The sequence below is a fragment of the Talpa occidentalis genome, unplaced genomic scaffold (assembly GCF_014898055.3).
Source record: "Talpa occidentalis isolate TD23 unplaced genomic scaffold, MPIMG_talOcc4v2.1 talOcc4.14, whole genome shotgun sequence".
NCBI classification, from domain to species: Eukaryota; Metazoa; Chordata; class Mammalia; order Eulipotyphla; family Talpidae; genus Talpa; species Talpa occidentalis.
In genome coordinates, this window is record NW_023601433.1 from 57,238,860 (window position 1) to 57,310,948 (window position 72,089).

General features: G+C 40.0%; 2 protein-coding genes and 1 pseudogene across 2 annotated transcripts; 1 reads left to right on the forward strand and 2 right to left on the reverse strand.

Moving 5' to 3' along the window:
• The first annotated feature begins 2,560 nt into the window (after positions 1-2,560).
• On the forward strand, positions 2,561-39,624 carry ITIH2 (inter-alpha-trypsin inhibitor heavy chain 2). The gene is made up of 21 exons (XM_037510583.2): positions 2,561-2,837; positions 4,854-4,928; positions 6,356-6,388; positions 7,796-7,965; positions 9,131-9,235; positions 11,383-11,545; positions 13,357-13,464; positions 14,095-14,223; positions 15,577-15,693; positions 16,096-16,264; positions 17,016-17,141; positions 25,073-25,254; positions 26,117-26,302; positions 26,677-26,816; positions 29,081-29,250; positions 32,453-32,587; positions 33,847-33,960; positions 34,694-34,892; positions 35,393-35,565; positions 36,942-37,053; positions 39,041-39,624. The coding sequence occupies exons 1-21, from the start codon at positions 2,754-2,756 to the stop codon at positions 39,186-39,188; spliced, it is 2,838 nt and encodes a 945-aa protein (XP_037366480.1). The 5' UTR covers positions 2,561-2,753; the 3' UTR covers positions 39,189-39,624.
• A 7,585-nt stretch (positions 39,625-47,209) lies between these two features.
• Positions 47,210-70,074, reverse strand: KIN (Kin17 DNA and RNA binding protein). The gene is given in 14 exon segments (XM_037510585.2): positions 47,210-47,537; positions 49,417-49,517; positions 51,251-51,350; positions 52,446-52,514; positions 54,034-54,084; positions 55,897-55,991; positions 55,994-56,025; positions 56,189-56,246; positions 57,013-57,061; positions 60,200-60,381; positions 63,131-63,253; positions 63,332-63,375; positions 67,023-67,117; positions 69,897-70,074. Coding segments are annotated over 14 exon segments (1,176 nt in total). The 5' UTR covers positions 70,011-70,074; the 3' UTR covers positions 47,210-47,474.
• Positions 61,012-63,124, reverse strand: LOC119244667 (tubulin alpha-1B chain-like; annotated as a pseudogene).
• Positions 70,075-72,089: the final 2,015 nt, after the last annotated feature.

A 72,089-nucleotide genomic window follows, 5' to 3' on the forward strand; every position in this document is an offset into this window, starting at 1 on the left:
GCTCCCCTCAGCAGTGTGCTTTGGTCCTTCTGCCTGCTCTGCTCCCCACTCTGGCTCTGGTGAATTCTCTCACCCTCCCACACTTCTGACTATACCCAGTGCTTGTATAAATAAATAAATAAATCTTTAAAAAAAAAAAAATTGCCTCCTAACTCTACTTTAAGCACTTTATATGAAACAGATTTTGAAATTTATTGAACTATTTCTCAAGCTTTTGAGTGAAATAATTTTTGTTTTTTCTTGATGTTTAATTTGATAAGATTTCTTGTGTAGTAACAGCTTCAATTTTCTAGGCTAATCCTTTCTCGATTACAATAATTTTTTTTTCATGGTATCATATTTATTTTTACATCTTTGTTTATAATTAATTGCTACAAAACTTTTAAAGTGTACTTTTCAAATTTGGGGATCAAAACAATATCTGCCTCATTAAGTGAATTAAAAACCATATTGTCACATATTTCATAGATAGTACATATCCTATGATAGATGAAAAAAATGGTCAGGCCTTTTTTTTAATGTAAATGAATCTATTTTCCCCTTTTTTTGCCTTCATAACCTCTATATTATGGTTAATTAAAGTATTTTTATAAGATGCTATTTTGTAAGTTTGACATAACGATCAATGTCTGTTTATTAGTATTACCAGTACTACAAAAATCTTTGATGTTAATCATTATAAAGCTCATTTTAATGTTAATTTATTATTGTATATTCCACTCTTGTTACCACTACCTAATAAGGTAAACATCTATTTTGTTATTATCTTCTTTTTCCAAATAGTTGGTTTCTAATCTCAGATTTAATTTTCTCTTCAACCAGCTTTTTATTATTATTTGCTATGACAAAAAATATCTCTTTTAACTTCATACCATTTTGTAAACCCTGTTTTCTATTTGGAATAAATTGGGTAGATTTTAAAGCAAACCGTTTTCTTCTCCTGGAGATAAAGCATAATTTTTAGAGACAGCATATGGTAGAACCAAAAAAAAAAAGAAGAAGAAGAAGAAGAAGCAATAGCCCTTCAAAGTCTTACAGATAAATGTAATCTATTTGCATTTTATATTATATCTGAGCCACACTTCAATTTCTTTTTGGCATGCGCTTAGATATAATAAATAAAACACTGTTTTGAAAATACCATCCCACATATGTCAATTGCACATTTATCTTTTGGGGCATTATTTTTCACTTTCTCTTTTCACTGGCTTTGTCTCTGAAATAAACTTTAAACCATTTCCTTTTAAACAAAATGAGAAGACCATCTCAGACAACAGATTTCTTTGTCCTGTGTTCAGTTTAATGCAGACAGTGATTCTCTGAGGACAAGGAAACCTGCTGGGTCTAGGTAGAATGGAATGTGCTGGAAACAGCCCTACATCACCATGCTTCAGAGGCCAAGGCAGACTTGCTGTTTTCATCTGGTGCAAGTTCCCCTGTGTGAGCAAACTATCAGAGTAGTTGTTCCCAAAAGTAGACCCATGACATTCCTCTGCTAGATAGGGACCATCAGGCAGAGAAATGCCAAGACAGCAAAATAGCAGGAATCATGGATTCCATTCTGAGGAAAGAAACTTCCACAAATGACATGGGAGCTCAGGTCCCTAATTGACCAAACTCCATAGCATGGTCTTGTTTAAGGCAATGTCTGGAATAAAGGCTCAGGAAAAATCATTATCCAGTAATTTGCCACCCAACTTGGGGGTTACAGGTAAATTCTGGTCTAAATTCACACCTGGGACAAGAAACCTGGTGATCGGCTGGCAACGTGCCCTTCCTAGGTGGATACCTAGGGGATCTTGCACTGAGTCTCCATTTCACTAATTGTGAGATGTACAATAAAGTACTTAACCTTATTGTCCTCAATGTAAATAAGGGAAAATACAGTACATATACCCCGTGGCTGTTGTATAATTTTTGTAAAGGATTAAAGACAATGTGAGTAAAAATGCTTACACCACAAAGGGTTTAATAAATCTTAGCTGATGTTATTATTATATTGGGACCATGAAAGTGAAGGAATAAAACACGCTATTTCTAGAGGGGTCTTTCCCTGATTCTGGGACTGGGGGAAATTTATTTTCCACTAACCTGAGTGAGGATGAGCAGGGGCGGCAGGACTGTCAGACACTGTTCTTTTAAGGAAATTTGCGAAGCTTCCGCACTGAAGACCGGTCCTTCGGATCAGCACCTGTCCCTGCCCACTTGTTTCTAATAGGTACTGAGTTATCGAAGTGAATAAGAAAAATACTGACAATAAATGCTATGCTCAGAAAAACATCATGACTCTTCCTGTTTTTCTTCCTGCTTTCATTTAGAGCAAAGGTTTTGTTTTCCAGAAATTTTTCACTTTTTTCCTCTCTGCTTTTTCTCAGTATAGTTCCTCACTTGGTTCTTCAAAGAGGGCGACACTTATCTTTAGGTGTCTTTCTAATTAAAAGTTGAGCGGAAATTAGCAAGGGGGGAGGGGAGAAGCATATTCTTCTGACCCCAATTAGTGCTCCCACCCCGGGGACTGCCGCTGGCTTTGCTGTTTGAATAACCTCTAGGAGTCTCCACCCCCACAGATCAGGTTTGAACTCCAGAACAAATATTTGTCCCATTTTTTTGGTACGAAGTTTGAGAGCTTTCTTCTTCTGTCTTCTTTTTTAAACCGAACTGTATTCTTCTGGTGTTCCTTTGAACTTGGCTCAGTGAAGACTGGATTCTCCCCCGACCCTGCTCCGGGGAGCTTGGCAGAGCTGCCCAGCAAAATGGAACGACTCACGTGCTGGCTCATCTGGTTCTTTCTTTCAGAAGCACAAGGCTTTGAAATCCCCACCAATGGACTTCCAGAAGTAAGTACTTCCAGAAAACGACTTGTTGTTTGTTGTCCTGTAGGTGTGCTCCATAAATAGTCTATTGCTTTGCTAATCCGGGACTGTGCTCTGTATGGAGAGAGATAACATAAAATTAACCTGAGTAGAAGAGTTCACTGTTATAATTCTTGGAGTGTGAGTTTACCTTTTAAAGCATTAAAGGGTTTCACATGAGAATTAAGTCAAACAGCCGACCAGCCCCATATTGTGACATTAATGTGCACAGTTGCGTACTTCTTATAGGGATAATAATTGATCTAGCCCAAACGGTTGTTATGAGAATTGAATGATATGTATATGCCAATACAATGCAAGCACTAGGTAGTACTTAATAATGATTAGCTATGATGATGATGGTGATATATAAACACTCTTGTTGAAAGTGCAAGGAAAGTCGGGCCTCCCGGTTGGTGCAGCGGTTGAGCGCTGGGTTGCGAAGCTGCCCGCAGCCTCTGCGGCGCTGGTTCGATCCCCGGCTGCTCCCCAGCCACTGGAGGAGGGTCCCACATGGCGCGCAGACCTCTCCCGCCGCCCGCTGCTCCCCTCAGCAGTGTACTTCGGTCCTTCTGCCTGCTCTGCTCCCCGCTCTGGCTCTGGTGAATTCTCTCACCCTCCTGCGCTTCTGACTGTACCCAGTAATTGTATAAATAAATGAATACAAATAAATAAATAAATAAATCTTTAAAAAAAAAAAAAGTGCAAGGAAAGTCATTATTGAAGCACTATTGTTTTTATTTTTTTTTTAATTTTTTTTTTTTATAGAGGCATGTTTTATTTATTTATTTTATTTGTTTGTTTGTTTTGTTTTTACATGCGCTGGGTACAGTCAGAAGCATGGGAGGGTGAGAGAATTCACCAGAGCCAGAGTGGGGAGCAGAGCAGGCAGAAGGACCAAAGTACACTGCTGAGGGGAGCAGCGGGCGGCAGGAGAGGTCTGCACGCCATGTGGGACCCTCCTCCGGTGGCCGGGGAGCAGCCGGGGATCGAACCGGCGCCACAGAGGCCGCGGGCAGCTTCGCAAGCCAGCGCTCAACCGCTGCGCCACCGGGGAGGCCCACACTATTGTTTTTAATACCTAAGTGAACAATGATTTCTCGTCTAAGGTCACTTTAAATATTCCTGTTAAGAAAGGATGACAAGTGCAGGAATCATTCCCAGAGAGGTCAAAGTCTCTGCTTTGGACCATTGACCATCCCCCCACACAAGGAAAGTTTTGAACAGAGTCATTTGAAAGTCATGCAAGAGTTGTTTGGATGCCAGAAAAGCAACATGCATTGTGGGAACATTCTGGGGGTTACAGTAGATTGTAGTAACTGTAAAGTGGGTTACCTACAAGAATGCCAAAGACAGGGATGGCATGCTTGCAAAGAAAAAAAAAATTGCTCTGTCTGCTTAGAAACTATCATATTTTCCAACTCCTTAAAAAACCACCAGAATGTGTTGGAAATCTCATTGGCAGAGCCAGGAATCAAAGCCAAGACATTCAGATGTATTTGTGCTTTTTCAGTTCACTTTGTACTGGTACTCCTTTCATGGCTTCATTTTGAACTATAAGGGATCTTGTATCTATCCAATCAGAAACTGCTGATGCCCCTAAGAGCTAACCAGTATTTCCCCACAAGCAGCTACCTGATCACAAGTGACTTCGACCTTCCTCCCTCAAAATGATTTCCTGCATCAAACAACTTTGAAGATGCTAATTTCCATTTACGCATTTGACACATAGCTAGCAAACAAAGACATTAAAGAAATCATTGTATAAAAATAGGAGATATTCATGCATCTGAGAAGGTGTGGCCATATGCCTTTGAATCACATACCATATTTTAAACTAATGTTACCTCAATATAGAAAAATGAATGTTTCCAAGAAGTATAGGAAACAAGGCAAAAATTACATATATTCAATATAATGAATACGCTTATGCTTGTCCTAGATGCTCTTCTGCTCTAGATCTTTATTAATAGAAATAAAAATCCTTAATTCTCTTTTAAGTTTGCAGAATATGAAGATCTTGTGGAAGTGGCCCCAGGCAAATTTCAATTTGTACCAGAGAGCCGGAGATATCAGGTGCAATAAACCTTAATTCCAAATGGGAAATTAAGTGAAAGTCATCATAATTGAAGGTTTAAGCTGACTTTTGCTAGACTTTCTCAAGAGCTCTTTTTTTTAGCAGAATCCACTGGTTTTACACATCAGTGGAGACATTATCAAGGTGAAATAAAGTGAGACCTGCATACAGCTGTCCTCAGTCTCCAAACCATAATGTTCACCTTATTCCCTTAAAGGATACATGGTTTATCCCAGGGGTGTTAAATGCTTCCCATGGCAGCCACAAATTCTCCTTCCTCCAGTAGCAGCTGCACAGACAACATGCTTTATAAATGAGAGTGAATCTTTCAGGACACCAGCAAGAGTGTGGCTTCCCCCACAGAGAGCCGATATGTTGGAAGAAGAGGCATTTTGCAGAACACTGCTAAATTGACCGATGCCTTATTTTATACGTGAATTTTTGACTTTCGCAAAGTCCAGGTTTTTGAACAATAAGCAAGTCCCTGTGTCAGGATCTTTATGTAGCCACAAAAGAGAAAATTGTTGTCTAAAAGTATAAAAGAAAACAATTGTTGATCGCACTGTGTCACATAGCATTCCCTCAACACTATCTACCCCAAATCTGAGAAGCTAACTTTATGTGTAATATCAGACTGCTTATTGTAAAATCTACCAGATATGAAATGTTCATCAATCCCTCTAAAGTCACTCAGTTTTCCATGCCCTCCAGAGAGTACTTGCTCTGGATAACTCACTAGCACAGGGATTAAAGGACAGTTACCATGCTTGGCTCTTGGGCCCCCGCCAAGGAGGAAGCACATGGAAGTCCTTGTTTGCAGGTAGCTTAGTCTAATGGAGAAGACAGACATGCACTCCCACGGTTTTTCTTTGAAGGAATGACTATGGTGATGGAAAAATACTTAGTAAAGAGACATACGGAGATTGAGGGGGTCACAAAGAGTGTCTCAAAGAAAATTCTGCCCATGCTGAGATTTGAAGGATGAGTAGGGATTAGAGTGGGACAGAGGGGACTTGAAAGGAGAAGCATTGCAGACAGAGGGATAGCAGGTTCCAAGACCTATTGTAGAATAGAGTAGTGAAATAAACATTCAACTGAATAAAAAATAAATCAGATAAATTGACAAGATAAAGGTAGTATATGCTACTTAGCATGAGGTTGGTTGACTATTTTCAAGTAAAAACATTTATTTTAGCATTATATTTAAGACTGATGTGCATGCATCCAAAAAGTGGCTTGGAATATTGTTCACAGAAATATGCCAATGGGAAAATAATATTCGAAAATAATTGGTATTCATGTCTTAGCTCCATGAATGAATTGGTATATTGAAAAGAAATTTTTTTGACTAAGAATAAACAGTTTTAACCCTCTAAGTAATAAGTAACATACTTTTGAAAAATGATTATCTAACTTCCTTTCACAGAGGAGCATTTCTGGAGAATCCGGGGAAGTGATGGTGAGTTTACTTTGACTTTGTTAAAATTTGATGACCAAGTGATTTTTCTGTTACCTATTATCTAAGAATCAATAGAGTTGCCTCTTTTGTCTCTACCACGGAGAGCATTTACCTGCCTTTCGAAATACTGCCTTTCCCAATTCTGTTGGGAAGTGGGTCTAAACTTCAGCATTCAAGAAGACAGTGTGTCTGCAGCCAGGAGACACATCACCAACAGCAGAAAATGTCCTTTCTACTTTTTTCAAGGCTTGCCAACAGCCTAAGTTTCATCCAAACATTTGTCTATTCCAGCTTATCTGTTTTGATTTAAAATCTGATACCTAACAGCTTTGGAGAGTAAAAGAGTAACTGTGGGAAAGAAACTGGCCCAGCAACCTGAGATTTTCAATGTTCAATGTCGTTCATCCTCCATGACAAGAAAAATATCAAAAGGAAGTGATTTGGTTTGACTTCCTGGTCTGAACTGACAACTTGTGAGAAGCATGTTTAAAAGGGTAGGAAGGGCAAATAGCTTACCCTCCTTTTTTCTTAGCTTGAGGTGAGTTGGATGTTAATGAGTTGAAAGGTTTCATAGTAGATGACAAGTTTGGGAGGTGACATCTAGTATTGAAATAAGCAAAGCAAATCCTTTCAGGGAAAAAAAAAAAAGTAAACAAATGGGTCACATAATTGCCCCAGTCCTGAAGCAGCTTACTGTTTTCAGGTGGCCTCTTTAGCAATTTGCCTTTGGGCATAGTGATATGCTGCCAACACTGTTTACCCTGGAGCTGCCTTGAATCAAGAGAGAGAGATATTAGCAAAGGAGGTCATATGCTGGCCCAGCAAAGCATCAGAATGCCCATTTCTCGGTATTCAGTTTGCTCCTCACACCAGTCAGTGTTCTTGTGTTTTCTCTTAAAGTGGGGAAGGAGAAGAGGACTGGAAGATAAAATTGTCATTAGATAAAAGTAATAAAGGCAGATAGCGTGATAGGGCTTTGAGGACCACAGGTACTCACATCTTAAGATACTCCTGACTGTTCCCCCAAAGATGCGGCTGGGGTCCCCTTTCAGCCCTGCAGGCCTGTATCCTTCCCCACGCCATAATCCTACATTCAATGTTATTTCCTAAACTGTCATAATCCAATATTTCTTCCCACATTCATTGCCATTTGTATTCTGATTTTTAAATCATTATTCATAGACTGATAGAGATAAAAAACATTGCAAACTATCTCAAAGCAAAGACAAATATCTGCCTGGAAGGCTATTCCAAGAAGTTAGGAGAATGCTTGATAGTTCCTGAGGAATGTATTTAATAATGCTTTGGGATTATTTATAAAATGTGGATGGTTATGAACCTCAAATATGTAGTGAAATTTTGTGTAATTTTTCCATTAGTACAATTATGCTTTCTCGCCATTTACAGGAGGATGCTGATCAAGTAACCCTTTATAGCCATAAAGTCCAGTCCACTATTACTTCTCGTATGGCCAACACCATCATCCAGACGAAAGTGGTGAACAACTCCCCAGAGCCTCAGAATATTGTGTTTGATGTTCAGATTCCCAAAGGAGCTTTCATCTCCAACTTCTCCATGTGAGTAACTCCTCAAAATGTGGATATGTTCCGCTCACAGAATCAGCCTCCCTCATGATTAGAATGGACCTGAATAGTCAACTGTTCCAATGCTCTCACTTCCAGAACTGTGGACCTACCAGACAACAAGAATCATCGTGTGTGTGTGTGTGTGTGTGTGTGTGTGTGTGTGTGTGTGTGTGTGTGTGTGTGTGTGTAGGCGCAGGCGCGTGTATGTGGGTCCCAATAATTTGTTCAAAGTATCAGAATTTGTGAAGGATTTGCTTTTCATTTCTAACACTTTAAAAGCAAACTAAGCTTCCTCTATGCTAACAGCTTCCCATTTGCTTGCATTTTAATATGCTTGAGGAGGGAGTGTGTGAAGAATTAGATTGAGTTGCCCTGGCTTACAGGGAACCATGTGAGTGTGTGTAAAACAATTCAGCATTATTTGTCACATGCTCTCTTTGGAAAAAAGTTGAGAACCACTTATTAAATTCAATTACCTATCTGATGCTTGAATCCCCTTATTATAACCACGGACAAGTGTATTATCCAGGCTTGACTTGAATATATCCTTAAAGATAAACTCACTATTTCCCGAGGCAATCCACTGTGTGGTTGATAGATCTGTTAGAATTATTTCTTATACTTAATTGAAATCTGTTATATTTCCTACCTGATAATTATAATTCTACACACAATTTTTAAAAAATCCTCTCCAAAATATATACTGAAGTGTTCAAGGATGAGATCATATGCGATCTGAGATTGGCTTAATGTGTGAGAGCTTAACTCACAAAATGACCTTTAAGCCAAACTTAAGCCAGACAACCTGTGATTTATCAATCTCCTCTCCTATGCATATTTGTAATTCAAAAAGCATACCTAAAGAAAACAGGCTTAATCCAGAGTAAAATTTGAAATTGATGAAAAACTTAAACCACAAGCAACAGTATGTTAGGAAAAGCTTTTAGGATGGGAGCTTACCTCATCCCTCTTAAGGCACAATACCAGAAGGGACTCCCGTCTATGAAATATGCAAAAACGTCTTTCTTGTTTCTTACAGAAGCTAAATGATAATGGTCCCTATTCATCAAATCCCCATTGTTGAGTTGTTTGCTTGTTGTTTATTTTGCTAAGACTGCTGTTAGGACCAACAGTGTGGCCTTCTGTTATTTTCTAGGACTGTAGATGGCATGACATTCACCAGTTCTGTCAAGGAGAAAACTGTGGGCCGAGCACTATACTCACAGGCCAGAGCAAAAGGCAAAACGGCTGGGTTGGTGAGGTAAGGGCAGGGCTACTGGTTGCTGCTCCTGCTCAATCCCATTCCCTCAGTGGCAACCAGCCTCCAGAGAAGCACAGAGTCTTGTTGCTGGATGGCAGAATTAGAGCTTGAAATTTCTACCAGGTTGTTGAAAAAGTCATGATGTATTTTTTCTATGTTTCTCAATCAAAAATGCATCATGACTTTTCCAACAGCCCAATATGTCCCTAAGACCTCTCTACAAAAAATGGGTCTTGCATGATCTCAGGTAGGTTAATCTTACATACCTTGCCTTGTATGTAAATGGATGTTCTGAAAATAAGCACTGATAGTCTAAAAGAGTACATAGAGGAGCTACAGAAATGTTGGTATTTCCACGTATGCGGAAAGAATGGTCTCAAATTCATTGCACTAATTTTATGGTGTAGAACTTTTTTCAGCATCAGTCACCTAGCTTAGGTTCTGTTGAATTCTCCCAGAGAATTCAATAAGACACAGGGAATAAGACACAGGGAATGCTAAAGCCCCCTTGAAAAAGCAGCCTCTCAAACAAGCAACTTCAACAGAATTTTCAACTGAAAACTGCCAGGGAGCAACCTACATGGCACAGCAGCATATTAATCTTCTTCCAGATTCTGGCTTCATTATTTTCTTCATTTCCTCCTCCTCTTCTATGCCCCAAACTTACCTTTAGTTGAAGTGCTTTTCACTTCATTTATGTATTTCTTTCATTCAAAGAAAATGTCTATTCAGGAGGTACCCAGTTGTGTCAGAGGCTGCAGCAACATCTAAAAACATTGTTAGTTCCATGGGGAGATGGACAACGAACTGGGGACTAGAATATATACAACAGGGTCAGCACTAATGAAGAAAGGGTAGAAAACCCTAATACTTCCCCAGTCCTAAGTGGGCTGACTATGCACAGTCCCACCTCACTTAGTCAGTTATTTAATTTTTTTTAAAGATTTATTTATTTATGCATACAAGAGCTGGGGTACAGGCCAGAGGTGTGTGTGGGGGGTGAGAGGATTCACCAGAGACAGAGTGGGGAACAGAACAGGCAGATTGACCGAAGTACACTGCTGAGGGGAGCAGTGACAGGAGAGGTCTGCTGTGTCATGTAGGTTGCTCCCTGGCCGGCTGGGGATCAAACTCACACTGCAGGGGTTGCAGATTGCTTCATAGTGAGGTGCTTAACCCCTTGTGCCATGGGGGATGCCCCAGTTATTTAATTTTTTAAAAATCACTTGTAATGTTCAAGTTATCATCGTTTGATTAATCCTGCTGTTTACGCCTTAAAACCATAAACACCCCAAGACAAATGGTTACATTGGACTTGATATGTACAGGACTAAATAAGGTTTTACAGGGGAAATACTTATGATTCTGATGGAATGATAGATTTTTTTTCTGAAATTTTCAACATACATAGAATCCTTAGAATGGCGTCAAATGCAGTAAAGATGTGGTGTCTTTGAAATCATCTAAATTTGGATTCATGTTTCAGTCTTACAATTAACTAGCTGTGTGGTCCTGAGCAGGTTACTTATCTTTTAAGTGGCTCATTTATTATCAGATAAGAAGTGAGCGTAGCAATATCTATCTGGCCAAGCTGCTACATTACAGATGATGTGGGTCAAGTTCCTGGCACATAATCAGTAACTGGAAGGTCTTTACAAATGACAAATCAAGGGGCCTCCCTGGTGGTGCAAGAGGTTAAGCACCACACTAAGAAGTAGTCTGTAGCCTCTGCAGAATGAGTTCAATCCCTGGCCAGCCAGGGAGCAACCCACATGGCGCAACAGACCTCTCCTCTCTCACCTGCTGCTCCCCTCGGCAGTGTGTTTCAGTCAGTCTGCCTGTTCTGTTCCTCACTCTGCCTCTGGTGAATCCTCTCACCCCGCCCCCCGCATTTCTGGCCTGTACCCCAACTCTTACATGCATACATGAATAAATCTTTTTAAAAAATGACAAAATCTGAAAAGCTTGGGAAGAGAAAGATCTGGTTGGAGAGGAAATTGCAGTTTTCTCTCTTGTACCTACTGTTCATTTTCATGAACAATTAACAGGTGTGATTGCCCAGAAAAGTCTAGATGCCTCTGCCTAGATTCTGGGTCTTGTGCTTGACTGCACTTATAATAACTTACCTTGGGGGCTCACATCTTTAGGAGCAGGGCTCTTGACATGGAGAACTTCAAAACAGAAGTAAATGTCCTCCCTGGAGCAAAGGTGCAGTTTGAACTTCATTACCAGGAAGTAAAGTGGAGGAAGCTGGGATCATATGAACACAGGCTTCATCTGCAGCCAGGAAGGCTGGCCAAGCACTTGGAGGTAAGCACAGATGTGCAGGGGGTGCATGGAGGCTGTCCTCTAGGGCTCCCACCCCTGATTTAAGCTCTCCCTTTGTATCTGTTCTTGTGCTGTTTGATGTGACTCAATCTGCAAGAAGTATGGTGTACTGAAAAAATGATGGGTTTGGAGTCAACTAGGTTTCTTCCCTATAGATATTAATGTCAGCTCTGCTCCTTATTAGCTGTGTTAGCTTCCAGGGATTCTGTAACAAATTACCACAAAGCAGGGAGCTTAAAACATCATTATATTTATCTTTAAAAAAAAAGATAAATATCAGATGGTGTAACTTATATGTGGAATATGGAGAAACCAGGCAAAAAGTCAGATCAAGTCAAACTCAAAACTAACTCTTGAAAACTGACTGTGGAAGTGAGGTATCCAGAGGGGGAGAAGGTGACAGGGGAATGAAAAGAACAAAGAGGGGGAAGGAGCACATGGTTTATTCTGGTGGACTGGGTGCTTTGGTGGTGGGTGCACTATGGTAACAACACCTGAGAGGAGGGGACTCTATATTTCCAAAATACAAACAATTATGTAAACCAACATTACCTCAATAAAAAAATTAAATTAAAATATTATATCATTTTCAAGAAAAAAAAGAATAGCATGCCAGTGTCCACTAAAAAGAGTACCGAGACTTTTGAAAGTCTCAAAGCAGTGTCTATCAAGTATTAAGAGCTTGGGTCCTGGGTTTGAAGCCTGGCTTGGCCACTTACTATCTAGTTTATTCTGAATCTGTTTCTTTTTCTGTAAAATGAGAAATAACAAATAAGAACAATAACAGAAAATAGCAATCATATTAGTGAGGTTAAGTGAATTCATACATGTAAAGTACTTAGCACAGCATTTAAATAGATATAGAGAGAAATGGCATCTGTGACTATGGCTTTGCCAAGGATCACTAAAAGGAATTCCCTCCTATTTGGCTCTGTTCAAAGCAGGGAGACACAAAAGGAATCAAAAGACCCAGATGGGGATGAATGGGATGTTTATTATTAATAGATCCACAGAGTAAATGCAGAATCATTTAACAATGGCTTTCCTTCTATTCCCCACCCCCACCCCCACCCCTAATATGAATGCTCTTATAAGTAAAAAGAATAGACTAATAGAACAGGACAGGACAGGACAAAACAAACTAGAGCAAGATAGGATAGGATAGGATAGGATAGGATAGGATAGGATAGGATAGGATAGGATAGGATAGGATAGGATAGGATAGGATAGGATAGGACAGGATAAGACAGGATAGGACAAGATAGGACAGGATAGACTCTATATTAAATGCCAGAGGAATGAAGCAATAAGAGGGAGCACTGAGTTACCATGATGAGATGAATCCTATCCCATGGAGTTTAAGTGACGTGGAACCATGCTGGGTCATCTTTGGGAAAACTCAAAAATGAGAAAAACAGCAGAGCACTTACTTATTGTACTTCTTGCTGGAAAAAATTTGAAAGAGGGCCTTCCTGGTGACGCAGGGGTTAAAGACAGAGCAATCAAGCTATTGCCAGCCACTGCAGCACAAGTTCAATCCTGGCCAGCCTGGGAGAAACCCAATGGTGTAGCAGACCTCTCCTACCTCAACCACTGCTCCCCTCAGCAGTGTATTTCAGTAGATCTCCCTGTTCTACTCCTTACTCTCTCTAGGGAATCCTCTCACCTCCCACACCTCTGGCTTGTACCCCAGTTCTTGCAAGCATGCATGCATAAATAAATAAATCTTAAAAAAAAAATCCTAGAAAGATATTTTAATGATTTGAATATTTTTCTTTCCTTCCCCTCTCTAGGTTGATGTGTGGATTATTGAACCTCAGGGAATAAAATATCTTCACGTTCCTGACACATTTGAAGGCCATTTTGATGGGGTTCCAGTGATATCGAAAGGAAAACAGAAGGTAATGTAAGCATCTCATGGTGCGAAAGTCTGAGAGGCTGCCAGTCACAGGTGCTGCTCTCCCCCTGGGCACTGGGGAATGGATGGGGGGCAGGCATTGAGCCAAATGAGAAGTGCTCAGCTATTGAGTCCCACAAGGGACCAGTGTCCCCTCAGCAAAGTCTATGGTCCTCTGCAGGACATGAGAAACAAAACTCCCAACTCTTCCTCCCTTTTGACCAATGACTGTCCTCTTTGGACCTTCTTCTCCCCCCAGTCATTCACTCTACCCAGACAAATGTCATATAATCTATAGTGGATTGTCCTTAACCCAGCAGGAGATACTCATCTTAATTCTCTGCAGTAATAGTCAATAATAACCAACTTTGGAGGTATCAAACTCCTCTAAGAATAAATCACAGATTCTTTCTGGAGCTGGTGGCCATTTCCTCCGTGAAAAAGGGGAGGAATTCTTTGGATCTCACAAAGACATGACCACTCACACCCCAAGGCCCCCTCATATGCTGTGGCAATATCCCTTGCATCAGTGGCTGTACTGCTGGTGCTTCCTGTGCATGAAATGGCACAGCCTCGAACCCCTTGCCTGGAGAGGGAGGGGCAGTGTAGGCAATGACGTCACTGTTCTTTCCAGGCGCATATCTCCTTCAAGCCCACAGTAGCACAGCAAAGGAAATGCTTTAACTGCTCTGAGACAGCTGTGGATGGAGAGCTAGTGGTGGTATACGATGTGGCCAGAGAAGAGAAAGCTGGTGAGCTCGAGGTGGGTGAAAACACTCTAGAACTGCCATGCTGAGAACTGCTTCTTGGTGATTGGACTCACTGGCCTCTGGGTAGTTCTTAGTTGCCAAGGCAAGCATAAAGGCTGTCAGAAGCCTTATTTTCCAAAGTGTCTTGAGTATTTTATGTCAAGAGAACTAAATAAAGGGTCATTGGGTGTCAGGCTTTCTTCCCGAATGGTACTTCTAGGCCTTATATTAAAAACAGTAAAAATCACAAAATGGGAATTTGAGATACACTTCCAAGCCCTTTGCAATCTGCCTGTTAAAGAAAGCAGAGGTTATGGATTGACTGGATGGAACAACCAAAACCAAGAGAAAGATCTCTGGGCTGGTGGTGAATTCCAGAGTCAATGTTCACTGTGAGGTTTCTTGAAGTCTCCTTTTCCTTTATCATATCTTAGATGTATGTTCATATTTCCTGTAGAGAGTATCCAAAAGACTGTGCTCCCCTCCAGGGCCAGGGAGGTAAGGAGGTGCCCACAGCTATTATACCCCTTACCAGTGAACACTAGCATATCCTGGTAGAAACAACCAAAGTGGAAAGAGGATGAAGAGATAATCATAGAACCTGCTGTAAATAGAAGAGGGGAATCAGGAAGCTTGTTGGAGTGGCCCCCCCACTGACTTCAAGAGCTATCCAAATTCCCAGAGGACACATGATCGCCTATTAAATTCACTCATTTCTCAAATCCTTGAATGCTATGATCCCATTTCCCTGAACCACTTGCAGAGCTCCAAGGGTACCACATTTTCTCAATGGCAGGGCTGTGGTGGCTGAAACTCTCCTCACCCCTGCCCCTACCCTTAACTGAATGCACAGCCCTGCTAAACCTGACCCATCACCCGCAAGGGCAGCCTCACTCCACATTCATGCTCAAATCCAGGATAGATGCCATTTCTATGGGAAAGTCTTCCCTGTTTGAGCTTGATGCACCTCCTCTGGGTGCTATTGGAGTTATTTGTTTTCCTGATTTGACACTTAACACCCTGTGCTGCAAATACCCTCTTGTCCAGATACCCCACTAGACCCATGAGGGCAGAGCCTCTGCCTGATTCACCATTGACCAGTAGAGTATCTGGAACAGAGGCTCTCAATGCAGATCAGGTGGAGTAGAGGGTGAGTTAAACTGTTGAGAAGGCTTGAACTTTCCAGGAAATTAATGAAGGAGCAGAGGAGGAAGAATGGACGGAGAGATGGAACAGATATTTCTGTTCTCTTCTTTTTGCCTCCTGTTCACTGCAGCTTGCCACTCCTCTCTTAGTCCCAACCCCCCATAATCTTATATCCTAAACCTTGGGAATGATTTGGTTCACAAATATGTTCTGTTTTTCAGGTATTTAATGGGTATTTTGTCCATTTTTTTGCTCCTGAAAACATGGATCCAATTCCAAAAAACATCCTCTTTGTCATTGATGTTAGTGGCTCAATGTGGGGAATAAAAATGAAACAAGTAAGTAGTCCCTTGTTGGAAGGTGCTTGTGGGCCTCCTCCCTTCATTGATCCCCTCCCAGCAATGTACCGTCCCCCTGGGGTTTGTCTTAGTTCCTTTGAACTGACTTATAAACACCATTAGGGGAGCACCTGAAGTATGTGATCCTTACTTTAAAATAAGAATTGTCAAAATGATTGTGCATAACAAGATAGTAAAAGTTTAAGTTATAATGCAGACAATATATTCTGAATAAATGGGAGATAAATCTTTTTACTGAGATGGATTCCAGAGATTTTTCTGGAAGCATTATAGCTGGAGTCAGTACTTGAAAGATGATTTGGATGAACAATTGATCTTCCTCATTTTTTCTTAGTTTTAGACTTGTGTAATGAGACCCTTCTCTATTCTTTTTCAAAACAGACAGTGGAAGCCATGAAAACAATATTGGATGATCTAAGACCTGAAGACCAATTCTCTGTGGTTGACTTTAACCACAATGTTCGAACCTGGAGAAATGATTTAGTCTCAGCTACTAAAGCACAAGTTGCAGATGCCAAGAAGTATATTGAGAAAATCCAGCCCAGTGGAGGTGAGAGAGTTTAGCCTAGAACCTTGAAAGAGAATTCTATAGGGTTCAAATCTTGATTCACTTAAGAAGCTGTGTTCTCTACCACAGTGTTCTTTGCCCAATCTGCAGTGATCTGTCTTCAATAATACATTTCATGTTTAATGATAAATACCAAATTTGTGGTAGAAGATTAACACATAGTCTATCCCACATAAGTTTTTAACCATTCAAATCTTCCAGAGATGCTAGTTGTGCTACGGTGAGGAGGAAGGGAGGAGAGAAGATTTTATACTTACAAAATGTTATCAACTCTGTAAAACAATGGTACTTCCAAAAATGTAAGTTAAAAAATAATAAGTTTAAAAAAATAAATTTCTTTAAATATTCCAAAGGGATATAAATAAATGACATTAGCCTCTTACTACTCACAGAGGATAAAATGAAACTGTCTATACTTATAGATAGTATCAAGGCTGTCAGCAAGGCTGACAATGTTGCCTTAAACCTGATATTTAACATAATAACAGACTGGAGCTTTGAAAGGGTTTGTTCTTCTCTAAGGGAATAGCTTACCACAGAGTGAATATTTTACCCCCCCGGGGGATGTTGATCAGCTTGGGCAAAATTTGTGTCATTTGGGAAGCAAATGACTTGGGTACTGGATAAATAGTACATGAGTAATCACCAGACAGATGAACCTCAACCCAAGATATGATTGTCCCTATGCCAAGAACAAGTATAAATAGAACCATGTATTATTTTACTTTAACAGGCACAAATATCAATGAAGCACTTCTGCGGGCCATCTTCATTTTGAATGAAGCCAATAACTTGGGATTATTGGATCCCAATTCAGTCTCTCTGATCATTTTGGTTTCTGATGGCGATCCCACAGTAGGCAAGTATTGCATCAACATTCTAGTGACAAATATTTTTATTATTGTTTCTTGGGAGTGTGATTTGCTTTCAAAAGGCGACCAATAGCATTTGCCTGAGTTTCTAAATGATTTTAAACTTATCTTTCCTAGAACAAGGCTTCCTTTGGCTCTGAAGCCCTCTCTCTGCTTAAACAGATCCCCAGATCTCTTTTCAGTGATGCTACAAATGCTTCAGTTTCACCCCTATGATATGGGGAAACTTAAGTTTTAATATCACAGGCTACTTTGAGGGTGCTGGTACACAGTAGTGACTTGCATTTATGTCTTCAACTTAAGGTTATGAGTTAGTGAATGGCAGAAAGTATGATGAGTGCTTGTGCCAGGTCTGCAGTGGCACCCCCAGAGTCAAGATTCACCATTCTCCACATTTGCCTGGGTGCCACTGGGGAGAAATTACTTCTTTCTGATACATCCTTTGTGCCAAGCACTTTTCTTACCCACAAAATGACTTCAACATCTCCCTGCTTCTACTACGTCATGACATTTTATTTTCTTTTATTTGTGTCTTTTTTTTTATAAATTTTATTGTTATATTCCCCATACAATTGCAGCCTCCCCATTCTGACCCCAATCCCTCCCCTCCCGCCCCCCCCCCCTAAAAGTGTCTCTGGTTCATAGTTTTTTGTTGATTTTGATTTTAACTTTCTTATAGTTATTCATTTTCCTGGTCCCTTATTTAAGTTTTCTAGATTCCTGCTATGAGTGAGACCATCCGGTATTTTTCTTTTTCTTTTTGGCTTATTTCGCTGAGCATGATCCCTTCCAGCGCCATCCATGTTGCTGCAAATTGCATGTGTTTATCTTTTTTGAATGCTGAGTAATATTCCATGGTATATATGTACCACATCTTCTTGATCCAGTCATCTATTTTTGGGCATTTGGGTTGTTTCCAAAGCTTAGCTATTGTAAACAGTGCTGCTATAAACATAGGGGTGCAGGTGTTGTTTGGAATTGATGTTTCTGTGTCCTTTGGGTAAATACCTAGGAGTGGAATTGCTGGATCATATGGAAGCTCTATGTTTAGTAGGTCCAGAAATCTCCACACAGCTCTCCACAGTGGTTGGACCAGTTTGCACTCCCACCAACAGTGCAGGAGAGTTCCTTTTTCTCCACACCCTCGCCAACATTTGTTGTTGCTAGTTTTTTTAATATGTGCCATTCTCACTGGTGTAAGATGGTATCTCATGGTAGTTTTGATTTGCATTTCCCTGATGACAAGTGATGTTGAACATTTTTTCATATGTCTGTTGGCCATTTGCATTTCCTCTTCAGAGAAGTTTCTTTTTAGCTCTTCTGCCCATTTTTTGACTGGATTATTTTCTTTGTTGTTGCTGAGTCTCATCAGCTCTTTGCAGATTTTTGTGATCAGTCCTTTATCATTAGTGTTGGGTGCAAAAATGTTCTCCCAGTTGGTGGGGTTTCTCTTTGTTTTTGTTATTGTCTCTTTTGCTGTGCAAAAGCTCTTTAATTTGATGTAGTCCCAGCTGTTTATCTTTGCCTTCACTATCACTGCTTTGGGTGATGTGTCTGTAAAGATGTCTTTGATGTGCAGATCACGTAGTGTTTCGCCTATATTTCCTTCTATATATTTTATGGTTTCAGGTCTTATGTCTAGTTCTTTAATCCATTTTGAGTTGATTTTTGTGTATGGTGTGAGGTAGTGGTCAAGCTTCATTCTTTTGCATGTAGCAACCCAGTTTTCCCAGCACCATTTATTGAACAAACTTTCTTTGCTCCAATGCATATTCTTTGCTCCTTTGTCAAAGATTAGTTGACCATAAATCTGTGGGTTTATTTCTGGATTTTCTATTCGATTCCATTGGTCTGTATGTCTGTTCTTGTTCCAATACCATGCAGTTTTGATGATTATGGCTTTGTAGTATAGTTTGAAGTCTGGGAGTGTGATGCCTCCATTCCCTTCTTTTTTTTTCAGGAGAGCTTTGGCTATTCGGGGTTTTTTGTGATTCCATATGAATTTCATCAATAATTGTTCTATTTCTTTGAAGAATGACATTGAAATTTTGATTGGAATAGCATTGAATCTGTATATTGCTTTCGGAAGGATGGCCATTTTAATTATGTTTATTCTTCCAATCCATGAGCAGGGGATGTCTCTCCATTTCTTTGTGTCTTCTTCTATTTCTTTTAACAGTGTTTTATAGTTTTCTTTGTATAGGTCCTTTACCTCTTTTGTTAGATTTATTCCCAAATATTTGATTTTTTTTTGTTTCAATAAAAAAAGGGATGGTTTTTTGATTTCTTCTTCTTCAGATTTATTGTTTGTGTATAGAAAGGCTATTGACTTTTGCGTGTTGATTTTGTATCCTGCCACTTTACTGAACTGATTGATGAGTTGAATTAGTTTTTCTGTGGACTTTTTGGGGTTCTCTATGTATATTATCATATCATCTGCAAATAGTGATAGTTTGACTTCTTCTTTTCCTATTTGGATTCCTTGGATGTCTTTCTCTTGTCTTATTGCTCTGGCTAGGACTTCCAGTATTATATTGAAAAGCAGTGGTGAGAGTGGACATCCTTGTCTTGTTCCAGATCTTAATGGAATTGCTTTCAGCTTTTCACCATTGAGAAAGATACTGGCTGTTGGCTTGTCATAGATGGCCTTTATGATGTTGAGGTATGTTCCTTGTATCCCAAGAATTTCAAGGGCTTTTATCATGAATGGGTGTTGCACTTTGTCGAAAGCTTTCTCAGCATCTATTGATATTATCATATGGTTTTTATATTTCTTTTTGTTGATGTGTTGGATAACGTTGATTGATTTTCGGATGTTAAACCATCCTTGTGTCACTGGAATGAATCCTACTTGGTCGTGGTGAATTATCTTATGGATACATTGTTGGATTCTGATAGCTAAAATTTTATTGAGGATTTTTGCATCAGTGTTCATTAGGGAGATTGGCCTGTAGTTTTCCTTTTTTGTGTTGTCCTTGTTCAGTTTTGGTATTAGTGTAATGTTGGCTTCATAGAACGTGTTTGGTATTGTCCCTTCCTTCTCAATTTTTTGGAAGAGTTTGTGAAGGATAGGCACTAATTCGTCTCTGAATGTTTGGTAGAATTCATTTGTAAATCCATCAGGTCCTGGGCTTTTGTTTTTGGGGAGGTTTTTGATTACCATTTCAATTTCGCTGCTTGTAATTGGTCTGTTTAGGTGTTCTATTTCTTCTTTATCTAGCTTTGGGTGATTGTAGAGTTGTAGGAATTTGTCCATCTCCTCTAGATTGTTAACTTGTTTCCATATAACTGTTCATAGTAGTTACTGATTATTCTTTTGATTTCTGCTGTGTCCGTTGTGATTTCTCCTCTTTCATTGATGATCCTGTTTATTTGTGCTTTCTCCCTTTTTTCCTTTGTGAGCCTGGCTAGGGGTTTGTCTATTTTATTGATTTTTTCAAAGAACCAGCTCTTGGTTTCATTGATCTTTTGGATTGTTTTTTTAGTTTCAATTTCATTTATTTCTGCTTTGGTTTTTATTATTTCTTTTCTTCTACTGGTTTTGGGGTTTTTTTGTTGTTCTTTTTCTAGATCTTTGAGCTTCGAGATTAGGTTGTTTCTTTGCGTTCTTTCTTGTTTCTTGATGTGACCTTCTATTGCTATATATTTTCCTCTTATTACTGCTTTTGCTGTATCCCATACATTTAGGATATTGGTGTCCTCCTTGTCGTTCAATTCAAAAAATTTTTTAATTTCTTCTTTGATCTCCTCATTAGTCCAATGGTCTTCCAGTAGTGTGGTTTTTAATCTCCATGAGGTAGGAAAGTTCCTTGCCTTCTTTTTATGGTTTATTTCTAGTTTGATGCCTTCATGGTCAGAAAAGATGGTTGATATGATTTCAATCTTGGTGTATCTGTTGATGTTTGTCTTGTGCCCCAGTATGTGATCGATCCTGGAGAATGATCCGTGTGCGCTTGAGAAAAATGTGTACTCTGTTTTTTGGGGTTTAGTGTTCTATAGATGTCTGTTAAGCCCAATTGCTCTAGGTCCTTATTTAGAGCTTTGGTTTCTTTACTTATTTTTTGTCTTGTTGATCTATCCATTGTTGATAGTGGTGTGTTGAAGTCTCCCACTACGTATGTGTTTTCTCTGATGTCTGTTTTCAGAGAGGACAACAGTTGTCTGATATATTTTGGTGCTCCTTCGTTTGGTGAGTATATGTTAAGGAGTGTTATTTCTTCTTGAAGTATTGTCCCCTTGATCATAATGTAGTGACCATTGGGGTCTCTTTTTATCTTTTTGAGTTTGAAATCTGTTTTATCTGATATAAGTATAGCTGTTCCTGCTTTCTTTTTTGGTCCATTTGCTTGTAGGATTGTTTTCCATCCTTTAACTTTGAGCCTATTTTTATCTTTTGTAGCTAAATGTGTTTCCTGGAGACAGCAAAAGGTTGGGTTTTGTTTCTTAATCCAGGCTGCAACTCTGTGTCTTTTTATTGAAGAGTTTAGTCCATTTACATTTAGAGTTAATATTGATATGTTAACATCTGTATTTGCCATTGTGTTTGTCTTTCCTTTGGTTTTATTTATTTATTCTTTTAATAACTTTTTTTTTTTTTGGCCTTCTTTCATTGTTATTCGTCCCTCTGAGGTTCTGGCTTTAGGACTCCTTGTAGTATTTTTTAGAGTGGGGGTTTAGTTGCAATGAAATTCCGGAGTTTCTGTTTGTCTGGGAAGGTCCATATTCTTTCTTCAAAGAGGAAGGAGAGCTTTGCGGGATAGAGTATTCTTGGTTGGCATCTGTTTTCTTGGAGTCTGTTGACTATGTCCCTCCACTCTCTCCTTGCCCGTAGTGTTTCTTCGGAGAAGTCTGATGTCAGCCTGATTGGTTTTCCTTTGAATGTTATCTGTTTCTTCCCTCTTGCCAGCTTCATTATTTTTTCCTTGTCCTGGATTCTTGGGAGCTTTACTATTATGTGTCTTGCTGTATTTTTCCTTTTGTCGTGGAAGTTTGGTGTTCTTCTTGCTTCTTGTATATCAATTTTCAGCTCCTTCTTCACATTTGGGAAGTTCTCTTCAATTATCTCTTTGAATATTTTCTCTGTTCCTACATCTCTCTCCTCTCCTTCTGGTATTCCTATAACTCTTATATTTCCTTTCCTCATGGAGTCAGATAGTTCCCAAAGTCTTTCTTCGTTCTTTTTCCTTCGTACTTCTCTTTCCTTTTCTGTTTTGGTTCTTTTTATTTCTGTGTCTTCAAGATTACTTATTCGTTCTTCCATTTCATCTATTCTGCTTTCATTGCTTTTCCCAGAATTCTTTAGTTCTTCCATTAATTCTTTGATCTCCTGCATTTCTTTTACTTCCCTCTTTAGGGACTCAATTTCTTTCTTCTGACCGTTGTTTTCCCTCTCTAGGGACTCAATTGCATTCTTCTGATCATTGATTATTTTTCCCTTATCATTGTTTTCCTTTATGACTTCTGTCAGTTTTTTAATCACGGCAATTTTAAATTCTCTTTCTGGAAGGCTCAGAAATTCTTCCAAGTTATTGTCGTTGCAATCTGGGGGCTGGTTTTCTTTTTGTGGTGTGCTTTTTCTCTGGAGAGTTGCTAGGTTGCGTGTGGTTCTTCTCCTCCCTACTGTCTGTTTTCTAATTTGCCGTATGCGTTGGGACACTGTGTTGTTGGGACTGGCCGGCATCTTGGGTGGGCTTCTCTGTTCCCCTCTGGTTCCTCCAGGAGTCATCTGTCAGTTTCAAGCAGTCTTTACTGGAGAAAGGTCCCTGTTCTAAAATGCCGATGTGGGGACACACTCCCCTGTGCGCCTGGTCTGCCCCGGCGGTGGGTTCCTGCTCCCCTCTGGGCTTGAACTGCAGGCCAGAGGGGGTCTGGCGTGGGCGAACTTCCCCCGCTCACCTCTGGCTCCTGAGGAAGCCTTCTGCAGGTAGTCTTTACTGAAGAAATGTCCCTGTTCTAAAATGGTGATGTGGGACACACTCCCTGCGCGTCTGGTCTCAGGCACACTCTTCTGCGCGCCTGGTCTGCCCCGGCTGTGGGTGCTCGCTCTCCCTGTGGGCTCAGACTACTTGTTCGGAAGGGGCCCGGCGTGGGCTAACTCCCCAGCTGGCCACTAGCTCCTTCAGGAGCCTGTGCTGGCTTCAAGTCGCTAGGTGGCACCAGAGATCTCTCCTAGAGCCCTTGGGGAGCTGATTTTCCACCCCGTGGGACAGGGAGCAGAGCGGGGATGGTAGGGTACACCTCAACGGCTTTGGGGTGCTGTGTCTGCCTTGTGCCCCACCATCGTGGGGAACCCACGCCCCTAATTTCGTGCCCCGGGTCTCAGTTCCAAAGCCCTCAGTTCCAGGACTCAGGCTGTAGCCCAGATCAGTGGCGCGGGAATGGCGCCTTTTGAATCCCGCTCCCCTGCCTGGGCGCCTTGTTCCTGCTCACTCAGGGAGGGCCTCCGCGGTCTCCCCGCAAGCCTAGGTCGGTCTCCCCGCAAGCCTAGGTCGCAGGCGCGGGGACCTGGGTAGCTGTGATCGATCCGGATCCGCGTCTGCTTTTTCCACGCGCCGCTTTCCGCGCAAGCTTACCGGGCGGCCGGGGCTGTGTGCTGGTGCTGGTCTCCTCCTGGGGGGCGGGGCTCTCTTTAATGGCGCCTGGAGCTCACCTCCGCGGCGGATCCTGCAGGGTTCTCCACAGCTCCCGTTCACGGGGTGTGGTGGCTGCAATAGTTCCTTTCCACTCACAGTCCCACTTGCTGCGTCCGTTTTTCTTGTTGGCCGTTTTGGTTTGTTGTTTTCCTCCTCTCTGCCGGGCGGAGAGTGCCGCCTCTGTGGGCGGGGGAGGGGAGCAGGGTTCTGCGCTTCCCTCCCTTCTGGTCCTCTTTTATGGCCACTTTCTTCTTCGGGCAGTTTGCTGGAGTCGTCCGTTTATCTTCCGTGTCCCAGTTCTCACTGGGACCTGCCGCTTTTCCTCCCTATTCACTTTTTTTAATGGGAGATCTTACTCGCAGCGTCTCCTCGCCGCCATGTTGCTCCGCCCCCTCCCACTATTTGTGTCTTATGAATATAAGAAAGAGTGAATGCTGGGTTATGTTACAGTCTGTCAGAGGTCAAGGGCGCTGTCTACCCTGCACGTGGCACAGCTCAGTGGTAGGGGAAGCCAGTGAGGTAACTATGAGTGAGACAGAACAGCTGTTATTAAACTTTGCTGAAGATTCACTGTTTGTTTGGGTTTTTTGTTTTTTGGTTTTTGGTTTTTTGCCCTCAGAACCAATTACTTCTAAAATTTAGTTTTAGAATAAAATCTTAAGGAAGAAAAAGAAATAAATATGTAAGAAATAAAGTCTGTTTCTCATCCTGTTTTCTTCAACCATTCAGTTCCTGTCCTTGGAGGCAGTATCTGGTTGTCAATTTCTTGTGTATCTCTCCAGAGAGGTCCTATGCATATCTGTATACTATATAGACATACAAACGCACATATGTGTGAATATATATACCCACGTACATATATATGCATATATATATAAATGTACCCTACATACCTCCTTACTTCCCCTTTAAAATGTTTTTGAGATTATTAATATAAAATCAGAAAGAATTTCCTTGTTCTTTCTAATTTCACAATATTTCGCCACTGGAATGTGCCATAATTTAACCACTCTCCCTTACTGATCTACATTTAAGTTGTAGATCTATATTTAAGTGAGGAATATGTTGCTATTCCCAATAATGGTGCTGTGTACCATTGCCTATACTTCATTTCAATGTGTATGAGTGCATGTGTAAGAAAAATCCATATACTTTGGGTTACTGGGTTGAAGGGTAAGTTCATTTTTAATTTTGACAATTTTGGCTAAAATTTTCTTCATGGATTTTCCAAAAACTTTATGATATTGCCCCCTCATTCCTTTCCTTTCTGTCTTCATCAACTTTAGGTGAGCTAAAATTATCAAAAATACAGAAAAATGTGAAGCAGAATATACGTGACAGTATCTCCTTGTTCAGTTTGGGGATAGGATTTGATGTTGATTACGACTTTTTGAAGAGACTGTCCAATGATAACCGTGGAATTGCTCAAAGGATTTATGGAAATCAGGAGACTTCTTCCCAGCTCAAGGTCACATTTTTATCTCTTTTGTTTTCCTTCACTAAAGATTTTTTCAACAAGCAATATCTGAATCATAAAAGAAGATGTCTAAATTAAAGTCAAAACTGTCATTATTTCAGCTATACTGGGGAATAAAAATCAGTCTTTGTCTTTCTGATGCACCCCACCCTACTTGTAGATCTGCATTCATGGTGAGATGAGAGGTACTAAGATGGTGGGTGCCAACTTTCCTATTCTCTAAACAAGTCCTCTGAGGCACTGTCAGGTTTTCCCGTGCCTATAAGCAGTTTGTCCTCCTTAGCTGCATGACCTCTGTTTTCATTTTAAAGTGCACAGACATCTTGGATATAAATTTTTTACAAAGTAATACAAACCAAACTGTGGTCTGTATACTTCCTTAAATGTAAAGGAGATGTGTTACTTGTTTGTTTTGACTGAATGCACAAGAAAAAGATGTTAGAAGAACATACTTTATTCCACCCTCTGTCACTACCATTGTCTGTGTCAATGGTGGACATCATTATTTACACTTGGGGGCCAGTCAGGGATGAGGTTCGGAGTTGGGAAGATCAAGCCAGCTGACTTTTCTTATTCTGTACGTCTGTGAGCTCTTCATGCTGGCCACAATGAAAATGAAATGCTTTGCTCTTAAATCAAAGGTAATGTTTTAATACGTCTTTATCTTCTTTATGTCTCAGTTCATCTGATAATTATGAGAAATTTTCCTTGTCCTAATATTTCCACAGAGATCCTGTGATAATAAATTGAGAGGTAAATCTGCTAAGCATTCAAGGAATCTCAGAAAAAAAATGCTTTAGACCTATACCGTGGTTTGAAAATAATTATTCCACTTTTTTTTTTGGTATTGTAGAAATTCTACAACCAGGTCTCTACTCCATTGCTCCGGAATGTTCAGTTCAACTATCCCCAAACATCAGTAACGGATGTCACACAAAACGGTTTCCACAACTACTTTAAAGGTTCAGAGATTGTGGTGGCAGGAAAACTTGACCCTGACAAATTGGAACAAGTACAGAGCATTGTCACTGCAACTTCGGTACTTCTGCTTATCTGCTTATTCTAAAAATAGTAATTGGTTCCCTGGATACAGTCCATGTTGTGTATTAAGAGGCTAACACCTCTACATTCCAAGAATCATTTGCATAGAATAAAAGCATTAAATGAAGAGGAAGACATTTGAATAAATATGCCATCTTCCCAGCTCTGGTGTAAATCCTTCCTTCCCTTTTTCATCCCAAATCCAATCCCAAACTCCAGAGATAAGCACGTACTTCCTCTTTTGCATTTTTTTTTTTGCATTCCCCTTACAATTGCATAGTATCTTGATTCACTCACTATGGACAAGAAAACTGTGACTTGATTATAATTCTGCTGCCCTGGTGTCTTTCACCTGGCTCTTTCTTCATCTAGGCTAATACAGAGTTAGTTTTGGAAACTCTGGGCCAAATGGATGACTTGGAGGATTTCCTATCAAAAGATAAGCATGCAGATCCTGATTTCACCAAGAAACTGTGGGCCTATCTGACAATCAACCAACTTCTAGCTGAACGGTAAGAGTAGACACTTCAGGGATTTGCAAAAGTGAAGGGTTTACCTTGAATATTTGAAGTAATACACTGAAGGAGTTTGGAACCCAGAAAGGCAGAAAATTAATACAGGGTTTGGATTATTAATTTCCAACACTTCCAGACATATTAACTAAAACTCAATTTATTCTTTTTTCTTTCTTATTAAGTATAACATTCAAACTGTAAAGTATGTGAAGTGCATTAATTTTAACTGGATAGTTTAATGAGTTTTTTCTGTGCATCACCCCTATAATCACCACCCAGATCTGTATTTTGACCACTTCTATCATGTCTGGAGGTTCCTTGCTTCTTACTCCTTCTCAATCAACACTTACCTCCATTGGAAGTTACTATTCCAACATCTGTCATCATCTATCAGTTTTATCTGTGACTAAATTTCATATAACATTACATCAATGTTCTTTCTGACTTCTTTCACCCAATATGATATCTTGAGACTCATTTATGTTGCTGTGAATATAAAAAGTTCATTTGCATTTACTCTTGAAAATAAGTTGTTGTCCCAAGAGGAATTTATGAGTATGCAATTACTATATCACCTAAGGAAGGACTTCCTAATAGTTACCGATTTTATCTCTGTCTTCTCAGCTGAACTGCATTTAAACTCTCCATTATAAAAGCTATATTTCTAGACTAATGTATGATTCTTTGACCACTTGCATTAGAATTACATGGGGGTTAAACTCATGCCATTCACAGTAACGTGGATGGAGCTAGAAGGAATTATGCTCAGCGAAATAAGCCAGAAGGAAAAAGAAAAATATCGGATGGTTTCACTTATAACAGGAATATAGCGGAACCAAATAAGACATCAGTATATAAAAAAATAATAATAACAGTACAAAACACAACAAAGCAAAAACAGACAATTATAAACCAGAGACATACTTCAGAGGAGGAGGAGGGAGAAGAATGAGAGGGAGGGAGGGAGGAGCACAGGGTACTGTGGTGATGGTGCATGGGTGCCTTGGGGAAGAAAATTCAATGGGGACTCAAACTGAGGGGGTGGGGGGAAGCAAATATTGTCTAAAAAAATTTAAAAAATGATAAATGTTAAAATAAATAATAATAAATAAATAAAAGGGAAAAGAAAAAGAATTACATGGGGGTGTAGTCCTCCCTGGTGGTGCAAGGGATTAAGACACAACCTATGAAGCTATCCACAGCCACTGCAGCATGAGTTCGATCCCCTGCCAGGGAGATATCCACATGGTGCAGCAGACCTCTCCTGACTCACCTGCTGCTCCCCTCAGCAGTGTATTTCAGTCAATCTGCCTGTTCTGTTCCCCACTCTGTCTCTGGTGAATCCTCTCACCCCCGCACCTCTGGCCTGTACCCCAGTTCTTGTTTGCATAAATACATCTTTTTTTTTTTTAAAGAATTACATGGGGGTGTTTGATAAGAAAATTACCATCCCTGAGCCCTACTCTACCTATTTGGTCAGATTCTTAGGAAGATGGATCATCTGAACCAGATTGGGGGGAAATGAAATATGGTTGTAGAACACACACAGAGAAAATCGGTGATGCCAGTGAGATTATAGAAAAGACTCAGGCTGTAAGCTATGACTTTGAAGTTAAGTTAGAAATATTCCTACCCCTTTACAGGAGCCCATTGAGTGCAATTGAATAAGTAAGGTGCTGAAGAAGTGAAATACTGATTTTAAAAAAAGTCCCTGTAAAACAGATCAGTGGCTTGGGGTTGAAGTTGTAGGGATCAATAGATCCCTCCTGTTTTCACTTCTACAGGAAGTATGTAGGGCAGTGAGGCTATTCTGTATGCTACTATAATGGTGAATACATGTGATTACATTTTTCCAAACCCTTGGAATGTAACCACACCAAAAGTGAACTCCAATGTAGGCTGTGGAATTTGTGTGATGACAAAGTGTCAATATTGGTACCTCCTTTATAGCAAATCAACTACTCTGATGGGGGAAGTGGAGAAGTGTTGATAATGGGGATAATAGGGGGTGTGTGTTGAGGGGAAAGGAGCTCTATAAGAAATCTACTTTCTGCTCAATTTTGCAGTGATCCTAGAACTGCTTTTTAAAAATTCCTTAGGACTGCAAGGCTAGATAAAATACTAAGCTTCATAAAGCCAGTTGATTCAAGTTTACCATGTGACCCCCAAGGTCTGGTTGAACACCAGAATTACTGGGTCATGGGACTTGACTCAGCCTTGAACATAGAGATGTTCTCAAAATCTTTATTTCCTGAACACAGAAGCCTGGCTCCTACAGCTGCTGCCAAAAGGAAAATTACAAGAACAATCCTGCAGATGTCTCTGGAACATCACATAGTAACCCCCCTCACGGCGATGGTGATTGAGAACGATGCTGGGGATGAGCGCATGTTGGCAGACTCCCCCCCACAAGACCACTCGTGCTGCTCAGGTCAGCGTTTCCATTTGCAGGAGGAATATTTAGAACTGTTCTCTTACCCTGTTTGGAGGTCCTAGAATCTCAGTTTCTCTCCCTCCCCGAGCCCACGTCTTGCTTTTATGTCTCTGCCTGCACAGGTTTTCCTGTTAATTTACAGTTGGGACAGGTAATTGCTGAGGTTTTCTAATATTTTTGTTCATATGTTTTCCAAGAACTTTTGGAATTTTGGTAACTTACATAACCCCTCACACATTTTAGAAATCAACATTAAAATTTTTTCATCTTGTATGAGTTGTAGCCATGAAGTTAAATTTTGGCACATTTTATTTTTTTTTTTTTTTTTTAGAGGCATGTTTTTATTTGTTTGTTTGTTCGTTCGTTTTGTTTATACATGCACTGGGTACAGTCAGAAGCGCAGGAGGGCGAGAGAATTCACCAGAGCCAGAGCGGGGAGCAGAGGAGGCAAAAGGACCGAAGTACACTGCTGAGGGGAGCAGCGGGCGGCAGGAGAGGTCTGCCCGCCATGTGGGACCCTCCTCCGGTGGCCGGGGAGCAGCCGGGGATCGAACCGGCGCCGCGGAGGCCGCGGGCAGCTTCGCAACCCAGCGCTCAACCTCTGCGCCACCGGGGAGGCCCAAATTTTGGCACATTTTAAAACAAAACTGTTACACTACTGTTTCACATGCATTCAGTGAGGTCAACATTTAATTTGATACTCACCATCATCCATTAAAAAATACATGAACAAATTCTATTTTAATAATTAGAAATTTTACATTTTTTTTAAAGATTTATTTATTTATTTACACAAGCACTGGGTACAGTCCGAAGTGCGGGAGGGTGAGAGAATTCACCAGAGCCAGAGCGGGGAACAGAACAGGCAGATCGACGAAGTACACTGCTGAGGAGAGCAGCGGGCGGCAGGAGAGGTCTGCGCACCATGTGGGACCCTTGACCGGCGGCCAGGGATCGAAATGGCTTTGCAGAGGCTGCGGGCAGCTTCGCAACCCACCGCTCAACTGCTGCACCACCGGGGAGGCCCAGTACATTGTTTTTTTTTTTTTTCTAGTTGAACTTTTATTTCCATCCCATTTTCCTGGCAGAATTATGTTCTAGGGGAACATATTTCTATGCTTAAGAGTCTTATTTGTCATCCTACTCCTCTGCAAGAAAAATTTTACAAATTTAAATTCTTTCAGTTTCTTGTGTCTATAAATTTCTAAGTGTTCAAAGTTTTCTTTTGGATTGAGCTTTATTAAATTACTGAGTAGATAATTGATAAAATAATGTAAAAATAAGAAGTAGCTTATATAAGAAGTATAAGAAGCAAAATTTTATTAGAAATCATTTCTTTTTTTTAAAGATTTATTTATTTATGTATACAAGAACTGAGGTACAGGCCAGAGGTGTGGCGGGGGGCGGTGGTGAGAGGATTCACCAGAGACAGAATGGGGAACAGAATAGACAGATTGACTGAAAAATACTGCTGAGGGGAGAAGCGGGTGAGTCAGGAGAGGTCTGCTGCGCCATGTGGGTTGCTCCCTGGCCGGGGATTGAACTCATGCTGCAGTGGCTGCAGATAGTTTCATAGGTTGTGTCTTAACCCCTTGGGCCACCAGGGAGACCCTAGAAGTCATTTCTTAATGAGAAAATTGACAGAGTGGTTTTTCATGTATGTATAAGTAAGTGTTATTTATTAATAAATTGAAACAGAAAAATTCAGCATCAATTCTCTTTTTAAAAAAGTTATTGGTGGGCCTCCCTGGTGGCACAGGCAGTTGAATGCAGGGCTGTGAAGCTGTCTGCAGCCTCTGCAATGCAGATTCCATCCCGACTGGCATTGGAGATACCCACATGGTGTGTCAGACCATTCCTGTCTCACTCACTGCTCCCCTCAGCAGTGTATTTCCTCAGTCTGCCTGTTCTGTTCCCCGCTCTGTCTCTGGTGAATCCTCTCACCCACCCACACATCTGGCCTGTACCCCTGTTCTTGTATAAATAAATAAATCTTTAAAAAATAAAAAAGTTATTGGCATAAGACCTGATAAACCTTGTTAACGTACGTAAGTAGTTAGAAGTAGAAGAAACTTGTTTATAGTAATGTCACTCACTTATCTGACTTTCATCAAAGTTATGAGACAAAATTCAAGTATGGATTTAGTGTTCAAAAATTGTTTTTAAGGATCTATCTGGTAACAGCTCAGGTCCTGCTTTAAATCTGTTGAGAGCAATGAGTTGTAAACCACCTGACTTGCAAATGGAATTGTTCCCCAGGCCTTGGAGCCATTCTGTTTTCTGGAATTACAACAATTTCAAATGGTTCCAAGAGGTTTTAGGTGAGGACAGGCAGGGCTGCAGCAAGCATGCCTTCCATTTGTAGGCTAGGAGAAAAAGGATTCTTAGGAAAAGTGTATCTAGAAATTGAGTTAAAAATAGAAATCACCCTAAAAATTTTCCATGTTCTCTGTGTCCTGTGAAAGTCCCCAGGTGCCTCTAGTTTATTTGCCTCTTTCCTTCCTCTTTCTTAGGGATGTGTCCTGTTGAAAAATAATCTAGAAAATAACCTACATGCACTGAAGGGATCATTTCATGCATTTTAAATTTTGTCCAATGAGATGAGAACTTTACCACAGTGTTCTGGGGTTCAAGGAACTCTGATTTCTGATGTCCCAGTTACAATAGCTTCACAGCTAAATTTTTCTGGAGAGAAACTCACCCTGGGCTACTAGCATGAGTTTCTCAAAGAAATGCATGGATATGAATTTCATATCAGAAAGCAAATATGAATATCTGGATATGAGAAAGCAAAATGAACTTTTTATAATCAGTAGGTGAACCTTACTGGTAAATAAAATTGCATGGTTTGGTGAGTAAATAGGATTAAATCCAGAAAGATATGAACTGTAATTCAGGACTTCCCCAGAGTATAGACAGGACACACTTCCTGGCCTATACAACGACTTCCCCTAACCTCCTTGGGGTGTTTTCTGCTATTGCAGACCTTCATGCAGGGTCCAGACTCTGCACAGATTCTAACTACAGGCTCACACAGCAGAATTACAGAAGAAGACAAAAGAGAGAAAACTCTGGAATAAAAATAGGAGAAAATCTTATTGAACCTGTGGGTCCAGCATAGAACAGATTCTTGAAATTGTAAGCAACTTCCACAGAAAAGTAAACCTCAAAACTAATGGATACTGGATTGTCCATACAGGTGCCCTGTATTATGGCAGCAAAGTTGCTCCAAGTTCAGTCCCATCTTGGGTCAAACCTTCACCAATGCCAATGGCCCCAATGCCTGCGCAAAGTGCTCCTGTGCTTGAGATGACTCCTCCACATGTGATGAGAGGTAAAAGACATTCGACACTGCCTTCACACCCCAGGTCTCCATCGGATCACAGTCCTGTGGAACATTTGTACATGTTAGCAAGATCACTGTGTCCTGTGAATAGGTGACTTTTCTAGACATCCTTGACTTCCATTGAAAGAAAATAGCTCCCTGCAAGAGTCAACTCAAACTACTGAAACAAAATACCATAGACTGAATGGCTTAAGTTCAATCCCATCTTACTTATTGTTCTGGGAGCTAGAAGACCAAGGTGCTGGCAAAGTATACTTCATAGTTTTGGCTTGTAAGCCACTTCCATCTTTCTGTGATTTCATATGATCTCTTTGTAAAGGCAGGAAGAGAGCAATAGAGTGATTGAGTGAGTCTTTTTCCCTGAGGGGAAAGAGGCTGATGGGAAATAGGGGTGAAGCTGGGGCTCTGGGCAGTTAAAATGGCTGGTAATGAGGGGTCTATGGAGAAGCCACCAGTTTGCCACTTGTGGCTTCAGCTTGGACCTCAGTCTCTGCTCAGCAGATGCTGTCTGACATAAGACAGATGGCATCTGGCCACACGGCTAGCCTGTAAATTCCCCCTCTCTCTAGCTCTATTTCTTTCTTTTTTCTCACTCCCTATGTAAATAAATCCTGTTATTGTCGTTTCTCACTGTAATGTCCATTTTGGGGTTGTGTCCTGCATTTTGAAGTGTGGTGGTGAGTACCTACCAACCAGGTCAACCTAGTTTTCCCCTTCCCCCGCACCCTGCCAGTTTGTTCTATTTCAGGCTAAAAACCTTATAGTCAAAAATATTTTGATATTATTTCCTGTATAACTACTTGGTTATTTTTGTGAGGTTTTTTGTTCATCTGCTTACTTATTTGTGATACCTCTTTTAATCTACATATTTATACATTCACTACATATGTATGCATACATGGTACATATGTGTGCATGTATGTGTGTATCTATGTGCACATATAGTGAATGTGTTTATTTTTCCTCTTGCCATTCTTATTCTTTTTTATCTCTAGCCTATTAAAATATGTAATAACTACAGAAGAAGTATCCACTGTATTTGTAAAATAATGCAGGGCTCTGATGGAAGCTCTATAAGGAGAGACAATGGGTATGGGCCACTGGGCTCCTAGTGCCAAGAAACAGAACCTAGCATATAGTAGAAGCACAATAAATACTTATCCTTGTTAAGGGTGCTTAGGAATAAAATGCTGTTTAAAACCATCTTCCTTTTTATGTTTTTTTTAACTCCTTTGTATATTTTCCAGTTGAAAATGACCCACACTTCATTATTTTCCTACCAAAAAGTCAAAAGAATATTTGTTTCAATATTGATTCAGAACCTGGAAAAATCCTCAACCTTGTTTCTGATCCAGAATCAGGTAAAACAAAAAAAATATGATATGTGAATTAGACAATTAAATCTCTGTTATGCTTCATTGTCACTGTCTGGGATTTCTTTCTCACCTTAATCGAAGTCAGTGTTAATATTAATAGAAGGCTTATATTTGTCAAGATCTGATAATTAGTGGAAAACGAATCATAAATGTATTCATAAGTGATTGAACCATTACAGATAAAATTGAGTATGAACTAATAGATCTCACTGTGATATAATTAATTTAATTTTTTTAAAGATTTATTTATTTATGCATACAAGAGCTGGGGTCAGACCAGAGATGCAGGGGGTGAGAGGATTCACCAGAGACAGAGTGGGGAACAGAACAGGCAGAATGACCAAAGTACACTGCTGAGGGGAGCAGCGGGTGAGTTAGGAGAGGTCTGCTGCACCATGTGGGTTGCTCCCTAGCCGGCCAGGGATCGAACTCGGGGATGGAACTCGTGCTGCAGAGGATGCAGATTGCTTCATAGTGCGGTGCTTAACCCCTTGCGCCACCAGGGAGGCCCAATATAATTAATTTAAACTATAATAAAGCATAGTTTTAAAGTAGGACAGTTGCAAAGGAAAAAATGTTATGTAAATCTTAAAGAGAAATATTAATAATTTTACCCTATTATCAAGTTTTATAACTTTAAATTATGGTGCCCATAATTTTTTCACCCTTTGAAAAAACAAAAGGTGCATATGAGAAAAAAAACTCTTTTTCCCTATAGGGATTTTGGTCAATGGTCAGCTTATTGGTGCCAAGAAACCTGAGAATGAAAAACTAAAAACCTATTTTGGCAAACTGGGATTTTATTTCCGAAATGAAGACATGAAAATAGAAATCAGCACTGAGACCATCACCCTGAGTCAGGGCTCTCGAGTGTCCATCCTGTCCTGGTCTGACACTGCTCGTGTCATTTTTCAGAGGCAAGTATTTTCACACCTGAATTCGAGTCTGTCTCTGATATTAAGTACCTACACACAGAACTTAAAATCACCATTCTAAATATGAAGAAGTCGAGGTTCAGAAATGTTTTTGGCACCTACACCTGTTCCTGGCAGCAGAGCACGTGCCTCTTAGGCTGGCCTGGAGCCTGCGGATAGTAAGTCCTCAACAAATGTGGGAATTTGTGTGGACACAACAATTGAAATCCACAGCCAGCTGTGTGAGAGTGTGCTCAGAAACACTATGGTCCTGCCTTAGGTGTAATTATCTTCCCATTCATATCTGTTGTTTATATACAGTCAAATTGTCAGAATTTTAAAGCTAGGCAGTAAAACCCATTTTGTAATAAGAACATTCTAAAGGTCTTAGTAGACAGTGGGATTGTACCAAAGGAACAGAGAGCCCAGAGTAGCGGTGGCAGGAATGACTTTCTAAAGGGTTTGTTCTGGAATCCTTCATTGCATTTCGAATTTCTCACTAGGGTACTTGTTTCAGTGAAGAAGGAGAAAACTGTGACTATCACCCTAGCTAAAGAGATGTCCTTCTCCATTTTACTTCATCGTGTTTGGAAGAAGCATCCAATCAATGTAGACTTTTTGGGGATCTACATTCCTCCCACAAACAATTTTTCACTTAATGCACATGGACTAATAGGTAAAGTATCACTTGACCATTCAGCATGTGTGAGGTCATTCCAGGGCTTGAACCAGGAGAAATGATGTGGGCAAGTCTTGGGAAAGTGACAGGAGGACCCATATTCTATGCCAGAACAGTTTAGGGTTGACTGGCTTCAGTCATTTTGGTGGGCTATGGGCTGCTCTCTAGTTGCTGGGAAGCTGGCCCTGGAATGATTTTTGTTGGTTGAACTGCAGATAGAGGAAGTCTGGCTCTGGGTTCGCTGGTTAGTAGACCAAAGGCATGCTCCAGGCTGAGTCCTGTGCTGTCTTTGGGTAGCTCCGGGAGGCCAGTCTCTTCTCAGCCAGAAAGGCTTTATAAGATACTGAAACAGCATATTATACAGAAATAAAAAAATATATGATTAATACCACCCAACAGAACAGTGAGAACAGTGTGAGGTGACTCCATTATGCTGTAGCCAGGGCCATTTGCTGTTCCAGATGAGGTTTTCCCAGAACCTAAATTTCACCACCATGAACTGGGCAAGTTAAGAGAAAGTACAGATACATCTTAAGCTTATGATAGAGATTTTTTTCTAACTCAGAAGAGTTGGTGAACTGGTTTAGGAAATCTGTAATAACAAACAGGGTATCTAGGTTTTCTTCCCCTAATTTTTAAAGAACAATTCCAGATTATTGGTGCGTGGGGGTGGATGTGACGTGACAACATACCTTTGTAGAGGTGCAAACCTATACCCTGAAAACATAAACAGTGTTATAAACCAATGCTACATCAATAAACATTAAAAAAAAGAAAGAATGGTTCCAATGTAAGTATGACATCATATCCTTGTTTCTGATTTAGTCTATGATTTTGCCATCAGAGTGTTCGATTTTACTTCTGGTCTGATAGATCAGCCTTATATATAACTGACCAGGGATGAGCAGACAGATGACCTTTTAGCAAGGATCCATCATGGTGTCCTTTTCCCTCTCAATACATAGCTCTATCTTTGAAATTCTGGAGGGAAAGCCCAACTGCAGTTTGGATCAAATTACCACTCTCTTGTGTTTTTTTTTTTAAAGATTTATTTATTTATTTACTTACTTATTTATTTATACAAGCACTAGGTACAGTCAGAAGCGCGGGAGGGTGAGAGAATTCACCAGAGCCAGAGTGGGGAGCAGAGCAGGCAGAAGGACCGAAGTACACTGCTGAGGGGAGCAGCGGGCGGCAGGAGAGGTCTGTGCGCCATGTGGGACCCTCCTCCGGTGGCCGGGGAGCAGCTGGGGATCGAACTGGTGCTGCAGAGGCTGCGGGCAGCTTCGCAACCCAGCGCTCAACCGCTGCGCCACAGGGGAGGCCCACCACTCTCTTGTTTTTAAATAAATGTCTGTACTTTGATTCTCTAGGCCAGTTCATGCATGAACCAAAGGTACATATCTTCAATGAGCGCCCTGGAAAGGACCCCGCAAAGCCAGAGGCAAGCATGGAGGTGAAAGGACACAAGTTGACCGTCACCAGGTAGGCCTCAGATGAATAAGAAATTAGGGAAAAGGCTCTGGTTAGGATGGACTCCTACGGCAACAAAAGATACCAAAACAAGAAAAGCTATTTTAACATTACCTATGTCAAATTAAACCATCATCAGGAATAGACACATTTGTGACATTTGTACAAGGACACCACAGAGAGTCCAAAGAACTAGAAAATGAGTGGTCTTTTTGCACATGAGGCTAGAGCCTTCTTTCTGAGTCTGAAACTACTGAGTGCACTTTGGTCTATGAATCTACTGAGTGCATTTTTTTTTAAGATTTATTTATGTATGCATACAAGAACTGGGGTACAGGACAGAGGTGCAGGGGTTGAGAGGATTCACCAGAGATAGAGTGAGAAACAGAACAGGGAGATTGACTGAAATACACTGCTGAGAGAAGCAGCAGGCAAGTCAGGAGAGGTCTGCTGTGCCACGTGGGTCACCTCCCTGGCTGGGGATCGAACTTATGCTGCAGTGGCTGCAGACAGCATTGTAGTGCTGTGACTTAACCCCTATGTGCCACCAGGTAGGCTTCTACTGAGGGCATTTTTGTGTAGCTTTTCTTACACAGCCATATCCATAAGCTTCATTTTGAAGTGAGAACTTAGACATTTGTAAAACATTCATAGAGTATAAAATCTTACAATTCTGGAGACATTTTCCCCAGTCTTATACAGATGTCTTACCTGTGCCTAAGTTGGTTATCATATTAAAGCTTTTACAAAACAGAAAATATTAGAAATAACTATTTGCACACAAATGTCACTGACTTCCACACAATTAAGCCATAAATTGTAATAATAATTAGGCCATAAAATTATAAAAATAAGTACTACCCTCAACATAGGTTTCATAGCTAAAATAATAGATTCCTAGCGAGTATACCATTCAACTGGTACAGGATTACTAGAGATACCTGAGCAGCCAATATGCATCAGTAAACATGTTTTGTAGAAGAATGGTGAATACCAGCTAATGATGGTGATAATACGTTATCTGAAGGTAGTGAAAGTGCATCTACTGTACTCTAATAAAAGGTAAGTCTTGGTCTCATTTTCATGTACCACAAGCATCCCATGATGCATAATTAAAACTGAGATGACTATGGTACTTGAACAATTATACACACACACACACACACACACACACACACACAGACACATATATTTTAAAAATTACATAATATATATGTATATTTAAGGCTCATTAATGGAACTATGCCATATAACTTTCAAACCATTGACTTCTTTGTCCTTTAAATGAAAGACATGAAATTCTCAACAGCAGGTGGCATCATCTTTAAATAAAAACACTCACCCCTAAAGTGATGGCGAGAGGCACTTCAGGTTCACTCTTCCGGTAATATATGAAGTGAGCCCACAGCACTTTGCAGTTTTGTACCCATCTTGCTTCTTTTTTTTTTTTTAAGATTTATTTTTTTAACTTATACGAGAACTGGGGTACAGGCCAGAGGTGTGGGAGGGTGAGAGGATTCACCAGAGATGGAGTGGGGAGCAGAACAGGCAGACGGACCGAAGACACTGCTAAGGGTTGCAGTGGGCGAGGCAGGAGAGGTCTGCTGCTCCTTGTGGGTATCTCCCTGGCTGGCTGGGAATTGAACCCACGCTGCAGAGGCTGCGGACAGCTTCATAGCGCTGTGCTCAACCCACTGTGCCACCGGGGAGGCCCACCCATCTTGTTTCTATTTGAAAGTTCATTTGCACACTTTAACTTGCCAGAAAAGTCCATATTGGTCAATTATCTAAGCACACACTGCTTATATTCTGTCCTTTCAATCCCAAGTCACAGATTCTGATGTTCCCTACAACTTGGGGAATGGGGGTGGTGGAGGCGGCCAGATGATGTGTGAGACGGGGCGCAAAGTACCGCAGGGGAGACTGAGTCTCTGTTCTAGATGTGTAGGGAAGCATGCCATGGTCTGTGTGGTAACCATGGGCCTCATTTTCTTTGCAGAGGCTTACAGAAAGACTACCGAACGGACATTGTGTTTGGAACGGATGTCCCCTGCTGGTTTGTGCACAACAGTGGAAAAGGTTTCATTGATGGACATTACAAGGATTACTTTGTGCCTCAGCTCTATAGTTTCCTCCAATGGCCTTAAAGGTTTACACTTTTGGAAATTTGTATAAATTTACATACCTTTCTCTGCCACTTTTATAGTCATTCTTCAGTTCGAGTAATTAAAACCTAACCAGATATCATGGTGGTTCACAAAACTTGTTAACACATCTGAAAAAAATAAATACTTTGCAGAGACATTTTAGGATTTTGCTGTTTTCAGAGGCTAAGGTATGTTCATCGAAGCAATGCAAGAAAAACTGCTTTGGAGAGTCAAGCTGGCATCCTGAGAGAACCTTGAATTTGGCATTTATTGTAATGATTTCAGTATTGCTGAGAATCAGGTCCTCAGCCTTGCAGATTGTGTACATTTTTATGCTGGTTACTTGTGAAGTTCAATTAAGAAAAGGTTATTGGGTGAACAAGGAATAAAAATAGAGGAAGTTACTTGATCTTAATTGTTTCACGTCTATATCTATCTATAGATACACACACACACATACACACAAATGCTGTCACCCTCAGGCAGGACAGCCTTGCCCCACTACCTGTGATGGCCCAATGTGGGTTGTCAAGATTCTACCCATAGTGTTGGCCTTGAAGGCCCTTATTAGGCAGAGTTCACCAGAGAAACAGAACCAATAGGAGACATATACATATATATGACATTATGTATAGCCTGTCCTTGAGTAACCTCAATTTATTCAACATTGTTTCATTATGTTGATGAGAAAAAATATTGACTGCCCCCTGGGCCACGATCCATGACACTGGCATTTTCTCCCCAGTCTGCTTGGGTTTTTTCTGGGAATTCTGGTTTCCTCCACTATCCCAGAGCTGTGCACATGAGGTCCATTAGCTTGTCTCATTTGTCCCTCAATGAATGTGGGTGTATGCAATGGTGTGGACTACAAAAGGCATTCTGTTCAGGGTTCGGTCCCACCTTGCACCCTTAGCTGCTGGGGGAGGTTTCAGGCATCCTTTGTTACTTGTACTGTTACTGCTACTTGGTGAAAATTTAACTTTAAAACTTCTACTTTCCACTATGAAGTTTAGTTTAATAGTATTTTATGTGTGCTCAGTAGTTCTAAAAATCATGACAACCTTGGGTTGGGGTTACATGCAGCATATTGAGCAACAGAATAACATCAAAAGAAACTAGGTTTAAAATCAAACTCACGTTATTCCAATCATCGAAGTTTTTATTAATAGCTAGTGTTTTGAAATTCTTTGCCTATAAAAATTTTATTTTGTTCATATATATGCCTCTGAGGCCAGAAATGTCTACTCTATATAATTTTGAATTAAAAACAAATAATCAATTTTGAATTTGAAATGAAGGAACCAAATTAATGGGAATAGTTGGCAAGGAAAGAACTATTCCACTGTCTACATCCATTTAGTTTCTGAAAGTATTATGTTCTCAGCAACCTTGAAAAACAGCATGAGAATTACTTGTATTATGCTTATTTGTTCTCTGGCGCATATTGCAACACATTAGTAATTGATCAATATTTAATTTTGTATATAGTGGTGGTATCCGATTTAAATCTTAGCTGGGATATTACAGACTGGTATTTTTCAGATATATAAATCATCTTTAGGACTTATGTACCCTATCTTCAAATCTTTTCCCATAGATCAATCTCAACATAATCCATTAAACCAATTAAATATATATATTTATTCAGGAAAATGAGTATGTGTTTGAGAAAAGCCAGACTCAGATCATATCTCTGTCATCTGTTTATATTTGAGTTTTTAAATTACTGAAAATTAAACACATTTTCTTAAGAGTTGGAAAACTGGCAATTCAAAGAAACGAATTTTAAAAAAAGATTTAAGAGTGTGACAGGGTGTATTGAAAATGAACTGTGAATCAGGAGTTATTTAAGTATCTATTAGTATGAGGGCTTATGCAAATCATTCTATATACTTTAAAGGATCAGTTAATAACATACAAAGTAGCATCTTCTTTTTAGTCTTACTACAATCAAAAGAGATTGAAGTGACTCCAGAACCAGTTAGGTCAAAATAAAAATTCTCTTTCTACCTGGATAAAAATACTTATGCTTTAAGAATTAGTGTTGTTATTCTTTTCTCAACTTTTTTTCCACATCTATATTGGTGACTTTTTCTGAAATATCAACGTAAGAGAAAAAAAATCAAGGATGGCTCCTTTTAATAGTTCAATGATTCAGTTATTCAGTCAACATTTCTGGGGTGACTTTGATCAACTAACTAACTTACAATCAAGGCTGCCTCATATGCTAATGCTAATTCGTGATTCCATTTTTTTTTTTATTGCTCTCTTTTTTTTAAAGATTTATTTATTTATTTTTATACAAGAATCAGGCCAGATGCGCAGGAGGGTGAGAGGATTCACCAGAGACAGAGCGGGAAACAGAACACGCAGACTGACGAAATACACTGCTGAGGGGAGCAGCGGCGAGACAGGGAGGTCTGCCGCACTATGTGGGACCCTTGCCAGCTGGCTGGGGATGGAACCGGCGCTGCAGAGGCTGCAGACAGCTTCACAGCATGGCGCTCAACCACCTGTGCCACCAGGGGATGTTCAATTTCGTTGCTCTCTTATAGTGTTTAGTGTGCTATTGAACTCAACAGTGAATTTTTAATTTTGGATACTGTTATTTTTTTTTAACATTTTATTTTATATAATTTTTACATCATTTTTTATCTTTGTACAATGCATGCATTTTCATTTTGGTTATATTCCCCATACAATTGCACACCCCCCCCTTATTTTGACTCTAGTTCTTCTCCCTGCCCCTCTCTACTCCTTCCCTTCCCCCCCATAGTGTGTCTCTGGTTTATAGTTGCTTGTTGATTTTGATTATTACTTTGCATTGATTAGTCTTTTTCCTGGTCTCTTATTTAGGTTTTCTAAATTCCTGCTATGAGTGAGACCATCCGGTATTTTCCTTTTTCTTTCTGACTTTTTTTCGCTGAGCATGATCCCTTCTGGCTCCATCCATGTTGCTGCAAATTGCATGTGGTTATCTTTTTTGATTGCTGAGTATTATTCCATTGTGTATATGTACCACATCTTGATCCAGTCATCTATTTTTGGGCATTTGGGTTGTTTCCATCCTTGATGATTTTTTTAAAGATTTATTTTATTTATTTATGCTTATAAGAATTGGGGTCTAGGCCAGAGTTGTAGGGAAGGGGAGGAGGTGACAGGATTCACCAGAGACAGAGGGTGGAGCTGAACAGGCAGATCTACTGAAATATTGCAGAGAGGACAGGCCTGCTGCACCATGTGGGTCAGCTCCTTGTCCAGGATCCAACGCATGCTGCACTGAATGGTGATAGCTTGATAGCTCTGAGACTTTAACCTCTGCACCACCAGGGAGGCCCTAATTCTGTGATTCCATTTTAATGAAAATAGAAACTGAGGTGTACACTGGTTTCAGTTAATAGTTAAATTAATGAGGCCTAGTGAAATCAGGGAAGACTCTTAATTAGCTAGTCCAGATTAGTTTCTTTTCATTGACCTATCATTCATTTGAATACCAGTTCATTGAATGTTGTCAGTTCCTCCACAGCATTCATTTTGGGTCTACACCTGCTTCTTATTCTTGCATCTCTAGCACATACTGCAATGGCTAAATTCCTGGCGGCACTCAGTAAACGCTGAATGAATTTACTCAAATACATCAGCAAAAACTGACAGGAGTTAGAAGCACACAAAGGAAAAATAAGCAAATATGGCAATGGGATTATGGCATTCTTTTTTTTTTTTTAAAGATTTATTTATTTATGCAAGAACTGGGGTACAGGTCAGAGGCGCAGGAGAGTGAGAGAATTCACCAGTCCATTCACCAGATGGACTGAAAACACTTCTGAGGGGAGCAGCAGGCGAGACAGAAGAGGTCTGCCACGCCACGTGGGTTTCTCCTCTGCTGGCTGGGAATCGAACCCACACTGCAGATGCTGCGGACAGCTTCACAGTGCAGCGCTGTGCCATGGGGGAGGCCTGGATTATGGCATTCTTAATGAAGACAATTCAGGGAATTTGATTTCCCAAGACATCAATGCCAATGATTTGATGTAATCTCCAACAATGTAATCTCAAACTTTGCAGAAAGCAAGAGGACAAGCCACAGATTGAGAGAAAATATTTGTAAAAGACATATCTGATAAAAAGGAGTTATTTAAGGGCTTCCCTGGTGGCACAAGGGGTTGAGCACCACATTATGGAGCGGTCCGCAGCCTCTGCAGCACGAATTCAATCACTGGCCAGGGAGCAACCCATATGGCGTAGCAGACCTCTTCTTTCTCACCTGTTGCTCCTCTTGGCAGTGTATTTCAGTCAGTCTGCCTGTTCTGTTCCCCACTCTGTCTCTGGTGAATCCTCTCACCCACCACGCCTCTGGTCTGTACCCCAGCTCTTGTATGCATAAATAAATAAATCTTAAAAAAAATTATTCAAAACATACAAAGAATTTAAAACTCAACAACCAATTAAAGGAAACAACCCAATTAAAACACAGGCAAAAGACTTAAATAGACATCTTCCCACAGAAGGTAAACAGATGGCAAATATGAAAAAATGCTCAGAATGGGGCACCTGTGGTAGCACAAAAGGGTTAAGTCTCAGCACTATGAAGCAATCCACAGCCACTGAAGCACAAGTCGATCCCCTGCCAGGGAGCTAGCCCACATGGCACAGCAGACCTCTCCTGTTTCACCTGCTGCTCCCCTCAGCAGTGTATTTCAGTAGATCTGCCCGTTCCTCCCCACTCTGTCTCTGGTGAATCCTCTCTCCCCACCCCACCCCCCCATCTCTGGCCTGCACCCAGCTCTTGTATGCATAAGTAAATCTTTTATAAAAATGCTCAGCATGTCATTAGGGATTACAAATTAAATGAGATATCACAACACATCTATCAGAATGGTCAAAATCTCACACTGCCAACATCAAATGCTGGTAGGAGGTAAAGCAAGAGGAACTCTTGTTCATTGCTGGTGGTAATGAAAAATGATACAACCACTTTGGAAGGCAGTTTCTTTGAAGCAGTTTCTTATGAAGCTAACCATCCTCTCACCATTTGATCAACTGTCACACTCCTTGGTGTTTACCCAAAGAAGCTAAAAACTGATGTCTAAAAAAAAAAAAAATAAAACCTATACAAGGATGTTTATAGCAGCTTTATTCATAATTGCCAAAACTTGGAAACAACCAAGAAATCTTCAGTAGGTGAACGGATAAACTTGGTACATTCACATAATGGAATATTACTCAGTGCTAAAAAGAAATGAGTTATCAAGCCATGAGACATGGAGGAAACTTAAATGCTTATTACTTAGTAAAGGGAGTTGATCTGAAATGACTACATGTGGTATGATTCCAATTATATGACCTGCTCAAGAGGGCAAAACTATGGAGCTGGTAAAAATAAATCAGGGTTGCCAAGGGTTGGGTGGGAAGGAGGGATGAAAAGGTGGGATGCAGGTAATTTTTAGGCTGGTGGAATTATTCTATATACTATAATGTGAAATATGTTTCATTATAAATATGTACATCCCAGTAGAGTGTACAACATAAAGGGTGAACCTAATGTAATCTGTGGGTTTTGGATGATAATGATGCATCATGTAGGTTCCTCAGTTATAACAAATACATTACTCTGGTTGGGGGAGGGGACCGTTGATGGTGGGGAAGGCTATGGAGCAAGGAGTAAAGGTTATATGGAAAATCTCTCTACCTTCTGTTCTGTTTTGCTGTGAACCTAAAACCGCTCTAAAAGTCTATTTAAAGAATAGCTTAGGATGCTTTAAAAAGAAAAGTACATCAATGGGGCCTCCCCAGTGGCGCAGCGGTTGAGTGCTGGGTTGTGAAGCTGCCCGCAGCCTCTGCAGTGCCGGTTCGATCCCTAGCTGCTCCCCGGCCACCAGAGGGTCCCACATGGCGCGCAGACCTCTCCTGCCGCCCGCTGCTCCCCTCAGCAGTGTGCTTCGGTCCTTCTGCCTGCTCTGCTCCCCACTCTGGCTCTGGTGAATTCGCTCACCCTCCAGCGCTTCTGACTGTACCCAGAGCTTGTATAAATAAATAAATAAAATCTTTAAAAAAAAAAAAAAAGGTACATCAATGTAAGTTTTGATTTCAGGAGTCTGCAGTCACTTTGCTTAACCACTACTGACCTTTAAGAGTTGAGAGTAAAAAAATTCCATAGTGTAGAATCACATTTTTGTGCTTCAGATTTTTAAAAATTAAATTTAAACCTCAATTATGTCACTTTATTTTATTCTGAGATAATTTCAGGAAGGTATTAAAGAATTAAATATGAGAGGTATGAATGAGACAATTTTTCTATACAGAGTTGATTCCAAACGTAAGGATTTGAGGGAGGCATAAGAAATTTGTCATGTTTTATCTCACTACTATAGGAAAAACCATTCTCTCCATTAAATCTTCAGGCCAGATTAACATAAGACCAAGCCACAAATGCTTGGCTCCATCTGCTGCCACTTCTGCTTACTACCATTCATAAACAGTAAGTCCTGGACTTTACATATGACATTTCATTCTTTTCTGTATTTCTGACAACAATCCTGCATGGACACACTATTTCTGACAATTGTTACATTAAAAACACTGAAATTCAAGAATATTAACTTTCCGATTATATAGCTTGTGAACAAAACAGCCAAAATCCAATCTAAAGTCTGCCCAGCTGCAAAACCCATTTTCTTTTCATGTTACTATGCTGTTAATTTCAGAATATCCTGGGAGAACGTCCTTTGCAATGTTACCAACATCATCCTCTAACTATTTCCTATGCTGCCTTTTATATTTCTAATTATTAGCATGTAGTCTCCCTTTGGCTCCCCTTGCCTCCGAGTATAATTTATCCCACCTTCTACATCTGAGAGAGAGGGCCCAAGGGTTTCCACAGGACCCCATACTAGCCAATCACAATATTTCAATCCTTTGATTTGAAGTGATTTCCAGATGTGGACTAATACAACTCAATTCCAGGTCTTTTCTTTGAATTGTGATGAAGGGTAAGATGTAAAGCTGGAGAAGTTGGCAGTAATATTGTGGTTTTAAGAGACCTTAAGAAGGGAGCCAGCACACTATTTGGGGATAAGGAAAGATCAGGCCCTAATAAAGTTGTCCATACTCCGAATTTTACTGCATTTGAAGTCAGGGTCTGCTTTTTTTCAGTTGCATGAACCGTACATTACTTCTTCTTATTTTACATAATAAAGTATGGGCGGGGGGTTGTCTTCTGCATGCCTAAAAAATATTTTGCTCCACTTACTTACAAATATATAGTTCAACATTGCTGGTAGGACTGTAAAATGGTCCAGTCACTTTGGAACACAGTTTGGCAGTTGCTCAAAATGTTGAACACAGTATATAACAATGAATTAGTTATGACTCAGCGACTCCACTCCTAGCAACTGAAAGCCAATGTTCATATAAAATCTCCTACATGACCGTTCACAGTAGCATTATTTATAATAGTCCAAAGGTGGAAACATCACCCGATGAGTGGATTAAGAAAAAGTAATGTGGTCTATCTACACAGTGGAGTGTTAATTGATAACAAAAGAAACTACTGATACAGCCAACAATATTGATTAACCTTGAAAACATTCTGCTACATGAAAGAAGTCAGGCATAAAGAACACATAGTGTATGACTCCACTCACATGAAATGTCCAGAATAGGTGGATCTACAGAGATGGAAAGTAGATGAGTGGTTGCCAGGGGTTGGGGAGAGAGGAAGAACAGGGAGTGATTAAGGATATAGGTTTTCTGATTGGGATAATGAAAATGTTCTAAGATTAGTCATGACGGTCACACAATTCTGTAAGTATACGAAAAGCCACTGAATCATACACTTTAAATAGGTACCAATTGCATGATGAGTTATATCCCAATAAGGCCACTGTATTTACAGTATAACTTTTAAAATGTAATATTTATAGTTCAACTGTATGACTTTAGTACTGAAAATATAAATTCAGCATATATGAAGCATTTCTTACAATCATATGTTCTAAAATGTCTTATATAAAACACTTTACAATAACTTTCTTTTAATGAAGATTTAAAAATCATCAAGGGAGTATTACAAACAAAAATAACAAGGACAAAATTACATAATTTTGATACAGGAGACATAATCAGATTTTTCTGTAAGTTAAGCTAAACAACTATACAGTAACATTTAAATAAATTCATTTGTTTTATACAAAAGAAATACCCTAACACAGTAGAGTCTCACAAAATCTTGGTGAACACCAATTTGATGCTTTAGGATTTTAATGTGTTGTTAACAAACTCTCAAACTCAGGCAAGTTTAGAAATGTCTTCATATTGAATTCCTTCAACTCTGCGTCCTTTTAAAGGGCCCTACAAATTGAAATGATTAAAGATTAAAAACACACATGTACTTATACTTATGAATACAAATTTGCCTTATGAATACAAATTTGCCTTTTCCATAGCCCTAAAATATCTTTAAGGTAGCCAACATGTCTATATGTCTATGAATTAAAAAAAAAAAATGGCATTTCATTAAGAACTGGCATTTTTTAAAATATTTTATTTTATATAATTCTTACATCATTTTTCATTTTTGCACAACGTATGCATTTTCATTTTGGTTATATTCCCCATACAATTGCACCCCCCCCCATTATTTTGACCCTAGTCCTTCCGCTCCCCACCCCCCGACCCCCGAAGTGTGTCTCTGGTTTATAGTTGCTTGTTGATTTTGATTTTTACTTTGTATTAATTAATCTTTTTCCTGACCCTTATCTAGGTTTTCTAAATTCCTGCTATGAGTGAGACCATCCGGTATTTTTCTTTTTCTTTCTGACTTATTTCGCTGAGGATGATCTCTTCTAGCTCCATCCATGTTGCTGCAAACTGCATGTGTTTATTTTTTTGATTGCTGAATAATATTCCATTGTGTATAAAGAACTGGCATATTTTCTTCAATATCTGAAATGTGTTATCATCTCTGGCATATTTTCTTCAATATTTGAAATGTGTTATTCATCACCATCAGAGAACTGTCAGCTGCTCAGTATCTCCTCTATCTCCTGAATAGTTAAACTTCTTAGCTCCTAGTGTGGTTAGGGTGGCCATAGAATGGAACTGCTGCCCTGGCAGTGAACAAAAGTGGTAGGTGCCATGTCCCCGGCTAGGCCACACCATTTTCCACATGTAATCCATCATGTTCCTCCTCAGACTACCCAAAGCACACCAACATAGCAACTGTAAGCTCTGTTGAAGATGGGAGAGAGATGGGATGGAAAAGAGCTTTAGAAAAGAGCCTCACTTGGTCTCACAGACCTCCCAGGACAATAAGCAATTTTATTTGTATGTCAGATTTCTTTAAATGAATTGCTTTATTGATCTCTGCTGACTTAAATCCTTTAAAAAGGAGAGATATTTAAAAAAAAGGTGATCTCTGTGATTCTTCCCCCATTAACTATGATTACATATCACACACAAGTTATACTATGCTACACTGAGGTTTATATTAGATGTGAAGGGGAAATGTCAGGATATGAAACTGTACACACTGTATACAATTTTATAAAATACAAAGATTGTAATAGACCAAAATACGAATGGAGGGTGTCATCTAGCTGGGGGGGATTATGGGTAATTGAAAAAATTATATTAAGATGTATTTTTCAGATATGGGATAATAAGTTTTGTTACAGACTGAATGTGTTGTCCCATGTCCCAACCTATCCCTGCCCCTGTAAAAACTCATATCTGAAACCTAATACCCAATGTGATGTTTTTAGTGGGGGAGAGACCTTTGGAGATGATTAGGTCATGAAGGCAGAGCCCTTGAGAATGGGATTAGTACCCTAATAAAGGATCTCAGAGTTCCCGTGTCCCTGCATATATGTGCAGACACACAAACCATGAAGCAAGCTCTCACCAAACACCAAATCTGCCTTGATTTCTAACTTCTAGTCACCAAAACTGTGAGAAATACATTTCTGCTATTCGTAAGCTACCCCAGTCTAAGATATTTTGGTATAGTAGCCTGTGGAGACCAAGACATGCGTGCATTTCTTGTGTAATCAGAAAATAAAATGTTTTAGGAATGGTAAAGTCATTAGAGAAATAAACTTACAGGTTTCCAAATAGGAGAGGAGACAAGCAAAAAACCCAACCTCTAAAATAAAATTAAGACCAATCCAATGATAAAGAACTACAGCACATTTTTAAGATATTTGAAATTTCTATCTTTGACCATACTTACAGTTTCAATGACTATAGTAGCTGAAAAAGTCTTCTCATTGATGGATTCTAGAGTACCTTCATTTCCTCTGTAGCCTCCATTTAAAACTAGAATTCTCTTTCCTACAATAAGAACATGATACTTAAAGCAAAGAAAAGGTCTACTTTTTCCTTCTACTTTGTTACAGCAAAATGTAATCAATGATCTGAAAGAACATTTAGAAGTTGTTAATCATTTAAGAACTCTGTAATATTCTAAAGTGTAGTTTGAAGATACATTTGATGATACATTATAAATTCCTCACTTTTTCCCACTTCTTTTCCAAAGGAATATGTTTTACTTTTAGATTGCAAGGAGCACAAGGTACTTAGAGGAAATGCTTAGAGTCAAGAAGAAGGCAGGAAAAAATCTGCTTCCTTTAATTTGTCTCTTTATAAAATCCTAAGATGATTTGGCAGTTTCATAAAAATGTAAACATAGACCAAGCCACTCTATTTCTAAGACTTTTCCCAATAGGAATGATATATCCATACAAAGTCTTGTTTTTCAATGTCAGAGCAGTTTTATTTGTAACAGTCAAAAATTGTAAATGACCCAAATGTCTGTCAACAGGTGACTGGATAAACAAACAGTAGTACACCCATACAATGAAAAAGGAATGAACTATATAGATAACATGTGACAACATGTATAAATCCAAAGTAATTACACTCAGTGCAGGAAGCCAGATAGAAAAAAGGAACATAGCAGTATGGTTTTATTCATAAACATTCCAGAAAAATGGTAACTAATCTATAATTTCAAAAGGCAGACTGGTGGCTGCCTGGGAGGACAGGGGAGGCAGAAGCAAAAGGGTGGGAAGGATGGATTGTAGAGGGAAATGAGAAACCTTATGAGGGGTGATGTTGGCATCAGATGGGTGATTTCATACGAATATTTACTTGTCAAAACTTATCAAATTGTACACTTTATACAAATACCATTTATTGTCTGTCAGTTGGAGCTCACTAAAGTTGAATTAAAAAACTCTTCTTTAATCTGTAAAATGGGTATTATTATAGAGGGAAAGAATAAGTGGAAGTTTGAGAGACTAACGTTCTCTTTGTGCCAGCAATGATACCATCATGGGGAAGTTTGATCAGTGGCAAACATCTTAACCAAAGTAGCACTGACACTAGAAATGCACCCATGATAAAAACAATTAAGAAAAAGAAAAAGCAAAAAACTGACTTTTAGATCACTATCTCAGGTAGCTGAACAAATACATTAATAACCCTAACATGACTGACTTTATCCAAATATGTCTGTTTTGCTTCAGGAAAAAAAATGGATTCTAGAAAGAGAAAATGTATTCATGCCACAAAATAGTGTTCTCAGAGGACTGGTGAATCACCACATGACCTAAAGTCAAATATACAACCTTTATTAGGTAAATATTTTTTTTTTTTTAAAGATTTATTTATTTATTTATACAAGCACTGGATACAGTCAGAAGTGCGGGAGGGTGAGAGAATTCACCAGAGCCAGAGCGGGGAGCAGAGCAGGCAGAAGGACCGAAGTACACTGCTGAGGGGAGCAGCGGGCGGCAGGAGAGGTCTGCGCGCCATGTGGGACCCTCCTCTGGTGGCGGGGGGGGCAGCCGGGGATCGAACCAGCGGTGCAGAGGCTGCCGGCAGCTTCGCAACCCAGCGCTCAACCGCTGCGCCACCAGGGAGGCCCAGGTAAATATTTTTAAGAAGGAAACTTGTATCCATTAACTACCTATCAAGTAATGATAAAACAAAAACTATAGTTTTAATGATAGAATCACTCATTTTGACAACTTGCACATTAAATGGTATGCAAAAAGATTTACCTGGTGCTGGAATTACTGTTTCTAAATGAGTCTGGTCAAGTTTCAGCTTGTCTCCAGAGTCAATCATCTTTACAACAGCTGTATATTTGTCAATTACTTCCTGTCATATGAAATTAACATTTTTATAATAGGAGAAATATATGAAGAAATATGTAAAAGATAAAAGTATGTAAAGTGAAAACAAATGAAATTCCAATCAAAAGATAACAGTAAACAACATTATATGTGACTTCTCAGTTTATGGTTCTTAAAGAATTCCATTAAAGTTGTTATGTGGAAAGAAGAAAAGACTAGTGACCTTAGAATAAGACTTTAAGAAATATAATGAGAGGGATAGTTTTTGCCTAGTTTCTATTAGCAATTTGTATATGTATAAGCTTGAATAAAGCTTGCCAGAACAAAACTATATTTGGGAAAAACAAAAGAGAGAACTTCAGAGATGATTTTTTAATTTTTAAAAAAAAATTTTTTTTTTTAATAGAGGCATGTTTTATTTATTTATTTTGTTTGTTTGTTTGTTTGTTTTGTTTTTATACATGCACTGGGTACAGTCAGAAGCGCGGGAGGGTGAGAGAATTCACCAGAGCCAGAGCGGGGAGCAGAGCAGGCAGAAGGACTGAAGTACACTGCTGAGGGGAGCAGCGGGCGGCAGGAGAGGTCTGCGCACCATGTGGGACCCTCCTCTGGTGGCCAGGGAGCAGCCGGGGATCGAACCGGCACCGCAGAGGCCGCGGGCAGCCTCGCAACCCAGTGCTCAACCGCTGCGCCACCGGGGAGGCCCAGAGATGATTTTTTAAATTTAAAATCCTAGAGCAGCCAAAAGAGAGCCTCTCAGGCAAAACATAAGGAAGCCCTCCTTTGAACACTAGGGGCATTAATTATACTGTCCATAATTAACAAAGATAACGCATCTTTTGATTATTAAGGCATACACACTGAATTTAAAAGGTACCAAGGGGATTTCATACATACCATTTGCACTAGAAAAAAAGCAGACCAAGGTTAAGTATAAACTATGGGTGAAAATAAGTTATTATTCCAACAATTATGAATTCAACTTTTTTTATGGTGTCATCAAGAACCTGAGACATGATGTTTCTGCTACTAGAACTTGGCTTTAAAGGAACACTAAAATAACTGTACTCAGCCCAACCAGCTCTTTTCACAAATTTCATTCAAAACTTGTTGTCCTTACCTTAACAATGCCTTTTTTCTTATGATATTTCTCTCCAAGTTTCTTGGTTATAATTTTCACAATGATTTCCTGGGGGAAAAAACAAAGATGGTAGATAAAAATTATTTTTCTTGTTTTTTAATTCTCCATCTTAAATCATGTTCACCAAAAATAATTGTAAAATGGAAAAAGCTCTGCTAAATAAGAAATTTCAGAGTTGGGCCTCCCCGGTGGCGCAGCGGTTGAGCGCTGGGTTGTGAAGCTGCCCACGCCTCTGCAGCACCGCTTCAATCCCTGGCTGCTCCCCGGCCACCAGAGGAGGGTCCCACATGGTGCGCAGACCTCTCCTGCCGCCCGCTGCTCCCCTCAGCAGTGTACTTCGGTCCTTCTGCCTGCTCTGCTCCTCACTCTGGCTCTGGTGAATTCTCTCACCCTCCCGCACTTCTGACTGTACCCAGTGCTTGTATAAATAAATAAATAAATAAATTTAAAAAAAAAAAAAAAAAAAAAAAAGAAATTTCAGAGTTCTTTTCTTTTTCTTTTTTTTTTTTTGGTGGGATCCTTGCCGGCGGCTGGGGAACGAACTGGCACTGTAGAGGCTGCGGGCAGCCTCGCAGCCCAGCGCTCAATCGCTGCGCCACCAGGGGAGGCCCAGAAATTTCAGAGTTCTAACTACCCAACAGTACCAAAACATTTCTTTAGTAATCTTTTATTCCTTCTCTCTTTTCTTATTCAAGGTGGTTATAGAGAGGAAAAATATACATCTAAGGCTATTTCCACAGAGGTTTCTTGAAATCTAGGACTTTTATCCGTATAGCTCAACTCTCTTAATCCATGTCTTTCAGAGATAGCTTCTTTCTTTCTTTCCATTCAAGGAAGTGAAAAGTGCCAAGGACATTGTACTATTTGTGTCTGCTGCTGATAAAAACTTCAATGGCAAAGGCCTGTTTGGTCTGTTTATTTTTTCCTTTAAACTAATGGATCTTAAACAAGTGCACACATTAGAATCACTGAAGCACATGCATTTTGAAAAAAGCCCTCAAAAGGTTTTGAAATACTCTCTGGTTAAGAACTATTGCTTCAGGCAAAATCCTTGATTGCAAATAAGAAACTATTAATATTCAAATTACCTACTCTAACAGGGAAAATAAACCAAAATAATTCATAGGTGGTTTCTTGTCTATACAACCTTTATTTACTAATCTTGATCCAAACTTCTTTTCAGTGACTGCAAGTCAGGGTGACTAATGCCTTCCAGGAAGCAGCGTTGCTCACCTGATGAGAGTACAGCCTAGTGAATAAGACTGTCCCTAAATGACCCTGCAGAAATTACTCTAATGTTTCATGTCTCAATTCTCACCTATAAAATATGAATAATAACAATTACCTTTAAGACTTAACTTGGCATTGAATTTAAAGAATATTACTAGCTTACAAACATGAAGTTAACAGGTGCAACCAATAATTAAAGGTCAAATAGAAAGTCACTGAAGTCACAATTCTATCTATCTCCTTTATATGTATTTGAAGAATTTATTTATACCAGTGCTGTTTAAATCACTCACTTAAAAGTTGATTTAGATTTAAGAAGAGCCAACTGGATACATACAGGCTGTAGCCAGTAGTCTGTTCGGGCAGTTCTTTTCTTCTCCTCTTCAATCTGCAGACACACAAAACATTCATAAAATTACTTCTTTAAATCCTCAGTTTATGTCAAATGCCATCTTATTTACCAAACATCATGAAACACATACTTCACAGGAGAATGTTATCATTTGCAAACTCTGATAAATGCACATAAGCATGTTTTGCAAGTAGTTTCTTTTACTTAGAATAACCTGGGATTTTAAGAAATATGTGATGGGCAAGTCAATTGGTCCAGAAAATAAACACACACAACCTTTGCTTAGACAACACTGCCCAGCTATCTGCCAGCACTATACTGCCCGCCCCTGCTTTTTTAACTCCTTTATGAGACAGAAAAAAGTTTGTGTTTTCATGGGAAAAAAGCATTGCACGGCATAGTTAGAGGTACAGTATGATGGCAAAAATGTGCTTCCCTGTTTGATAGGATAACAGAGCTGATGAACGGAGAGGAAGAAAATATACCCCAATGCTTAAGGTTAACCCTAACTACCAACTTTCAATGGGACCAAAGAGTATAATTCTCTGACTGCAAGCTTCATTTTAATGTCTTTAACATTCCAATAAGAACAAAGAATATTTTAAATTTAGCTTGTATTATATCAGGCAGGTAGGTCTGGCTTTCCATTTTCCCTTGAACTAAATTGAAAAACTCCCTGCCGTAGCTTAGAAGACTTCAATGGCACTACTTTTCACTAATCTCAAATGCCACACTCTTACACTCATGTTCTAGTCCCTTGAATCCTCAGATGCTTGAATTAGAGATCTTTCCTGTCTTAGCACCTTTTCCAAAGCAATTGCTCCATGCCCCACCCTCAGACCTCCTTAGCACTCAGCATCTTATAATAATTTATTGGTTCACTAAAGTCTCCCTCACTAGAATGAAAGCTCCATGACACAGAGGGACTGTTTTCTCCTTACTATACAGACCCAAGACCCTCACCCTCCAAAATGAGAGCAAATCACTACTTGTTCAATGATAGAATGGCCACATCTTACAATATGCATATCTTTATATTATACTTTATGCCTTTTAGACTGTCCTATATTATGTGGGGACTTGGTAACAGGGAAGACAGAACAGTTCCTTCCCATTTCTTCACATGTGAAGAAAACAGTAATTCAAGGAAATATTATAGGAAATAAAGTTGGGCTTTGTGTATTGGTTTATTCTTTATATTTGCTTATTCTCACTCTTCTCCTCTTCTGCTTATTTCATTAATTCATTGATATGGTAAGGCTATGTGTTAAAAGGAAGAAAGGAATATTAGAGTTAAGAACCTTCTGGAGAACTGCTCAAGAGTTTCAGGTATAGGGTCCCAGCTCCAAATAAACATAGGTTTTCAATGACTTATCACAAAAACTTAGCCATCAGGTTAAATCAAATTAAAAATAGGTCAGTGCTTTCTCTTCATGGCTAGGAGACAGTTAAGTCAAAGTCAGAGGTGACAGGAGTGCCCAGGCTGTGGTGGAGGAACCATGGAGTCTCCCAACTGCATAGAAGGGGAATCAAAGAGCTCTCTCACTTCTACCACTTCCTTCTAACTACCACCGAAGTCCTTCTAACTTAACTGCATGGAGAACCAGGCCACAACTGCATGGAGAATTTTGAAGATAGCACCTGAGGGAAGAAACTACACCTATGTGGGGAGCTCTAACTCAATTCAGATGAAACTAAATTTCAGGCTCTTTTTCCTAAATTGGTACAGGCACAATTTTCTAACTTTGTATTAACCAATCTTTAACCCCATGATTGGTAAGACAGCTTAACTTTCCTTGGTTTAAACTACATCATTGCTAGAGTCAACAAGTAGCACATAAATTGTACCTCCATAATTTCATCGAGTGCAGATTTCTTTTTCTTCTTTTCTTTTGATAGAGCTGAGCTCTGGGAAGATTCTTTTCGTTTCACTGATGTTGCAACCCTATTGTTGTCAATGCACTTGGCCCCAAAGCACTGATGGAAAGAAGACCTGTGTTTGTTAACAAAACTATGCAGAGGGGAAGGTTTTATAAGGCGCCAAAGGAACACAAAAGAAACTTGTTACATGATAAATATACAACAGATCAGTCTAAATAGTCAGGGCCTATCGTTCACGATACTTGTTCATGTAGCTCACCTTGATTTAGAAGATGCTGCTGCTGAACTACACGCTCCTTTATTCAAATTGAATGTAACTGGAAAAAAAAGTTAGTCCATATAAATCCAGGGAATTTATAATAAAATTGATCAGATAAGATGCCAATGTATTCACACAAAAATTCCTATGGGTGTTTGAATAAAGGAAAGCCAGCAAGCTCAACCCAGAGATCACAGATTTGGTATAATGAACAGGACAGACGTTTGTAAGGCTGTGAAAGACCTTCAAATGTTGGAGCTGTCACATGGCCCGGGCGGCTTCCCTCCACTGCACTGTTCCCTTGCTAGCAGCACTCCATTTTTGTTTAGGCATCTGCACCTCTCTCGCATGGTGTGGAGAATGCTACTCTCTCAAAGTTTATGTTCTTCAAAAGCCCCAACATAAAAACCCATTCCTCTGTGAAGCCCAAGATGATAGGATTGCATGGGGAGACACTCTGGTAGGTGATTAGTAAGGTTCTTTGGTCTAAAACAATCAAAACAATCTTATTCATTTTCCCAGCCACTATTTTTGAAGGGGACACATCATACAGTCTAGCCAATGACATTCAAAAGGAAGTCTGCTGGCAAAAATGTCTTCTCAGGAGAACTTCCTTTCTTACAGGGGACTCAGAAAAGATGTGTGTCACCTACTGGGTGATGCTGGGTCTGCATCTGATGCAGGAAGTGCTGGCAGTCACCCTGCATGCAGCTGCTTAATAGCATGACTTCTGGAATCACTCTGCCTCCATGACTCTTGCCAGCTTTTGGCAGAAACAATAGAAAACTAACCATAGTTTTTAGAAAGAAGAAAAGTAAAACTACCTTTTTCTTCTTCATTTTCTCTGCTTAATTCCGTAAAAACAGGGACCTCCTTTAAAAACAAACAATAAGAAATGAATTTGAAGATTTGGTTCTCAGTGCATTTGCTGTCACTATTTAGTAGTCCTAAATGATGACTTGCTAACTCTGTCGCATGGCAGTTCTAAGAAACAACTCTAAAATAACAAATGATAAAGATCCTGATCTGGAAATTATTTATCCTGCAAATACTCTCTGAGAATTAATCTAAAAGGGGAGAGAGTAGCTTTCTTATACTAGACTTTAGAAGCTGACCTACATTTTTATTTTTATCACAATTTATACAGGAAACAACATAAAGCAATTAACTTTAGGAATCTTAGCTAGAGGATTAATATAAAAAGCAAACCTTTCTATATTGAGACTATGATTAAACTCAAATTGAAAAGCATATGAAATTCACCTTTGCCAACTATTAGCTTTGCCATCTTTGCCAGACTGTCTCTCTGAGCTTCAAATATTCTATCTTTAAAATTAGGATAATGTGCACATTTAGGTGTTTGAGGGTTAAATATAAAGGAAGCATTTAACATAGTGCCTGCCACAATGTTTAATAAATGTTAACTGTTTCTACTAATAAAACTTGCTTTTGCAATCAAGCCAAATATTCTTTTGTTTGTTAATGCACCTAAGATTTCACAAAGGAAGGTAAAAGAACATAATCTTACTTTAAAAAATTTGACATATTTAAGTGTAGAATGAGGACACTCTGATGAGTAGGAGCTCTACTTTTAGGGTAAAGATACTATTTATACCTCAAAAATACAAAACAACTTAAAGGTTTTAGCAATACTAAGCTAAAATGTTATTAAGAAAAAGTTATTCTACAAGTAAATCACAGTTCTCTGTGGAAAAAGATGTGACCCTTCTTTATTTCCCCAATTTCAGAATGTTTCTTCTAATGAAAACTGATTTACATTTTTTAAAAGTGAGAAAACTTTTTATGGTTTCAGGTCTTATGTTCAGTTCTTTAATCCATTTTGAGTTGATTTTTGTCCATGGTATGAGGTCTTGTTTCAGAAGGAACTATGCTCAGTGCAGTTATAGGAGTAATATAGGGGAACCAAATAAGGAATCAGGAAAAAAAATAATAACAATAAATAAAAAAACAAAATTAACAGGCAACTGTAAGTCAGAGACATTCTGCAGGGGAGAGGGAGGGAGAAAGATCAAAACAAGGGAGGAAGAGCACAGGGACTATGGTGAAGCTGCACAGGTGAACTGGAGGTGGGAATTTTACTGAACTATACCTGAGAGAAAGCAAACATTGTATAAAAATGAACAATGGTGTAAAATATATATAAATAAAAGTAAATTATTAAAAAAATTTAAATGGGGCCTCCCAGGTGGCACATCAGGTTGAGCGCAGCGCTGTGAAGCTGTCCGCAGCCTCTGCAGTGTGGGTTCGATTCCCAGCCAGCTAGGGAGATTCCCACATGGCGCAGCAGACCTCTCCTGTCTCATCCATTGCTCCCCTCAGCAGTGTATTTCGGACAACCTGCCTGTTCTGCTCCCTGCTCTGTCTCTGGTGAATCCTCTCACCCTCCTCTGCCTCTGACCCCAGTTCTTATATAAATAAATAAATAAATCTTAAAAAAAAAAATGCATATGATTTTTTCAAGAAAATTAAAAATAAATAAAACTGAGAAAACTACAAGAATAAAAAACTTTCATGCTTAAGCAGGAGTGTAAATTTCATAATGGCAGTAAACTTTTGTTCCTGCTTTAATTTAGAGAATTCCTAAAAGACAGTGTGAATATATGTAGATTAACATAACATCATAATATTTAGCTACTCAAACTCACTCATCAACAAGTTCAATTAACAAGGTATAAAGAGTGATGGATTAACTGATTCTCACCAATATCTTCATTCTTACCCCCTGCTCCTTCCTGCCTCTCTGCTATAAATGGCTTATATAAGATGTGTACAATAATGACCAGACAGCTATACTCACAATAGCCAAAAACAGAAAAGAGGCCAAATGTTTCTCAATAGAATGGATAAATTGTATTATATTCATAAAATGGGACACTATACACATCAATTAAAGGGTGAAAGAGTGATAAGAAATAGAAGAATTAAATTTAAAAAACAGTGTGCCTGAGTTAAAGAAGCTAGACACAAAAAGAATGTGATTCCATTTCTAAGAAGTTTAAGAAAGACTAACATAACCAACAATCAGTAGTGGTTCCTTCTTGGGAAACAGAGGTTACTAATTGGAAATGGGCACAAGGGAACTTTCTATGATACTGAATATGTTTTTTATCTTGATCTGGGAGGTGGTTACACTGGTCAGTCAGTTGGTCTGTCTGTCTGTGTATCTGCCTACCTACCTAAACACAAATATATGTAAGTGTTCACTAATTTCATTAACCTGAAGACTGCATGGCCTACACTTTATTACATGTCATAACACAATAAAGATTTTAAAACCTAATACCTAATAGTTTCACATATATGTAAGGCCATATTTTCCTTACACAACATTTAGTATATAAGCTCAGGGCAGGGAACTATATTTGCCACAGAGTACCAATATATATAAGTGACTGAACTCAGAGGAGGGCTGGGTTTTTTTTGTTCACTGCTATATTCCCTTGCCACCAGAGTACCAATATATTTGTTGAAATAAGTGACTGAACTAGTTTTTCTAACACCTAAACCACCTTCACTGTGCTCTCTCTAAACAATTTACTTGGGTTTTGCCCCTTAATTCTTCAAGACTCCCCAGCCCAGGATTTATATCTACCTTCAAATATCCTAGGTCCTTCCTCGATACAGCAGGTGCTGGCCCTGTATGTTCCTATATCGTGTTTGCCTTCAGCACTGTGTTCATTACAATCAGGTGACATGACCTACTTATGTCTTCCCCAGTAGGCACTGGCCAGCCCTACTTTGGAGACAAGGAAACTGTGGTTTTGACAATTACATAATTATACAAGATCATGAAGTCAGTGAGTCAGGAACTAACCGAGTTGTCTCAACTCCAAAACCTAGGCTCCAAAACCACAACTTTTCTTCCAAGATCTTTCTCCTCTTACTTAAGGAACAACACCTACAAAACTCATTTCAATGTTTTTAAAAAACAAGCAATTTTGCTTTGTGAGCCCTTTCTCTTTTGTCTGTCTGGATGACAATGTTGCCCACCTGTTCTTTCCCTTCTAGACCTCGTCTCACTTGTTCTTCAATAAATTTGGCAGTTTTTTCTTCATCATCAAGGTCCTGCTTCTTCTTTTTTTCTAATTCCAATTGCCGGCGAATAGTTTCTGGATCCCGGTCTATGTACTGAATATACCAGCCTTTTGGCGTTTCATCTACTTTGCACAAGCCTTAAAAGAAAGTTACAGACACCCTAAATTTTTACGTAATCAAAGTTAAAGGTAAATATAAATGTGTTTGATCTCTGCATTATTCACTCAACCGTTCAAATACACTCACTCCAAACACACAAACTCCTATAGCATGAAAGGTTTTCATATTTGTATCTAATGAAATTTAGATATGTTAAGTACATTGTTTTATCTCTTTAAACAGAAAACTATTTTTCTGAATTTTTTTTCTTTCTTAAAGCCTTTACTTTGAGACATGATGCGGAAAAAGGGTATACATGGAAAAGACATGATTCAGTTGAAAGTGAAGACAATCTGGGCCTCCGTGGTGGCGCAGCTGTTGAGCGCTGCGTTGCGAAGCTGCCCGCAGCCTCTGCAGCACAGGTTCGATCCCCGGCTGCCGGGCGAGGGTCCCACATGGTGCGCAGACCTCTCCTGTTGCCCGCTGCTCCCCCCAGAAGTGTACTTCTTCAGTCTGCCTGTTCTGCTCTCTGCTCTGGCTCTGGTGAATTCTCTCACCCTCCCGCGCTTCTGGCCTATACCCCAGGTCTTGTATAAAATAAATAAATAAATCAATCTTTAAAAAAAAAAAAAAGTGAAGACAATCTAATTAGAAAACTTCATTGCTTGTCAGCTAGTACTGAAACTGAAGTTGAGTATGATATGCTGAAGGCTTAAAGAAAAGGCAACTAGCATTCCTCTCCTTCTTCCTCATCCTTTCCCTCAACAGAATCCATACCAACCTTCTCATAATACTTCTCAGGGCAACCCTGACTTCACAGGACTCAGAAAACTCTCCTCACACACGTACCAGTGAATAAAGGAACATTCAGCACACATCAGGTCAAATTCTGATCTAGGCAAGCCCAGCCTCAGCAATGGCTGAGGTGTTGCTCAGCATGCACAAGGCTCACTGTACTTTGACCAGGTCTCTACCAGGTACCCAGTGGGAGGTTGGTAATTAATGCCAATTTTGAAACCAGTAGGGCATCAATCCACAAACTGGACAGAAAAACTTGGTCTTGACGGTGGCAAAGGCAGCACTGACATCATTGGGAACCATGTCACCACAATATAACAGGCATCAAGCCATGTATTTACCATGGCAAAGGTCACAGTTCACCATCTAGTTGGCTGGTTCAAAGCACACACTGGTGATCTCTGCCACAGAAAGCTTTTTCTTAGCAGAAATAACAGGGAAATGAATGTAAGGACAGAGCATCAGGTTGGTCTGGAATTCTGACATATCAACATCCAGGATTCCATCAAATCTGAAGGAAGAAGTGATGGACAACATGGCTATTAAGGTGGCTAAAGTTAGTGTGGTTGGGTGCTCAAGGTTGGGGTTTCTATGATGGGTGTCATAGATGGCTTCATTGTCTACCATGAAAGCACAATCCACATGCTCCAGGGTGGTGTGGGTGGTGAGGATGAACTTGTAGACTGAACTACAGCTGTGGAAGCCTGGGGGGAGGGGAGCGGGGGGCAGAGTTAATGGAAAACTCGGGCTTGGTCTTCTTGCTACGAGAGACAGAGAGATGTTCCTTCACCAGGGAGGTGAATCCAGAACTAGTTCTCCCACCAAAACTGTGGAAAAACAAGAAGCCCTGAAGACCTATGCACTGGTCAGCCAGCTTATGAATTCAACCTAAGATGAGGTCAATGATTTCCTTGCCAATGGTGTAGTGCCCTCGGGCATAGTTACTGGCAGCATCTTCCTTGCCTATGATGAGTTGCTCAGGGTGGAAAAGCTGGCAGTCAGTGCGAGTGTGAACTTCAGTAATGAGTATGGGTTTCAGGTTTGCAAACACTGCCCTGGGCACATGCTTGCCAGTGCTGGTCTCACTGAAGAAGCTGCTGAAGGAGCATCTCTTCCCCCAGTGATCTGGTCCCTGAGCATCTGGCCATCGGTCCCCAGTAGCAGAGCTCCCAGCAGGCACTGCCCATGTGGACGCCAGCCTGGCCAACATGGATGGAGATACATTCACACATGGTCGGTCGCTAAGAGTGAGCCAGTGCAGGTGAAAGAAATAGACAATGGGTTCCCCAGTTACAGTCTTGATAAACTAAAGGTTGAGGTAAGAAATAGGCCAGGGCAGGGAAAACACTGGAGTCACTTAAGTTGCAGCCTTCACAGGGGCCAGCAGGCTCAGCTCTTATAATTTTCAGCTAGTTAATTTGAGGCAACATATTTAAACAAGGGAAAAACATGAAAGATGTGTTATCTTTCACAGTTATTATTCACCTGCATCTATGTATGTAGCATCCAATGAATACATGATATTCTGCCAACTTAAATAAGTAGAAATTATTTCCCTAAGATGGAATAAAGTAACACAATGAATAAGTAATACATTAACACAAAATTTCTTTGTCTTTTCTTCTCCCAAATTTTCATCATATGAAGATTAGAAATGAGAAATGTAGTGGCAAATTTAAAAAAAAATCATCTTGAGAGGGGTAAAAAATGTTTCTTGAAGTGAAATGAATGGGGGGGAGGGAAGGAAGAGGACTGCCAATTATCCTGAACCTAAATAAGAGGATACTTCAGTAATAAATCTTTTCACTGTCCAAAGAACTGCTCCAGACATTCATTTTCAACTATAAATACCCAAAATTAACCCTGGAGATCATACTCCTCTCCACCAATTTTTAATTACCCCACTCATATACTTACATAGAAAGTATGACAATTTTATCTTCCTGTACTGCAACTCAGAATAGTTATTCAATATTGTGTTCTTCTTACCTTCTCTGCCCAGCCACTTAGTAAAGTCGGTCAGAGTCTCCCACTGAGTTGCATTCATATGGATGTGCTCTCGGTGGCTGATGTACTCATTATAAACGATGTTGTTGTGAACTCTCTTAGTGCCTAAGAACAAAACATGATACTGTCAGTTCTAAGAAGATTCTAAGATTATGAAGTTAATGATATTCTTACGATGCTTACCAAAGCGTCTCCTGAGGAGTTCCAGAAAGTCATTTCGGAATTCCCTAATAAAGAAAGGAAGGAAGACGGTAAGATATTTTCTCTAAATATGTCATCTCATCTTCCTGAAATTTAAGCTACTGTACAGTCTGAATGCCCAAATGACATACGAAACATTTATGTGGCTATTATGAACCTTTAAAAATTGAACATAGAAAGATAAAGATTCCAAAACATTATAGCTATCAAGAATTAAAATTATAATTCAGTTTGAAGTTGAAATTTTTTCCTCAGGAAAGCAGTCACAGCAAAAGTGACTGACTACACAGCTTTGAGAAGGTCCTTTATGAAGCTGATTAGTGCTACAGAATGTAGCATAATACCCCCGTACTGATGATAACCACACTACCCTCATTCTACATGGAACTGGCACCTCATATGTCCCTCTAAACTGAGTATACCACATTAATGCTAGTTAAACACAGGTGAATAAAGCATCAGTCTTGACCTGGGTTGTAACTGTAGAATTAGTTATAACAGAGTCAAACTGAAAAAGAGATACAACAAACATTATAGAAAGAATTGGAAGGGATACCCAGAGGTGATTTTTAATATGGGTGATGAAGTGTAACTGGCATGACTGGCATTGAGTCATGAAAGCATCACATGTTTAAGAAATGACAATCTAACTTGGCTGATGTTGAGGGTAGATAAAAATTAAATAGGATAAAAAGGAAGCTATTGCTGGAAAATAGATTTAGTGCTAATTTCTGAAATGCTTTGAATGCTATGCTAAAGAGGTTACGGTTTATCCAGACAATACATAAAATTTAGGAATTAATTTCTGAAAATCTGTGACTTAGGAAGATAATTCTGGTAGACCAGAAAGAATAGTAATTTTCAAAGTGTGGTACCCAGACCAGTAGCATTGGAATCAAGTGGGCACCTGAGAGACATGGAATGTCTCCAGCCCACCCCTGATCTACTGATCCAGAAACTAGATATGGGGTCCACTGTTCTGTTTCCACAGTTCCCAAGTGATTCTGATGCATAATCACTGAAATAATTTAGGTGAGAGATAAGAATTATTAGTAGGGCAGTAAGAATGGAAAGGGCATGAGTTTAAAGGACACTGTACAGAGCAATCAATGAGAATTCCCAGGTGGAAAAGGCATGAGGGACTCTTCAGGAGAGGTGGAAGTCTACTGGACAGGTGGAAGTCTAATGAGAAGTGGAGGGGAAATCACAGAGATGGGTCTTGGTATTCCAAAAGTATGGCATATATACCGTGGTGCTATGTAAGACAGTCATGGGCAGCTTGCAGATAAATAACTTTTGCCTTTTTCACTGTATTATCTCCTTTGATGGCACAGAAACAATGATGGTAAACCTGCTGGTATCTTAAGCAAGTGGAATCAATGATGTCAAACTGTACTAATAGTGTATCTATTGGGCATGTGCTCACAATGAAAACCAAAGCTACTTTCATCTAGAACGCCCTTAATGACGCAGGATCAATCTTTGAGTATGTGTCTCCCTATGTAATGAAATGAGAATCATGAATAAATTACTTCCAATTCTATACAATGGTAAAATAGAGGAAAAAAACTCTGTGATGGCTTGAGGTGTAAGCTAAACACCCTTTTATTCATGGACCATTTTTACTTGAAAAAATAAACGATAGTTATTCCAACTGAGTATTCAAAACATTTTCTTAAAAATGGACAGAGGGCCTTCCTGGTGGTGCAAGGGTTAAGATGCAATCTATGAAGCAATCCGCAGCCACAGCAGCACAAGTTCGATTCCCGGCCAGCCAGGGAGCAACCCACAAGGAGCAGCAGACCTCTCCTGACTCGCCTGCTGCTCCCCTCAGCAGTGTACTTCGGTCAATCTGCCTGTTTGTTCCCCACTCTGTCTCTGGTGAATCCTCTTACCCCCCACACCTCTTGCTTATACCCCAGCTCCCGTAGGCATAAATAAATAAATCTTTAAAGAAAAAAATGGACAGAGTCTGTCAAGGAAAACAATTATTTGTTACCAACGAAAACTTAAGCTTTCAACCAAAAATTTGAATTCTAGTAAGCTAAAAACTTGAGTTTAACATACTTTCTGACACTTAAAAGATATTTCTGATGACACTGATGTTGACATTAGTGAACATGATTTTGTGGTATTGTACGACAAAATGAGTCACCTTTCAGAATACTGCCATTTACTCGGTGAGCCAGTATTTTCCAAAGTGAAAGACCAGGGCCTCCCTGGTGGTGCAAGGGGTTAATATGCAGCACTATGAAGCTATGCACAGCCACTACAGCATGAATTCCATCCTGGGCCAGGGAGCTACACACATGGTGCTGCAGACTTCTCCTGACTCACCCACTGCTCCCCTCAGCAGTATATTTCAGTCAATCTGCCTGTTCTGATCCCCACTCTGTGTCTGGTGAATCCTCTCATTCCCCTACACCTCTGGCCTATACCCCAATTCTTGTATGCATAAATAAATAAATCTTTAAAAAAAAAAAAAGTAAAAGACCAAGGCATTGTAATATAATAGAGTTCAAAAAGTTAGCTGATATGGCTTCAGACTCCAGATTACAACTAGCCTTTAAGAAACTACCGCACCATTTTGATGTAGAATAATATTTTAAATTACCTGAAAAGCCTGTAACACACCCTCCCCTATACATCTATGTGAAAGCCAGATTTTCATTATGTGCTTCAACCAAAACAACATTTTGAAACAGAACGAATGGAGAAGCAGTTGTGACATCCCAAGTGTCTTCTATGAAGTCTGAATTTTTTTTTTTTTTTTTTTTTTTTTTGTGGGACCCTCGCCGGTGGCTGGGGATTGAACTAGCACTGCAGAGGCTGCGGGCAGCCTCACCACCCAGCGCTCAACCACTGCACCACCAGGGGAGGCCCTATGAAGTCTGATATTAAAGAGACTGCAAAAATGTAAAGCAATGTCACTTCTTTATCTTAGTTTGTTTTGGAAAATCCAATTCTTTAAAATTTATTTTAATATGCAGGTAGTTTATTAATGTTCCTTAAAATAAATTAAAAATAAATGCTTAGCAATTCTCAGTTTTAATCCCTAATTTGCAAGTATCACAGAATTCCAGATAAACAAAGTTCTTTGGGTCTTTTAATACAGTGTCAAGGGAACCTAGACCAAAAGGCTTAGAAATCTAATAATAATAATGGTAATGATAATAATAACTAATGGTAATTGAATACTGAGCCCTCTTATAAACAATTCTAAAGTATTAACACCTTTAATTTTCTTGTAAGTCCCATGAAAGAAAGACAGTACTTAGAAGAGAGTTCTATTTTACTCCCATTTTACCAATGAAATGGACTTAACACACAGAAATACTTTAATTCACCCAAAGTCATACAACTGATGAGTGGAGAAGCCCAGATTCAAATAGTCGAAAATCAGATAGCCTGACTTACTGCTCTTAATTACAATTGTGTAGAATGAAAGATAGTTTCATATGTTTCAAATGAAAGGAAAGACTGAATTGTGAGTTCACAATTTTGCACTCTGAAAAATTGTCAAAGGAAGATAAAATCTGAGCAAAGATAACGTAGCTATCATACACATAAATACCTAAGGAATAAATAGAGCCTCTGATATACCAAAATAAAGCATACATTACAATTTGACTGAATAAAGCCTATTAGATAAGTATGTCTTCAAGTTACTTACGTTGAAAAATAATCCATAAACTGCTGAGGATTTTCTGAAGCCAGCAACAGTTGTCTCTGATGAGATTCGGACATGCAATGACACTTAAAGCCATTCTACAGAAAATGTAAAGACAGGAGTTAAATTCTGATTTAGATCATCATAATGGGCCCTAAATATAAGTATCTGATTAAACCCTAACAAGGGCCTCCCCAGTGGTGCAGCGGTTGAGCGCTGGGTTGCGAAGCTGCCTGCAGCCTCTGCAGAGCCGATTCCATCCCGGGCTGCTCCCCGGCCACAGGAGGAGGGTCCCACATGGCGCACAGACCTTTCCTGCCGCCCACTGCTCCCCTCAGCAGTGTACTTCGGTCCTTCTGCCTGTTCTGCTCCCCGCTCTGGCTCTGGTGAATTCTCTCACCCTCCCACGCTTCTGACTGAACCCAGTGCATAAATAAATAAATAAATAAATAAATCTTTAAAAAATATATCAAAAAAAAAAAAAACCCTAACAAGCTGCTCTCAGATGATAAACTTATAAAAAAAATCAAATCAATAATTATAAACAACTGTTAAAATGTTTTACAAGTTCAGTTTTTAGTCCCAGAAGGTGAAAGACACAAACTAAGTGTCTTAGAAAACAGACATCAATAAGAAACACAAATGGGGTGGACCTCCCTGGTGGCACAAAGGGTTAGACACAACCTATGAAACTATCCACAGCCACTGCAGCACAAGTTGGATCCCCGCCCAGGGAGCTACCCACATGGCACAGCAGACCTCTCTTGGCTCGCCTGCTGTTCCCCTCAGCAGTGTATTTCAGTCAGTCTGCCTGTTCTGTTGCCCTCTCTGTATACGGTGAATCCTCTCATGCCTCTGGCCTGTAAGCCAGTTCTTGTATGGATAAATAAATAAATCTTAAAAAAAAAAAAAAAGAAAAGAAACACTACTGGGTACAATAACAGAAGAACAAATTCATTTTTGGACTCAATTTAACAAAGACCTATCAAGCATTGATTTCATACAGAGTTGTTCAGGAAGTGCTTCAAGGAATATAATGAAGTAAAAACAGCTGTTAGTGAATTTTCATTTACGAAACTATTTTCACTAACTTTCCTCTATGTTAGTTCATTATTGAAAATACACTGTTGCATATTACACAAACTTTAATGTCAAACACTAAATCTGTATTTTCTTCAGGTGATTGTAAAAAGCATACAAGTTTTGACTTTATGTCTATTCTACTAGCGTGCTTTCAAAAGCATTTGGGGGAGCACAGGAAATGTGACTATAGAGTACGAATCTGACAATATAAAAGAATTTTTGCTACTTTTGTTATGTGATGACATAGATTAGGTATGTAAAAAACATCCTGATATTTTTGAAATGCGTACTTAAGTATGTAGAGGTCAAATATCTTCCTAATTGTTTACATTTTATTTTTACATTTTATTGATTTATTTACATAATTACATAATTTGGGGAGCACAACTTCAACCCTCTGTATGTAAACCACCTCACTGAAGCTCCTGTGCCACATCCTGTCACCTTCCCTTTCCTGATTCTGTCCTCCCTTCCCCAACACTCTCTCTGGTAATCAGTATATTATTTGTAGAGTCTAAGAATTATTCTTGTTTTGCTGTTTTGTCCTTTTTACTTATTTATATTCCACAAATGAGTGAGACCATCCAGTAGCTTTCTTTCATTTTCTCACTTATTTTACTTGGCATAATCATAGAGGTAAAATACCTTGACGTTTATAATTTACTTTAAAATATTTCAGAAAAGTAAATATGGAAAAATAATTAAAATGTTACATGTGGGCTACTCAAATGTTCACTGTACTAGTCCCTACTTTTTGTATGTGTTTGTGTGTGAATTTCACCTTGACTTAAACAGAACTACAAAGAAATGAATGAGAATAACAGTATCAATGTTCTTCAAAGTGAGTGTCATCTAAAATAGCTCATTCCTCACTTGAAGAAACACTGGATTGGGTTTATTCCAATTTCCCAATGTTCTTCCACGCCCTCTCCCCCCCCCCCTCCATTCAATCTCCAGGAAAAAAATGATCAGGTCAGTAGCCTGCTTTAAATTCTTCAAAGAACTTCAAAGGCTTCATCATCCACTACATGAATGGGAAGGAGTATAACCTTCATAGTAGCAGGGCAGACATACTTTTCAAGATCTGATCAGTCATTTCATACACATCATTCATTTAAAACTTACAACAATCTTACCAGTAGGTACAATGACTATTCCCACTTTACAGATCACTAAGTAAGCAGCTGGAGAGAAAGCAAGGAAGTCCAAGATCAGCTAGTAGGTGGCACTGCGAACCTTAATAATTTTGACCACCTGACTCCCAAGTCCACATCTTAACCACAACAGATAGTATCCTGGGTCTGGCACATTGTAGGTGCTCAACGAATGCTTGTCAGAGTAGTGTGCAAGAGCTTAGTGCTTTTTCATCTGATACCGAACACAGGCTTGAATCCTAATCATCTGCAAGAGTCACTCAAGGTTAGAGATGATTGTCGTTATTGTCCAGACGTCCTGTATTTAACTATTCACGCCTCCTTTTTCAGGACAGTGACGACAGCAGCAAAATCTTTTATTTCATGGTGGTGGTGGTGGTGGTGGAGGGGGGTAGAAATAATAAAGAATGGGTTGTCACAGGCCTCCTGGACGGAGGCTGAAGGAAAGGATGGTTCTACAGAGTGAAACAGATGTCACACCCCAGTGCACACCCCAGTGCACACCCCATTGCACACCCCGACAGAGGACCCGAGACTCAAGCCCTCACCCCAGCATCAGGGACTGGAGCCTGTGTCTCCAGGCTCTCCCCTCCTGGGGGGCGGGCGGAGCGTAGGCATGGGGTAATCCCGGCCCATTTACCTCGTCCCTGCACTGCTTCTGGCACATCTGGCAATACCAGCGCAGCTTCTGAAGCCCTTTGGATTTGATCCTGTTGGCGATGGCCTTCGGGGTCAGAAAATCTGACTTCCCCATAGCGACCGGACCCACGGCAACTTTCAGGACAACACCACCCTGCCAACCGGAACCGGAACGGAGCTGAGAGTGTAGGCGGGGCAAAAAAAATTGCAGCGAACCGGAAGGAGGTGGGGCCTGGAAAGACTGGGGACCACCCCCCTCCAACGCTCGCGAGAATTCCTTCTGTGGGCGAGAGTACGCGAGATTGGAAGAAGAAGCGGGTGTGGGGGGGGGCGTGGGGGGAAGCCTCTGCGCAAGCGCAGTCGGGCCTGTCTGACCGACCTTCAGCGGGCCCATTACCACCATGTTTTCTCGGGCGGGCGTCGCCGGCCTCTCGGCCTTGGCGTGCAGCCGCAATGGTACGGTATAGCCGCGGTGGGGAGGGAAGGGAAGGGTTGCGAGAAATTTAAGGGCGCGGTCGGGGGAAGGAGAAGCGGTGCAGGGGAGTGGGCCGGAGCCAGGTTCGCAGCACCGGCTGGGCCCCTCGCGCTGAGGCCCGGGAGAGCCGGGGCTGCAGGAAACTCCTTGGGACCGTGAAGGGCGCGCGCCGGGTGGAGAGAGAAGGTCACGCCACGTCTCCTGAGGAGGGACGGGGCGCGGTGGTGGCCACGAGGAGTGGTCAGCTTGGACCTCGGAGTTGAGACCTTAGTCCTACTGAATTTTAGGGCGGTCCTAGCTGCAATCCTGCTTCTTGCCAGAAACAAGGATGTTGGAGTCTTTCTTCCAGCCCACAAAGTGTGGGGGAGAGGAAGACCTGAGGAGAGGCCTAGCAAATGGTTAAGTTGTGGTTTTTGTCCTTGACGCCGTTTGCAGACTCTTCAGTGCAGAGGCGAGTGGCAACCAGAACTTGTGATAATGCTATGCATTATAAAATAAAATGAGTGGGAATAAAATGAGTGTCCTCGTGGGGTAATAGTTTGGGTGCCAAAAGGACCTTAAAAGGACCTTCCTCTGCCCTTTGGCGAGGACGGAAAAGACACCTAGCACTTTCTTGAAACCATTATGTTGAAGCAGTAACCCTGCAAGGTCATGCATGAAGTTGTCACACGGTCCTGAGGAGGAGGAGATAGGTGGACTTTAAAGTGTCACCTGTAAACTACCATGCACGTTGTAAGGATTTTTAACGTTGGTTCCCGGGAGGAAATTGCGTATTATTATAAGGCCTATTTATAGGCAGATAAAAGTTGGTATCGTGGAATAGGATGCAATCTTCCGAAGCCAGGCAGATTCTGGGGGGATTTCAGACAGTACTTAGGGAATTGTTAGCTAAAGCCTGTGTAGTAGTTACCTGGTTTTACAGAAAGAGGGGATTCTAAAGATCTACCCCACTAAACTAGATTTTGTATCCTGATTTATGTAACGGACTATACTGCTTTATTTTTTTTTTTTATATAGAGGCATTGCTTATTTGTTTGCTGTTTTGTTTGTTGTTGTTTTACATGCACTGGGTACAGTCAGAAGCGCGGGAGGGCGAGAGAATTCACGAGAGCCAGAGCGGGGAGCAGAGCAGGCAGAAGGACCGAAGTACACTGCTGAGGGGAGCAGCGGGCGCAGGAGAGTCTGCGCGCCATGTGGACCCTCCTCCGGTGCCGGGGAGCAGCGGGGATCGAACCGGCGCCGCAGAGGCGCGCGCAGCTTCGCAACCCAGCGCTCAACCGCTGCGCCACCGGGGAGGCCCCGGACTATACTGCTTTAATTGAAATTAAGCAAGGAATTTATAACGGGTAATGACGTAAAAAATTCTGATGTGAAATAACTACGTTAAAAATGTTGGTGGATTTGCCTTGGAAGTCAGATTTTTCTCATGCTGGAAAGGAGTTTTTGTGGGAAGTCATAATTGATTTCTCCCTCCTGTTAATCAATCAGCTGACACATTTGTTTTCTACCAGCCCTGCGCCAAGTTGGCACTGTGGAAAGTACTCAAATGTGGTGGTAAATAAATAGTTAGAAACTTAGTGAACTTGGTGGAACAGTGTGGCTTGTAGTGGCAGTCAGCATACATCAGCATACATCCTTGCATCTTGCTGTACATTAATATTTTCTATTGGAACTTTCAGAACCTTAGGTAGAGTCCCAAGTTGATCTTTTTAAAAATGG

Excerpts from the sequence above, each read along its gene's own strand:
- ITIH2 (XM_037510583.2), top strand. The coding sequence starts at position 2,754 with ATGGAACGACTCACGTGCTGGCTCATCTGGTTCTTTCTTTCAGAAGCA. Across the intron at positions 2,838-4,853 it reads CCACCAATGGACTTCCAGAA|TTTGCAGAATATGAAGATCT; the intron begins GTAAGTACTTCC and ends TTCTCTTTTAAG. Across the intron at positions 26,817-29,080 it reads AACCAACTTCTAGCTGAACG|AAGCCTGGCTCCTACAGCTG; the intron begins GTAAGAGTAGAC and ends TCCTGAACACAG.